General features: G+C 34.6%; 2 protein-coding genes across 2 annotated transcripts; both read left to right on the top strand.

Moving 5' to 3' along the window:
- Positions 1-53,014: 53,014 nt before the first annotated feature.
- LOC129641390 (NKG2-A/NKG2-B type II integral membrane protein-like) lies at positions 53,015-57,919 on the top strand. The gene is made up of 6 exons (XM_055566123.1): positions 53,015-53,201; positions 53,661-53,759; positions 54,243-54,296; positions 55,121-55,269; positions 56,992-57,092; positions 57,410-57,919. The coding sequence occupies exons 1-6, from the start codon at positions 53,015-53,017 to the stop codon at positions 57,525-57,527; spliced, it is 708 nt and encodes a 235-aa protein (XP_055422098.1). The 3' UTR covers positions 57,528-57,919.
- A 7,743-nt stretch (positions 57,920-65,662) lies between these two features.
- On the top strand, positions 65,663-70,195 carry LOC129641389 (NKG2-A/NKG2-B type II integral membrane protein-like). Its single transcript, XM_055566122.1, has 6 exons — positions 65,663-65,732; positions 66,240-66,338; positions 66,884-66,937; positions 67,475-67,626; positions 69,346-69,446; positions 69,767-70,195. Exons 1-6 carry the CDS (start codon positions 65,663-65,665, stop codon positions 69,882-69,884), a joined length of 594 nt encoding a protein of 197 aa, XP_055422097.1. The 3' UTR covers positions 69,885-70,195.
- The last annotated feature ends 1,894 nt before the right edge of the window (positions 70,196-72,089 follow it).

Raw genomic sequence — 72,089 nt, 5'->3', positions numbered from 1 at the left:
CCAGTTTTCTTTTCCTTTAAGGCCTCAGGCTTGATATTAAAATACTCTTATTAAGCGGTCATTAAATGTAATATTTTCCTTATACATTTTAAATTGAAAATTTGTAATTTATGAAATGGTTTTTGAAATACCAAAGGTATTTTTTATTTCCTGATTGGTATTTTGTGGGGGAGGTAAACTACAAATGAGTAGTTTCATGAAAACTTCCTTTGTAGTTTTTCACACATGCTTTGAATAACAAATGATTATAAGTCATTATTAGATTATTTTTCAACCGAGAATCTTCCCTGAAGGTTCTTACACCACATTATCCTCTGTATAACTTTATTTTCAGCATACAGCGATTTTATATTGTTTAGTACCTTTATATTGTTTAGTATCTTTGATTTTCCTACAAAGTTTCTTTTTAAATTTATTCTTCAAGTTGGTGAGTATTATTGTTTCTGTTTATTTCCTTCTCTCAAGAAGTAAAAATTGTATGTAATTTTTGACATTAATATCAACAATCAATTCATAATGTATTGCAGTTTAGGAAAAAAATCATTTCTGTAAAATTACATTATGTGCTCATTTTGTAAACAATGGTGTGGAGAATGAATGCAGCTATCTTTTGTATTTTTTTGATTCTTTGTCTTGGAATTTTCTTGTTGTTCTTTTCTCCAATTGTTTAGCCTCTTTTATTAAATAACCCATATTTTTCTCATTATTTTAAAATGTTGGATCAGTTGATGTTTTCATTATTTGGTTTCCATACACACTAACTAATTATTTTCCAGAAGGGAAAGATTTAAATCAACCATAAGTCTGTGTAAATGAATGTCTGTTTTCCTGCACATTGTCCAACTCTGTGTGGTTGAATTTGATTTATTGATTCTGTAGGTTAACATCTATATTATTAATATGTTAGTCTGTATTTCTTTTTTAGTGATGAAGATAAAGTCTTTTCATGTGGTTATTATTGATAAAAGGTCTTTACATTAGCAATAAAATGATGTTTTTATAATTCAACCTAACTTTCTTGTCTATGTGTGATTAGAAACATAACTATTTACTTATACTTTCTTTAAATGTTTTATTAATTTTATCATCTCATGGTTTGCATTTAACATTTTGATTTATCTGAAATTTGTTGAGGTATATATTGTGAAATTAGTGATCTATGTATTGCTTCAATTTGAACTAATATTCCATCTGATTCTATCACTTTTAGCATTTCCTGGATCATGTTTATTTAATTATCAACTCTCAAAAACAATAGTCATTTTTCTTTCTCTTTTGGGACAAAGAAAAAGGGAGTTTAATTGTGCTAAACATTTAAACAGCAACATTCTTACAATGCCAATATACTCTTAAATATCAATTTTTTGCTGGTGCTAAATGAATTGGTCAAGACTTTCAGAAAACAATTTGAGGAGGTGAGAAAAATTTTTAATTTGAAAATTAGTTTATCCTAGTTTTTCAAAGTTTACTGTTAGTAAATTATAGAAGGATAAATATAGGATATGGAAAAGGCTTTATGAATAAAATTGTTTGTTACTCAATACTTCTAAATAGTAAAAATTTTTTAAAAACTGTTAAATAAACAAATAACAAACAAACAAAAAAATAGCTTGTATCGTGCATTCTTTTATTTTCAATAAAATAGAGAGCAATGCATGCCAAAACTCTACCTACAAGTAACCACTGAAAATACAGCCTATTAGAAATCTATTATTTTGCTTTAATAATATATATTCCATTATACAATATAATAATATATAAAAATAATATATGTTACATTAAACAATAGTATACTAGGGTATAAATGTACCATAGCTTTAATACCTTCCTTAATTGTGAATTCTGTTGATAACTTTTTGTTCTTTGTTTTTCCAATTTAGCTCTTAGTAAATAAAAACAAAAGATAGGTTCTGCATAACTTTGAGTATTTAAAAAGTATTTTGTAAGATACATTGCTCAAGCTAGAATTGCTGGTTAAAATTCTACTTATTTTATGCTTTCATAAATATTGATAATTTTGTGCTCACAATCATGTGCCAATTCAACAAAATATTAATTATTTAGTGTTCTCACAGGTGAAATGTGCTCTATTATTTTCATTTGCATTTCTTTCTTTATTAACGAGACAATCAATTTTTAAAATTTTATGCATGACCTTTTAATTTCTTTTGTCCCTTTTTGGCAATTCATTGGTATTGTTTCTTAATTTTAGATGGCTTGTTTGTTTGCCTCTGTGTGTGTGTGCTTGCAAATAAACATGATCTAGTTAAGTAGAAAAATGATATTAGGCTGGCAGAGAGATACATGGTTATATGCAAATGTAGAATTTACCCAGTTCATGAAAGACATAGGTTTTTCCCCCTCTATTAATCAAGAATCTACTGCCCAATGAATTATTTCAATGATACAGTAAACTTTATGTCAATGTGATTTGAAATAGAAATTTTAATATTAAATTTAAGTAATTAAACCTTTGTTAATATAGCTGTGTTTTAACCATAGTTCACACATTGTCAACATTATTCATTACATAGAGAATGTTGAGAAGGGAAAACATATCTACTTTAAACCTACTCCTTTGAAAACCTGATTCAGAGAGGAAATGTATCTTATCAATCTTATTAAAGGAGAATAAAACTATTTTTCTGAATAAGGACTGCAAAGTGAGAAGGAGATTTAGTCTCTCGTTTACTCCTTTTTTTACCCTTTTAATGTTATACCTAAAAGCTTACTTGTACTTCAGAATGAATGCATTTTTCACTGTCTGATTTGATATAATCACCACTTAACCTTTTCCCTTACTTTTCTCTACAGTATAGATATTAAAGAGAGACACAGAAAGATACCCAGATTGAACTGAAGCAGTCTAAGTTTAAAAAAAGAAAAAATGCTTAAGAGTAAGCAAAACAAAGGTATTGTAAAAAAGCAAGAGGTAATTTACACAGAACCAAAATTTTGCAAGTCTCAACAGCAAAAAATATCCAAGACAAATCAGAGTAATGTCCAGTCAAGAGAAGAGCAAGTAGACTATATGGAACTGAAGTTTCCCAGATCTTCTCACTTTCAGCACAGAAAACAGAAAAAAGGAAAAGGTACATTATTATATGTATTATATTTTGCTATTTGCTAGATCTTGATTCTTGGGCTTAGAAAATTACTTCTTTCAAAACCATTGTATAATAAAATTGCCTCATTACACTGATTACCTATCTTCAGCACTCTCCTCAGTTATTTTAGATATTACCATAAAATTTTTTGTCTCTTAAATAATCCTTCACTATGTTCATTTCCTCTAAAATAATCCTACAGAATTGTATTACTTGTAAGAATTATTGTGTAAATTCTACTGCTTATTTTTTAAATAATTTTAAAAATAATTCTTGTAATTAGTCTTCAATTCAATTTAATGTAACTCAGCCCCACAACTGTTTTTGAATTTTTACTGTGGCCCTGATCCAAACCTATGATACCCATAAAGATGAAGCTGCAATCACCACTTAGCTTCAAAAAAAACTAACAGAATTTGTTAGAGGAAAGATAGATTACAGAAAAATATAATAATGATTAATTGGATATTGGCATTAAAGCTGAAAAATTAGCAGAATATGATAATAATGTTCCTAACTTAAGTGACTGAGTAGTTAATCATCATACTCACCATTAAAAAAAAAGTTTACTCACCATTAATAAAAATATGTTTAATCTAGTAAAGGCAGATCATATATGAAATTTGAATTGTCTCTTGATCAGTTCAGAGGAAAATGTCCATAAAGAAATTGGATTTTAAAGGCTAGATGTCCCAGAAAAGGATGGAAAAGGGTAGGAAAGACTTATGTTAGTAGGTAAGATTGCAAATAGAGACAATATGGGTGAAAAGTCTATCCTAGAGAAAAAGAACATATATGACTTAAGCAGAAGAAAATTCAAGAAGGATATATATGAAATGCATGTCCAGAGAGAAGGAGAAAATAAACTATGTCTAATAAATGACAAGTGGAAAATTATTTCTTTGGACTTAGAAAAGTCCAAAAATTTGGGGTTTGGCAAAGTCCAAAAAATTGGAATTTCTGCTTGAGTGCCAAGAAAAGCATATAAGCTACAACTAAGGGTTAAGAGGTTGAAAGAAACTTATTATGGGAATAAATTTAGTTCAGAATACAGTTTTACAATTTTCATTGAGAAAAAAACAACATAAGAGAAATGATGATAATAAATGAAAGACCTGTGTGAATAACAAGGACTCTGATGCTGGGAGGCATTGAGGGCAAGAGGAGAAGGGGACGACAGAGGATGAGATGGCTGGATGGCACCACTGAGTCAATGGACGTGAGTCTCAGTGAACTCCGGGAGTTGGTGATGGACAGGGAGGCCTGGCATGCTGCGATTCATGGGGTCGCAAAGAGTCGGACACGACTGAGTGACTGATCTGATCTGATCTGATACTAGATTTTGAGAGGTCTGAGCCCATATATGGATGAATGTGACAAAATTTATAGAAAGAGATGATGAAGAAGCTGGCAAAAAAGAGAAACTTTCTCTTAGAAAATAAATGTTCTAAAGGAAACTGGGTGGCATGGAGTAATTAGGGCATACAATAGGTTTTAACTTGGGCCATAAAGAAATTGCTTTTCCTCTGAATTGAAAAAAAGATATAAGGTATGAATATATGAATATCCATATAGTAAGGTAGAATATATGAATATTCATATATTCAGGAAGGTAGTCAAGGTAAGGAAATTCATGGTTTCAACTTCCTTGTAAAATAAGAAATTTCTTGGTGCTTGAGTTAGAGTCTTACTGAGGCTTGATTATTATTATTTTTTTTTTTTTTTGGTAGTCAAAGAGGGACTTTGGGCAGAAGTTGACCAAAATTAAGATTAGACATGCTAATATTTATCCACCACACTGTTTAATTTCTAAACTTGGAAATTTGACTTCTCACACTCTTTCATCTATGACACATTCAAGCAATCTTGAAAAGGACCACGTGTTCAAATAACTTGCTTCTCTCTTGTATTGATGTCTACCTGCTTTCATGAAGATTACTGACACAGACTCTCTAAAAGTCTCTCATCTTCCACTCTACACATTTTTCAATCTTTTTTTTATGTTTCAAGAAAAATGGTCATATCTTTTTAAAATAGGTGTCTGCTAAGATTTCATATTGTTCTTAAAGTTAAAAACAGTTATCTCTACGCTTCCATTCCCTCCTTTGCTCCCTGAATTCCAGTCAGACTATAATTTCAGTTCCATGATACATCAAACTTCCTGTCATCTAAAATCATTTATTGATGACTCTCCTCAAGTTTGATCCCTGGGTCGGGAAGATCCTCTGGAGCAGGAAATGGCAACCCACTCCAGTATTGTCGCTTAGGAAATCCCATGGACAGAGGAGCCTGTTGGATTACAGTCCACAGGGTCACAAAAGAGTCAGATAGGACTTAGTGCCTAAACAATAACCCCAAGTGGAAGACCTCCTCCATGTCTTTCATACTTCAAGAAATAATTAGCTCTTACTTTCCTCCAGCTTTCAGTGAAATGTCTTTTTTTTTTTTTTTTTTTTGATAAATGCATTTCCTGTTCTCATGTGTCTGGATTAAAACTTGATGAACATACTTGTATGTCTTTGTAAAATTTATGATAATTATTTCTTATCTCAACAAAGAGCAAAAATGTGTTTTGCTATTTCCCCCTTGACTAGTTGATTGGCTGATGAGTGAATATTAATATTCACATAGAGTTTTGAAAATAACTTTTTTCCATGACAGCATTGTTTTCTCTAGGTGTATTTCATTTTTAAGTCTCCTAGCTGAGAGTATATTTTCAAATTGCTCAGAGTCAATAATTTATAGATGACTAGGCGAGGAATACGCAAAGATGCTGGTGAGTCAGGTGACTTACCTGGGGCCTCAAATAGGATCAGAAAGAATTGAAGTCAAGAAAAAGCTAAAAAGGAGAAAATCTGGGTATCAAAGAACTCATACAAGAATTGGAAAGTGAATGACGGCCCTCTGAGAGTGAAACAAAATGGATTTAAATTTCATATTTGATGATTTGTGGGAAATGATGAAACTTCATCATTGTTCTGTTTCCTTTAGTGTTACAGCACCGATCTATAGCCTGGCAAGTGATAACTGGGAGCCTGGGGACCTTGTGCGTGGTCTTGTTGACAACAGTGTGTGTCTTGCTTGCAAACTGTAAGTAATTAAGAAAATAATCTGTCCTTGGTACTGTCAATATATCAACAACATAATACATTTCAATGATTTGTGATCAAGACTGAATTTTTATTGTCCTAATTATTTTATCCTAAACAGAACTAATTATTACCATGATTTTTGCCATAGTATATTCCAACAAAGAAGACCCCAACCAAAAAATATCACCTGTTCCCACTCTATCTTCTAAAAATGATGGTGAGTACTCTCTCTGTTTTGTCCACTTCTAATATTAATTATTAGGGTTAAAAGGTTTGTTTTCCTAACATCCACAAAACTTCAGTGAATCAGATAGAAAAAAATCCTCTTTTATGGTATGTTCAATCTTTTATCACGGAACTATTAATATTGGGCAAGATGAGAAAGATGACATAGGAGAATGCAAGACCCAAAGTATTATGTATAGTAGGTAAGTATTGTTTGTGATTTGATTATTTTTAGGAGAAAAATGGGATATAAATTATATTAAGGTGGAAGCAAGAGAAATGGGTGAAGAGGGCAAAAAGAAAAACAAATGAAAAACAAAAGAGTTATGTCTCAATAACATTTTTTTTGTTTCTAGCTTTCCCTGATGGAGATAATTCCTCTAGCATTTATGAAGTTAGAAGCATTTTGATTTTATTAAAATACATTAATTGTATTTATACATTGATATAATAGCTATGATATAGAAAGCTGTTATTGTTTTGAATTCTTGTTTTTTTTTTTTCCCCACTTATTGCAAGTTTACTCAAAGTCCCAACAGTAAATTCAGCACTTGAAAGAAAGACAAAGAATGCGAGAGAGAGGGAGATAATGTTTCTATTTTTTCAGGAAGTCGGGATGGTTCCCCTCTGACTTTCTTTCAGGGAAATCTTTCCTTTTTCAAGAACAGCGTTAGATTCTCAGCACAGATGCATTTGCTAAGAAAGGTATCTCTTTCTATACGCTAAAACCAAAAGGGTAGGGTCCCTTTGTCACTGAGGCCAAAGACATTCCTCATGAGTGTTCCTGATGAACATTTCCTATAAGCAGGGGGGATAAAGAAAGAAATAAAAGGAAAATAATAAAAATAATGCAGTAGTTTGAGCATGACATAAAAATATTTTGGTTTAACACTCCCATTCAAAAGCAGAGACATTACTTTGCCAACAAAGATTCGTCTAGTCAAGGCTATGGTTTTTCCTGTGGTCATGTATGGATGTGAGAGTTGGACTGTGAAGAAGGCTGAGCACCGAAGAACTGATGCTTTTGAACTGTGGTGTTGGTGAAGACTCTTGAGAGTCCGTTGGACTTCAAGGAGTTCCAACCAGTCCATTCTGAAGGAGATCAGCCCTGGAATTTCTTTGGAAGGAATGATGCTAAAGCTGAAGCTCCAGTACTTTGGCCACCTCATGCGAAGAGTTGACTCATTGGAAAAGACTGATGCTGGGAGGGACTGGGGGCAAGAGGAGAAGGGGATGACAGAGGATGAGATGGCTGGATGGCATCACTGACTTGATGGACGTGAGTCTCAGTGAATTCCGGGAGTTGGGGATGGACAGGGAGGCCTGGAGTGCTGAGATTCATGGGGTCGCAAAGAGTCAGACACGACTGAGCAACTGATCTGATCTGATCTGATCTGAAGAAATTAAAAAGGACTAAACAGTTATGAAAGAGGAAGTCTAAGTAAAGATTAAAAAAGATGAACTAATTTCAAGTCTAATTAAAAATAAATTCTTTGAGTAAAAAGAGAAAATCTCAACAGATGCAATAAACAGAGACTAGATACATCAGTTGTTAATTTTTTATTTAAATTAGTGATTGAATTGAGAAACTGCTTTTTGTCTCTCAGAAAAAAAAAAATCAATGTCAAATATTAGCCATCCACATTGCTTGTGTTTCTGTTTTCCTTTCATTCACCTAATTTGAAAATAAAAAGCAATCAAACAGGAAATTAAGGAAATGCAAATTATAACCCCAATGAGTTACCATTACACAACCACCAATATGGTTAGAATTTGAAAAGACTGACAGTAACAAGCTTTAGTAAGGATGTGGAGTTAACTATACTGGCATAGCCCTTAACAAGCCTACTTTTAGACACTTAAAAAAGAGAAATGAAGGCATATGTCCACATAAGACATGTACAAGAATATCTAGAGACACTTTATTTATAATAACTAAAAATTATAAACAATCCAAATATAAACCTCCATATGAATGGATTACAAATTGTGGGTTAGTAAATAATGGACTACTCAGTAATGAAAAGGAATGAAATCTCTATACACACAATAGATAAGATTAAAAAACATACTGAGTGGGATAAGATGCAAAAGAATTGATCTTGAAGGATTATGTTTATATGAGCTGCTTAAAAAGGTAAAAAAATAATTTGTGGCAATGTAAATCAGATCCAAGGTTGTTTGGGTAAAGTAGGGGTGTTGGAGCATTAGTTGGGAAGTAACATAAATTAACTTCTGTGTTAATAGAAATATTCTAAAATTTGATTGGAGAGGAAGTTACAGAAATATATTCATGTATCAAAACTTATCAACTTGGATATTTCAAAACTGCCTTTTATTATGTGTAAATGATAACTCTGTGGACTGTAGCCTGCCAGGTTCCTCTGTCCATAGGATTTCCCAGGCTCAGAAGCAACCTGGGCGTGTATCCCTTCCTCTGTTGTGTTCATCCCAGATCTAGTGTAAGGCTGTAGTGCAAAAGGCTGGGTTTGGGGGTCAGGGCATCACGGCCATAGGAAGTGCTGCTGACAGAGATGTGGACGGTCTCTGTGGCATTCTCCTCCTGAGACCAGTCTGTCCCAGATGGACCTCTAAGATGTGGTAGAGAGGGAGTGGAGCTGGGATGCTCTCCCTGGGAGAGGAACCACTGTGTACTCCTGTGGGTGCTGAGAATGGCTGCTGCTGCCCCACCCAAAACATACCATAGCCCCTCCAGGCAGTCTCTGCGTGGCTACATCAAGTCCTCTCCCAATAGCTGTATGCCTGAGACTCAGCATTAAGCCACTGAGACTCCTGGGGTGCTACCCCTGTAGCCGCTATATTCATAGCTGCCCCATCTGTCGCCTTGTGTGTACACTGACAGTGACCGCTGCCCACCCACCCCCATCACTCCCCAGGCCTCCCAGTCTCTCTCTGTGTAGCTAGACAGTCTTTTCCCAGGGCCTGGTTGTCCCAGATATCACACCAGGCTGTGGTGTGGAGTGAGCATGGTTGGGGTGATCACCCTTTTGGATTAAAAAGAGTGTTGATCCAGTAGCCACAAGTCCAAAGATCTCTCCACCCTGATTGTTGGCAAACCAGCCCATGCACACCCCTCATAAGTAGAGTCTATCTAGGCTTCTCCAGTACTTCTATCTGTCCCAGCTGTTGTCTCAGCAGATGAGGGGGTTTGTCTCCCATGCACAGGACCTAGGACTGGAATGCCCAGATTGTGGCTCACCCTGCTTGCTGTTTGAATGAAGGTCCTTCTCCTCGTATCAGATCCCTCCCAAGGGTGCAGGTCCTGAAATGATGCCTTTTTCCCCATCCTACCGGGTTACACGTTTCCTGCTATTTTGATTTTTATAGGAGTCCTTCTACCAGTTTCCAGTTAGTTTTTCATGAGCATTGTTACACATGTAGATATTTTTTTGATGTGCCTGTGGGAAAATGAGTTCCATGTCTTCCTACTCCACCATCTTGTTCCCCCTCCCTAAGTCTACATTTTTTATGATTATAAAAAATTATTAAAATACACAAATTACATGATTATTAAATTGTTGAAGTATAAGTTTTAAAAAAAAATTACTTACTGAATTTTATTCTGTGTACTTAAATTGCATCCCTGGTGGATAAGTTGCTAAAGAAACTGCCTGCAATGCTGGAGACTGAGGTTCAATCCCTTGGTAGGGTAGATATCCTGGAGAAGGAAATGGCAAGGAATATTTAAATTAATAGTAAAAATTTTGACAAAAGTGAAATAGCTCATTAGCTGCTTTTTGTGTTCATATGGTTATATGTTGATTAGTTTTTTATTTATGACATTTATTTATTCACTTATTTATTTGACTGTGCTGGGTCTTAGTTGCAGCACATGGGGTTTTCCATCATCTTTGTGGCATGTGGGATATTTCTAGTTGCCACATGCAAACTCTTAGTTGCAACATGTGGGATCCAGTTCCCTGACCAGGGATCAAGACTGGGTCTCCTGCATAGGGGCTCAGAGTCTTAGCCACTGGACTACGATATGCATGCATAATTTTGATCAGATCAGAAAAGTTATATTTAAAATGCATTTTCACTATAGATAAAATTTTATAAAAAATTTTAAGTAGAAAAATTAAAAACATGAGCTAATTATTGTTCAGTTCAGTTGCTCAGTCATGTCCGACTCTTTGATCCCATGAATCGCAGTACACCAGGGCTCCCTGTTCATCACCAACTCCTGGAGTTCACCCAAACCCATGTCCATCAAGTCGATGATGCCATCCAACCATCTTATCCTCTATCGTCCCCTTCTCCTGCCTTCAATCTTTCCCAGCATCAGGGTCTTTTCCAATGAGTCAGCTCTTCGCATCACGTGGCCAAAGTACTGGAGTTTAAGCTTCAACATCAGTCCTTCCAATGAACACCCAGGACTGATCTCCTTTAGGATGGACTGGTTGGATCTCCTTGCAGTCCAAGGGATTCTCAAGAGTCTCCAACACCATAGTTCAAAAGCATCAATTTTTCAGTGCTCAGCTTTCTTTATAGTTCAACTCTCACATCCATACATGACCACTGGAAAAACCATAGCCTTGACTAGATGAACCTTTGTTGGCAAAGTAATGTCTCTGCTTTTCAATGTGCTGTCTAGGTTGGTCATGACTTTCCTTCCAAGGAGTAAGTGTCTTTTAATTTCATGGTTGCAATCACCATCCGCAGTGATTTTGGAGCCCAGAAAAATAAAGTCTGACACTGTTTCCACTGTTTCCCCATCTATTTGCCACCAAGTGATGGAACCAGGTGCCATGATCTTCGTTTTCTGAATGTTGAACTTTAAGCCAACTTTTTCATTCTCCACTTTCACTTTCATCAAGAGGCTCTTTAGTTCTTCTTCACTTTCTGCCATAAGGGTGGTATCATCTGCATATCTGAGGTTATTGATATTTCTCCCGGCAATCTTGATTCCAGCTTGTGCTTCTTCCAGCCCAGCGTTTCTCATGATGTACTCTGCATATAAGTTAAATAAGCAGGGTGACAATATACAGCCTTGATGTACTCTTTTCCCTATTTGGAACCAGTCTGTTTTTCCATGTCTAGTTCTAACTGTTGATTCCTGACCTGCATACAGGTTTCCCAAGAGACAGGTCAGGTGGTCTGGTATGCCCATGTTTTTCAGAATTTTCCACAGTTTATTGTGATCCACACAGTCAAAGGCTTTGGCACAGTCAATAAAGCAGAAATAGATGTTTTTCTGGAACTCTTTTGCTTTTTTGATGATCCATCGAATTTGATCAATTCAAATTTGGCAATTTGATCTCTGGTTCCTCTCCCTTTTCTTTTTTTTTTTTAAATTTTATTTTATTTTTAAACTTTACATAATTGTATTAGTTTTGCCAAATATCAAAATGAATCCCTTTTCTAAAACCACCTTGAACATCTGGAAGTTCATGGTTCACATATTGCTGAAGTTTGCTATGGTTTTGTTTAAAATTTGCCCAGAAATGTTACAAAAAAATGTTTGTTTTGCTTTCTACCTAATATCCATCTGTATAACAAACAGGAAGATATGGGAATTGTGTTAGTAGTAGTGACTTATTGTACAGAGTACACATTAAATATATTTTTACTTTCTAGAATGTTCCTGTGACCTTTGTTCAACTCACTGGATTAGATTTGGAAGTAGTTATTATCATCTTTCGAGTAAAACCAAAACCTGGATGGAGAGCCATGCTGCCTGTGAAGAGCTAAATACCCACCTTCTAAAGATCGATATCAAGGGAGAGCTGGTAGGGGAAACACTTCATTTGTTTGTTTTTGTTGTTGTTGTTTTTATACTGTGACTGTATTTGGTTTGAAAACATTAGTGATTGATGCTATAATTTGGCAAAACTGAAGTTCTCAAAAGTCTATGATATTTTGTTTCTTTGACTCAGTTTTATTAGGGAGAAATTAGAGAAACTCCACTTTTTGAACATTCAATGCTAGGAAAAAAGCACATTAATAAATGAGATATCTTGAGAAAAAAATCTTATTAATACTAAGCGGATGTGTGCCAGTCCTTGGGAGAAATTTAATCAATAATCTTTGAGTCAGAAAGGAGTGAATTATAATATGTACACATTTATGATTTATGATTTTTTCCAAATAGGAAATTTTATCAATGCTTGAAGCAAAAGGATGGATAGGTCTCAAAATCAATGAAACCAGTGAATCCTGGTTATGGGAAGATGGCAGCACAGTAATTGAAAACCTGTATGTACAGTGTTTTGATAACTGAACTTTTCTGAGATTATATGTGGTTTTGTGTGTATGTGTGTTATGTGTGTAGGGAACAGAAAGAGCAACCAAGATAAAAGAAATCATTGTGTTTTTTGAGGATCAGTCTGTGGGATTTAATTGGGGAAAAAGTGCCAGTTCTTTCTAAATAATCTCAGCTTTAGAACCTTTACATTGTTAACGTTACTGGACTCTTAGGAGAAATTTGGGCATAGTTTTAGGCAAGTTTATAAATCTATACATTTCTATCATAGTTTTATCATTCGTGATTTGCTTTTGTTGTTGTCCAGTCGCTGTCATTTCCGGTTCTGTGACCCCATGGACTCTCTGCCCTATCCTTCATTAACTCCCTGGGTTTGCTCAAAGTCATGTCCATTGGGTCAGGGCTGCCATCCAACCATCTCATCCTCTATCACCCTCTTCTCCTCTTGCCCTTAATCTCTCCCCACGTCAGGGTCTTTTCCAATGAGTCAGCTCTTCACATCAGGTGGCCAAAGTATTGGAGCTTCAGCTTCAGCTTCAGCATCAGTTCTTCAGATGAATATTCAGGATTGATTTCCTTCGGCTTATAAATTGTCATTTGACTTATAATTCTATTTAAACAAGCAGGATTAGATACTGTTTAGTATTAACTGCTAAACTTAAAGACTGTCAATCTTCAGGGGGTTGTTCTTATTTTATTTGTTTAGTTTGTTCTTTTATTCTTTCTCATTTTGTTTGTTTTGTTAATTTTAAGCTTGAGATAAAATTGGCATTTGAAGATTTTATTGCTTTAATTTTTTTACAGATTTGAATTCCTGAAAATGGAGAAAGATGGTTGTGCATATATTGAAGGAAATTATGTTTATACTGCTAACTGTTCATCTAGGAAAAATTACGTGTGTGAGTTTACTGTATAGCAGCTCAATTTTGCTAATACAAGTTGTTGCTGCTGCTGCTGCTGCTAAGTCACTTCAGTCGTGTCCAACTCTGTGCGACCCCATAGACGGCAGCCCACCAGGCTCCGGCGTCCCCTGGATTCTCCAGGCAAGAACACTGGAGTGGGTTGCCATCTCCTTCTCCAATACAAGTTGTTAGTGAATCCTAATTAATTAAAGAGCATAAAATATGTTGCTGCTTTTATAAAATTTTATTAGTTATTAGTTAAACCTTTTTTTACTGCATGCAGAATACTTCAGTTACATTTCCAAATTTTAAATGTACTCAAAGTGAGGAAAATTTACCACCCATAAATTCCTTGGGAGTGAGTAGTCTCCTTATGAGAGCTCATATTAGTAATTATTTATGTAATAAAGTTAGCAAACATCCTTTATGAACTAAAAAAATTGTAAAAATTAGGGATATAAAACTAAAAAATCTTCTACTTATATCAGTTAGGGTTCTGGCATGAAATAGACATTTAAGATTGTTGTAGAGGTTTACAGTGGTAAACCACATTGGTGAGGTTTAATGGAAAAACAAGAAATAGCAAGATTTATAAACCTTTGTCTGTCCAGTCTTGGAGGCAAACCAGTATGCTTATGTTCATGCATACTCCTTAAGAACAAAGCCCAGGCTTCCCACAGCCCTTCCATCTGTTTTAGTAGTCTTACAATCAGTCACAGGTACTTGTCTCCCCCGCATAGGACTCCAGACTGTGACACCCAATCCATGGCTTGACCCATTCAATCCCAAGAGTGGGTCTCCATCAGTATAATCTCTCTTTCCTCTGAGTCCCCTCCAAGGGGCACCAGTCCTGACCCAATCACTCCTCTTCCCTTTCTACTTGATTATTTGTGCATCTTTCTTACAGTTTCGGTTAAACAGGAGTCCTTTTGCCAGTTTCCAGTTAGGTTTCAGTGAGAATTGTTCCACATGTGGATATATTTTTGACATGTTGTGAAGGAGTAGGTGAGCTTTATGTCCTTTTACTCCATCATATTGATCTGAACTTCCTTTATTCAATTTACATATAGCATTCCTATCTTTTGACCTGCAGTTTCTGTTGAAAAGCCAAATGATAGTCTTGTGGGAGTTCCTTTGTACATTGTACTTTGCTGTGCTGTGCTTAGTCACTCAGTGTTGTCTGACTCTTTGCGATCCCATGGACTGTAGCCTGCCAGGCTCCTCTGTCCATCGGGATTCTCCAGACCAGAATACTGGAGTAGGTAAACTTTCCCTTCTCCAGGGGATCTTCCCAACCCAGGGACTGAACTCAGGTCTCCTGCATTGCGGGCAGATTCTTTACCAGCTGAGCTACCAGGGAAGCCTCTCCCTTGTACAATACCAGTGGCTTTTCCCTTGATGATTTTATTAATAATGTTCTCTTTTTATTTTTAATTATTGCCACTATCTTTATAATGTGTTTCTTTGAGGACCCCTTTGGGTTCATATGTTTTTGTACCGTCTGTCCTCCCAGACAGGGATATTTGTTTCTCGGGTTAAGGAAGTTTTCTGCTCCTATTTCTTCATATGAGTTTTCTGCTACATCTCTTACTGGTGATCTGTATGAAGCAATTGTTTGTGCACTTGATGTTGCATAATGTGTGTCTTAAACTGTCCTCGATTTTTAAAAGTCTTCTCTTTTTTTTCCTTTTCTGTTCAACTTAAGTGCTTTTCTCTACTCTCTCTTCCAGACTACTGAACTGTTCATCTGCGGCATCTAATCTGTTGTTGATACCTTCATGTGTATTTTAAAATTTTAGCTATTGAATTCTATAGCTCTGTGTGTTTCTTCTGTTATTTTCTAACTCTTTGTTAAAAATACTGTGCTAATCCTTTCTTCTCCTGAGTTCATTGAGTATCTCTATAATCATTTTCTTGAACTCTGTCAGGTAGATTGGTCATATCCACTTTACTTCTTTTTCTGTGATTTTACCTTGCTCTTTCATTTAGAATATTTTGTCTCTATCATTTCCTCTAATTCTCTGTGTTCATTTCTCTGTATTAGGTAGCTTGGTCATGTTTCTTGTTCTTGGAGAAGCGGTCTTATGTAAGAGATGTCCTATGGGGCCAGCAGCAGACTCTTCTGGTCACCAGAGCCATACGCTCTAGGGGTGACTCTGAGGACAGCATAGGATGACTACTATGGGGACACTGATAGGTGGGGCTGTCCTCATATTGTTGGTTACATTTGCAGCAAACATTTTTACATGTTGTCACTTTTTTCCCCCACTTTTTAAGTAGTATCTTTTTGACAGACACAAAGACTTTATTCCACAGTTTTACTGAGATATAATCAACATGCAACATTGTGTAAGTCAAGCATGTTGATTTGACACATTTCTATTGCAAAATGACTGTCATCATTGCATTACCTAGCACGTCTGTCCTATCAGAGACATACATTTCTTTTTTGTGATGAAAACTTTCAAGATCTAATTTATTAGAAACTTCCAAGTATATACTACAATATTATTATCTTATTCATCATCAGATCAGATCAGATCAGTCGTTCAGTCGTGTCCGACTCTTTGTGACCCCATGAATCGCAGCACGTCAGGCCTCCCTGTCCATCACCAACTCCCGGAGTTCACTGAGACTCACATCCATGGAGTCAGTGATGCCATCCAGCCATCTCATCCTCTGTCGTCCCCTTCTCCTCTTGCCCCCAATCCCTCCCAGCATCAGAGTCTTTTCCAATGAGTCAACTCTTCGCATGAGGTGGCCAAAGTACTGGAGTTTCAGCTTTAGTATCATTCCTTCCAAAGAAATCCCAGGGCTGATCTCCTTCAGAATGGACTGGTTGGATCTCCTTGCAGTCCAAGGGACTCTCAAGAGTCTTCTCCAACACCACAGTTCAAAGGCATCAATTATTCATCATACTATACATTAGATCCCTAGAACCTGTTAATCTTATAACTGAAAATTTATGTCCTTTGATTAGTATTTCCACAGTCCACTCCCAGTTCCTGGTGACAATCACTTCTCTCTCTGTTCTCTGAATTTGGTTTTTTCAGATTCCATATGTATGTGATATCATGTAATATTTATTTGTCTCTGTCTGACTTATTTCATTATCAAGTATCTAAATTAAGGTCGCTTTTATAATATGTAGCTTTGTGTTTACCACGCCGAATTCTGTCTTACCATTCTTCAGTTTTAGAAATAAAATATCTATTCTAGGCTTTTTGCCCTACTATAAATTTTTAGAAATAATTGATTAAGGTCTAGAATAAACAATGATAGGGTGTTTGTTTTAGTTACACTAGTGTTTAGATTACTTTGGGCAGAATTTGCATATTTATAATGTAAGTAAATATTTCAATGAATTGGCAAGAGATATCACTAGCAATTTACATCTTCTTTAAAAATTTTCAGTAAACGTCATAATTTTCTACATAGAAATAGTGAATATCTTCTGGTATTTACTCCAGATACTCCTAGGTATTTAAATTTTTTCCTAATGTAAATGGAATCATCTATTATATTAAACAAATTCATAGTGTAAATAAAACATGCAGAAAACTGCACAGACTATTAATGTAGAGCTTGTTTAATTTTCACAAAATAAATATACTTGTTGTATATTTACATGTTGAGATCCTAACATATAAATATATGTTAAGATCCTAATCCCCCAGGACCTGAAAATATGAACTTATTTGAAATAGGTCTTGGTGGATATGATCAAGTTAAAGCTACTTCTCTCTTTAGAGAGAAGCCTAATCGAATATGCTCATTTGTAGGACTTGCTGACACCTTTATTTTGAACTTCTATCTTCATAGAGCTGTGGAAAAAAAAAAAATTCTGTTCTTTTAAGACACTCAAGTTGTGCTACTTTGTTACAGAAGCCCTAGGAAACAAATACAACACCCAAGTAACCAGGACCAGATAATTAACAAGGCTTTGACCAGAAACATATTGATATATCTTTTGTTACTGAAACTTTAGTGACTGGTGATGTTTCAATATTCACTTACGTAACAAATCACCAACCACAGGCATTAATGTCTGCAAAAATCCCCTGGTCAATAATGTGTTAAACAATATTACAAGCACTTGAGAAATGCCTCTTGGACATTGTCTCTAGGAATGACTTCTCACCATGGTAACTATTATTCATTCCCATTATTATACCTTCTAGGAATAAATCCTCTCTAAAATAAATTCTGTCCTAATTTATAACAGCAGAGATTAGAGTTACTGTATAAATAAATAGAATTTTATAGAATAAACTATTTTGTATCTTATTTTTTGCTCAAAATTATGTTCATGTTATTAACCCACAATGACATGAACAGATAGTTTAAATAAAAGAAATACCAAAAAGAGATGCTTGGTGTCACAAATAATAGGAAATTGTAAATTTAAATAACTCAAGACAACTCTTTCCATTGGTAAAGGCTTTATTGGCAAAATCAAACAGATTCATAACACACTTTGTTGGTAAAGATGTAGGGAAGCAGGCACTTTTGAATGATGCTATTTGGGGATAGTAAGTGCACAAGCTCTATTAAACACTAAATTTCTATGAAAATTTAATTTACATATTTTTGACACAGAAATAGCACTGCAGGAGATTTATATTATAGATATGCTCTATGGCAAATGATACAGTATATCATGCTATTTATTGGAGAATTTTTCTATAATTACCAAATTCTGGGGCAAAACTGAATATCCATTGAAATAAGCAGTTAAATTTTTTAAAAGTAATTTATTTTAAATGAAACAAAGATAAATATTTTTAATGATAAAAGGTACAATTCACAAAGAAGATAGACATCATAAACCATTAGCTACCTTAACAGCAAAGAAACAAAAATGCATAAAGCAAAAATCAGAAGGAATAAAAGGGAAAAGAAAAAATATATATAATCACAATGAGACAGGTTAACATTTCTCTGAGAATATTTTATCAAGTAAGCAGTTAAATTTTATCATAATACTTGCAATTGTTTACAAAAAGTGAGATAGCTCTTTATATGCTGACATGGAAAAATCTGCAAGAAGGTTATTTAAATAAAAAAATAAAGAAGCAGGACTATTATTTATAATTCAGTTCAGTTTAGTCGCTCAGTCATGTCTGACTCTGCGACCCCATGAACTTCAGCCCACCAGGCCTCCCTGTGCATCACCAACTCCTGGAGTCCACCCAAACCCACGTCCATCGAGTATGTGATGCCATCCAACCATCTCATCCTCCATCGTCCCCATCTCTTCCTGCCCTCAATCTTTCCCAGCATCAGGGTCTTTTCCAATGAGTCAGCTCTTTGCATCAGGTGGCCAAAGTACTGGAGTTTCAGCTTCAACATCAGTCCTTCCAATGAACACCCAGGACTGATCTCCTTTAAGATGGACTGGTTGGATCTCCTTGCAGCCCAAGGGACTCTCAAGAGTGTTCTGCAACACCACAGTTCAAAAGCATCAATTCTTTGGGGCTCAGCTTTCTTTATAGTCCAACTCTCACATGACCACTGGGAAAACCATAGCCTTAACAAGACAGACCTTTGTTGACAAAGTAATGTCTCTGCTTTTTAATATGCTGTCTAGGTTGGTCATAACTTCCCTTCCAAGGAGCAAACGTCTTTTAATTTCATGGCTGCAATCACCATTTACAGTGATTTTGGAGCCCAGAAAAATAAAGTCAGCCATCGTTTCCCCATCTATTTGCCATGAAGTGATTGGACCAAATGCCATGATCTTAGTTTTCTGAATGTTGACTTTTAAGCAAACCTCTTTCACTTCCATCAAGAGGCTCTTTAGTTTTTCTTCACTGTCTGCCATAAAGGTGGTGTCATCTGCATATCTGAGGTTATTGATATTTCTCCCAGCAATCTTGATTCCAGCTTGTGCTTCTTCCAGCCCAGTGTTTCTCATGATGTACTCTGCATATAAGTTAAATAAGCCAGGTGACAATATACAGCCTTGAAGTATTCCTTTTCCTATTTGAAACCAGTCTGTTGTTCCATGATTACATAACATTTGATTTAGCATATAGCATGTATACAATTTTATGTTCCTAGAATATCTCTGGAATAACATCTAGGCAAATATAATATTTACTCTGAGAAGGAAATGAGGAAAAATAAAAGACTTTGTTCATTATTTCACACCTTTCATATTTTGAACTTTATGAAAGTATCAATTTCAAACCTTTTCAAATACATTTAATAATGACTTACATAGATTACTTTAAAATATCTACTCCATTAAATGAATTTGTTTGATATTTTCTTATTTATTGGTCCTTGAAATTTTTAAAATCTAAATTTATTTTTTGGACTTTTGATTTTATTACATATAAAACTTATTGTTTTATCCTTCAGGAATATTTGAGAGATCATAATCCTTCATAAATCATGCATAGTTGAGTAATTTGAATGAACATCCTAAGTTTTTTTTTATACTATCTATTAAAGAATTAAAATATTGACTTTGAACACAATAATTCTTTTAGTTATCAGGGCAAATAAACTTCTTTTCACAAATGTAATGAAGCTGTCTAATACAAACATCAAAAATGATGCTCACTGACTTGAGGTATCCACATTTCCCATCAGGTGAATTCTGTTGGAAATTCCTACAACAGAAAATATATTTATTTTAGACAGTCATTCTTTAGGAAAAATTTGATTATCACAAATTTAAAACATATGTGTGTAATTATTTCAGTGTTCAGATGCAAATCTTGTGACAGATATATAGCTATAAAATTGTAAAGTGTAACTTTATATATAAAACTAATAGAAGTATTGCCAATTATAAGTATACATAAAAATACTTCCAGTTTCCTATGACTCAGAATAATGTGCTGAAAGCAATTATCTACTATACTAGCCTCACTTTGAGTGCAGAAAGTGCTTATATGCATTAAAAATGAATGTATATTTTTAATTTTTTTAGTTTGGTCATTTTTAAAGTCTTTATTGGATTTGTTACAATATTGTTTCTTTTTTTTTTAATGTTTTGGTTTTTTGGCCATGAGGCCTGTGGGATCTTAATTCCCCAACCAGGAATTGAAGTGGAAGGCAAACTCTTGACCACTAGACTGCCAGGGAAGTCCCAAGAGTGTATGTTTGGAAAGCAAGATAGCTGAGCTGGAGATCCTGAGCTCATTTCCTTCCACAGACAAACTAAAACTACAACTGTATGTAGAACAACAATCTCTGAGAATGACTTAAAGACCAACAGAGCAGATTTTCTATAACTAAGGTTGTAAAGACACTGCATAGGGGCTTCCCTGGTGGCTCAGTGGTAATGAATCTGCCTGCCAATGCAGGAGACACGGATTCGATCTCTTACACAGGAAAATCACACATGCCATGGAGTAACTAAGCCTGTTCACCACAACTGTTGAGCCTGTGCTCCAGAGCCCATGCTTTGCAACAAGAGAAGCCACCGGAATGAGAAGCCCATGCATCACAGCTAGAGAGTAGCTCCCACTCGCCACAACTAGAGAAAAGCCTCATGCAACAATGAAGACCCAGCACAGCCAAAAATAAATTAAAATTTAAAACAGACAATGCCTAGGTATAGTGATTCAGAGCCTGCATTCCCAGTGCCATGAGATGTGAGTGCAACTGCAGAGTTCACCCCTGAAAAGCAAGGGCTCTGGCCCTTCTCTGGGGTCCCCAGACCAGGGGACCTGCACTAGAAAGATGAGGCCCCATAATGTCTGGTTTTGAAAACTAGCAGGGCTTTTACATCCCAGGGAGCCAGAGTTCAGTATGAGGCTGAGACTGTAGTTTTGAAGGACTCACACACAAACTAACATGCTCTGATCCCAGAACAGCAGCAGAAGCTTGAAAAATACCAGAGTCATACAAGAAAAAAATTAATTGAGTAATTTTAGGGCCTGTGCTAAAGGGGCAGGGATATGGTAGAACTTTCTATGGGGATGGAAACACTGGTGGGTGACACTTTTTTTTTTAGCTCTTCATCCACCTAGCTAACCCAGCACTGGTTGGCACCATTCCTGTTGCTCCTTCCCAGGTGGTTCAATGATAAAGAATCTGCCTGCCAAGTAAGAGAAGCAAGAGACATGGGCTTAATATCTGAGTCGGGAAGATTCCCTGGGGTGGGAAATGGCTACTGGCTCCAATATTCTTGCCTGGAGAGTGCAAGACAGAGAAGTCTGGCAGACTACAGTCCAGGGGGTTGCAAAGAGTCGGATATGACTGAGTGACTTATCACAAGCACAGAGAGTTAAGCACAACGAGGAGACAAATAGACATAGTCACTATGTTGTACACCTGAAACTTGTTGTATGTCAACTATACTTTAATAAAAATTTTACATAAATAACTGAAATGAAAGTAAACCTTTTTCCTACTGACCTTAAGGACTTTGGGGCTTCCCTAGTAGCTGAGATTCTTTCCCTGGTAAAGAATCTGCCTGCAATGCAGGAGACTTGTGTTCCATCCCTGGGTCAAGAAGATCCCATTAAGAAGGGAATGGCTACCTCCTTCAGTATTCTTGCTTGGAGAATCCCAAGGACAGAGGAGCCTGGTGGGCTACAGTCCATGGGAGTCACAAAGAGTCAGACATGACTGAGCAACTAACACTTTTATAAAGACTTTCATACCAAAGAAAGTATTAAAATTCTGTGAAATTGAGCAATGAGATTAGGGAACATAGATTTTACATTTTAGAGGGAGGAGGCAGCAATATGTAGGAGAAAATGTTGCTTAATTTTAATTTTATCTAAATGTTCCTGAATCTAACCAATAGTGAGTAATACTTTTAAATCACAAAAGTATCTGTGTGAAGTCACCAAACTTTCAAATTCTGCTAATGTCCTCAGTAGCACTTATATTTAAGGTATCCCATGATCCTACCTGCTTCATTGTTTTCCTTATGTCTCTTTCACCACCCTTCTTAGTAGTCTCTCCTCATCATCCTCTTCTTCCCATTATCTTAAACATTTGTGTCTGCAAAAGTTCAGGCTTAGATTTCCTGAAGGTCACTCCCAGCCTCATAGTATTGACAATGTCTCTGCAATGATTCATGCTGCACTTGCATTCCCAGCACAGACCTCTCATTTGAACTTGATAAGCATGTACAAAAACCATCATGTGATATCTTGTGGATAGATAAATGTTTAATATGCTTATCTGACATATCTAAAATTGAATTCCAAATATGTACCATCAGAGTTAATGGCAAATATTCTTACAATTACTGACATAAAAATCTTGGAGACATCCCTGACATCGCTGACTCACATATCTTTAAATACGTTTGGAATCTGTCAGCAGACCAACTCAACCAATGTTTATCAGCTCAATTCAGTTCAGTTCAGTCCCTCAGTTGTGCCTGACTCTTTGCAACCCCATAGACTGCAGCACACTAGGCCTCCCTGTCCATCACCAACTCCCAAAGTTTACGCTAACTCATGTCCATCCAACTATCTCATCCTCTGTCATCCCCTTCTCCTTAATGTTCATCATTGTTCATCAAGCCACTATCATCTCTCACCTAGATGACAGTATTAAGTACTTCATGTCCCAATTCTTACTCCCTATACCCCTAAACATACCCTAGACAGCCTGGAAGGCAAAGTCAAGTGGGCCTTAGGAAGCATCACTACAAAACTAGTAGAGGTGACGGAATTCTAGTTGAGCTATTTCAAATCCTAAAAGATGGTGCTGTGAAAGTGCTCAACTCAATATGCCAGCAAATTTTGAAAACTCAGCAGTGACCACAGGACTGGAAAAGGACAGTTTTCATTTCAATTCCAAAGAAAGACAATGCCAAAGAATGTTCAAACTACCACACAATTGCACACTAGGAAAGTAATGCTCAAAATTCTCCATGCTAGTCTTCAACAGTATGTGAACCATGAAATTCCAGATATTCAAGCTGGATTTACAAAAGGCAGAGGAACCAGAGATCAAATTGCCAACATCCGTTGGATCATCGAAAAAGCAAGAGAGTTCCAGAAAAACATCTATTTCTGCTTTATCGATTATGCCAAAGCCTTTGACTGTGTGGATCACAATAAACTGTGGAAAATTCTTCAAAAGATGGGAATACCAGGTCACTTGACCTCTCTTCTGAAAAATCTCTATGTAGGTTAGGAAGAAACGGTTAGAACTGGACATGGAACAACAGACTGGTTCCAAATAGGGAAAGGAGTACATCAAGGCTGTATATCATCACCCTGCTTATTTAACTTATATAGAGTACATCATGCAAAATGCCAGACTGGATGAAGCACAAGCTGGAATCAAGATTGCCAAGAGAAATATCAATAACATCAGATATGCATATGATACCACCCTTATGGCAGAAAGTGAAGAAGGACTAAAGATCCTGTTGATGAAAGTGAAAGAGGAGAGTGAAAAATTTGGCTTAAAACTCAACATTCAGAAAACTAAGAACATGGCATCTGGTCCCATCACTTCATGGCAAATAGATGGGGAAACAGAGTTAACCATGACAGACTTTATTTTCTTGGGCTTCAAAATCACTGCAGATGGTGACTGCAGCCATGAAATTAAAAGATGCTTGCTCCTTAGAATAAAAGCTATGACCAACCTAGACAGCAGATTAAAAATAAGGCATATCACTTTGCCAACAAATGTCCATCTAGTCAGAGCTATGGTTTTCCAGTAGTCATGTATATGAGAGTTGGACTATAAAGAGAGCTGAGCACTGAAGAATTGATGCTTTTGAACTGTGGTGTTGGAGAAGACTCTTGAGAGTCCCTTGAACTGCAAGGAGATCCAACCAGTCCATCCTAAAGAAAATCAGAGATCCAATCAGAGATCCCACCAGTCTATCGTAAAGGAAATCAGTCATGAATATTCACTGAAAGGACTGATGCTGAAGCTGAAGCTCCAACTCTTTGGCTACCTGATGTGAAGAACTGACTCACTGGAAAAGTCCCTGATGCTGGGAAAGGCTGAAGGCAGGAGGAGAAATGGACAACAAGGAATGAGATGTTGAATGGATCACCGACTGGATGGACATGAGTTTCAGCAGGCTCCAGGAGTTGGTGAAGGACAGGAAACCCCAGTGGGCTGCGGTCCATGGGGTCTCAAAGAGTCTGATACGACTGAGCAACTGAACTGAACTGAACTGAATTAATACCTCTAAACACACACACCCACAGTCTAATCTCAAAGAGTGAGTCTCTAAAACTAGAAATCTGCCCTCATCACTTCTCTGCTCAAAACCCTCCAGTAGTTATCCTCCTGAAAACAAATCAAAGTTCTTGCAATAATGTCTGATCTCTTACATGCTGCTGTTTTTGTTCAGTTAAGTTGTGTCCAACTCTTTGCAACGCCATGGACCATAGCCTGCCAGCTCCTTTGTCATGGGATTTTCCAGGCAAGAATACTGGAGTGAATTGCCATTCCCTTCTCCAGAGGAGCTTCCCCATCCAGGGATTGAACCCTTGTCTCCTGCGTTGGCAGGCAGATTCTTTACTGCTGAGCCACCAGGGAAGCCCATGTTCTCTCTCATCCTTATTATTTCTCTGCTCTCTGACCTACTTTTCTTCTTCTTTCCCCACTTTGCTCCAGTCTTATAGGTCTCTTGCTTTTTCCTCATGCAGGTGATATACATTCCAACCTCTGAGTTTTTACACCGACTTTTTTTTTTCTGGATAATATCTTTCAATTCCTTTTTTAAATTAATTAATTTATTTTAATTGGAGGCTAATTACTCCACACTATTTTAGTGGTTTATGCCATTCATTTTGACATGAATCAACCATGGGTACACATGTGTCCCCCATCCTGAACCGCCCTCCCACCTCCTTCCCCATCCCATCCCTCAGGGTTGTCCCAGTTCACCGGTTTTGAGTGCCCTGTTTCATGCATCAAACTTGGACTGGTGATCTATTTCACATATAGTAATATACATGCTTCAGTGCTATTCTCTCAAATCATCCTAGCCTCGCCTTCTCCCACAAAGCCCAAAAGTCAGATCTTTATATCTGTCTCTTTTGCTGTCATACATATAGGGTTGTCATTACCATCTTTCTAAATTCCATATATATGCGTTAATATACTATATTAGTGTTTTTCTTTCTGACTTACTTCACGCTGTATAATAGGCTCCAGTTTCATCCACCTCATTAGAACTGATTCAAATGCATTCTTTTTAATAGCTGAGTAATATTCCATTGTATGTATGTACCACAGCTTTCTTATCCATTCATCTGCCAATGGACTTCTAGGTTGCTTCCATGTCCTAGCTATTGTAAACAGTGCTGCAATGAACACTGGGGTACAAGTGTCTTTTCAATTCTGGTTTCCTCAGTGTGTATGCCAAGCAGTGGGATTGCTGGGCTGTACACTGACTTTTTTACTGTGCAGAAGCTATCCCACCAGGCAACCCATATAGCTTGCTCATTCAAGATACTGTATGGACATAATTTCTCAAGAAGGCTGTCCCTGGCAACTCTATTTAACACAATGAAGTATCTTTCTTTTGCATCCATATATAAAAAAGTACTTTGTGATATAGTGGAATGTATGGACTCATATCACATCATAGCATTTATCATTCTCTGATATGTTATGCAATTTACTTGGCATATTTTGTTTTTTGTCAATCATTTTCATTATCCCTATCTCTCATGCATTAAAATGTAATCTTCTACAAGAGTAAGATATTTTTGTATGTTTATTTATTGCTATAGCTTCAATAGCTAGAATAGCTACATGGGACAGTGGGTAATTAATCAATAAACAGCTTGTTAAAGAGGCTGTGTTTCTCATATTGTTCCCCATGCTACTTAACTTTAACAGGTGATTTTTCTTCATTTTCTAAACTACCTTCCTAGATATGGATTGACAAATCTATGCTGACTAACTAATGATGAGAGAGGATTAACTGGAATTAATGTGAACTTATGTGAAATAATGGCTTGAAAGACAGTACCACATAAGCAATTTGAGATTACTAAATGATTTATTAGGAAATGGATTTGTTTCGATTCTTCAATGACATTCCAGTAAGTAGCTACAAATTTCACATACAGAGAGTGCTGGGTTTAGGTACAACTGTTCTTTCCCATTACATTTTTACTCTTTCTTGCAGCCCCACCTGCAAATACAACTAGCATCATCAAATACACAAGGGAAAAATACAAAGTAAAATGTTACTTTACTCTGTTTGGAAGACCCCTCCATTAATGAACATGAGAAGAAATAATGTTCTTTGTGTTTGATGATTTGGGGCCTGAGATTTGCATCTGGTTCCTTGAGAAGTGATATTCAATGCAATTAAAGATGGTCCCTAAATTCCCAAGGACCATTTCGGTTCGTGACCTGTAATCTCTGAGTCAGTTACTGAGAATGAAATGAAAACTTAACATGTTCTGAGAAAGAGATGAACCATCCAGCCACATCCAGGGATGATTAGCTCCTTTTTAATATAATCCAACCCAATAGTTGTATTTTATTTTTGATCGAATGATCTGTGGGAAAATTAGAATCACTAGTGTTATTCATAATATTGATAACAGTTTATTACTGGGGACTTTCATAAAACATTGGACACATTTGTCTTCAAATGCCCCTATGATAAATCAAAAAAGCACTAATTTCTCCATCGTGCAGAGAAGAAATGAAAGTGGGAAAGCCTCATGAATGACTCATCCAATTCTTTGTGTCTGGATGAAAGGTATCGAGAAAGAGACATGATAGACTAAAAGAAATTCCATGTATAACAGAATAGACGGGTTAATATGGGTGCTCTAAACCTAAAACTTCTCTTCAATGAAAGACATCTTAAAAATGTGAAAAGACAAGCTTCAAATCTGGAGATATCTGCAATATTTAGCTTAAAGAACAAATAAAATATTCTTATAAATCAATAAGAAAACATAATAAATATAATATATATTCAATAAATATGGAAATATTTCAAGCTCACTAGAAATCAGGGTAATGTAAATCAAAACTACAAAGATATTGACAGCTATTCAACTGTCAAAAATTAAGAATAACAACTCCAAAGAGTTGGACATGACTGAGTGACCAAACTGAAGAATAACTACTCCAAGTTTGTGGGACGCCAGATATCAAAGATATTCTTTAAACCATTGCTAAAAATATTGAAAAATAATTTGGAATTATCATATAAAATTAAACTTTTACATACCCAATTATCCTATGATTCCACTCCTCAGGATATTGTGACAAAGAAAAGACAGGACACAGGGGGGGAAAAAAAAAAAAAACTTATGAAGTGATATATCTATGAATGTTTAATGAAGGACAATTCATAACAACAAAAATGGGAAAAAAATTAAATTCCCATCATTTAGACTATGGATAAACTATATCTGTACTATGGAATATTATATAGCTGTGAAAATGGAGAAACTGTATCTACAAGTTTTAAAACAGGTCATCCCATTTACTTCCATGTTAATGTAAGGAAACAAATTTTCTTAAGCATTTTTCATATATCAAATGGGAATCATACTGTCTATTCTGAAGATTTTGTGTACTGAAATAATGGATGCATGCAGTTTCTGAAACATCCTTACCATAAAAATACTATTAATTATTTGCAATCATTCTTTATGGTGCATTTTATTCACTTGAGATATTTTCTTATGTATGCAAATGTGGAGCTATAAAGTCATATTTTTTCCTAAGAGCAACATCTTTCTCTCTTTTTCTCTTTCTGTATTTCCCTCTCTCTCTCTCTCACTCACACACACACACACACACACCCCAATTTTTTCTACTATAGTTAAATTGCATAGAGGAAAATTTTAATTATTAACTTTTAATGTCTAGGAAAAATATATAGGTATTCTAGAGGCATGTCAAAAATATACCCTATCATGTCTAGGTTTCTGAAAAAGCACTAAAATTAAATGTTCATTAATTCTTTCATTTATATATCTTTGTTACATAACTAGGGGTCTATATCATTTATAAAAGACTGTTTTCACGTATCACTGGATTTAAGTCACTGCTTTACCTATACTCTTAGGCTCTATAAAGCAAGGAAATACCAAAAATCCTAAACCATTAGCATGAAAGTAATGCTGTTATACAAGAAAGTCTGTCATAAGATTTGTACAACATAAAGTTTTCACTCTAACAAACATCAAAAGGTTTCAGAAATTTCAGAGGAGATGGAATAGTTCATGGAAGTACACAGATGAAAGATACAAAACGTTTGGCTGAAATGTCAAAGTCCAGAAACTCCAGTGGCAGAAGTAAAACTATAGACAACAAAATGGGAAGAGATGAGAGAAATACAGATTAAAATAAAGCTAATTTCCTGAGGGTAAAATAAAACATATCATTCAGGGATTGATTGTTCACAATTGAGGTTTAAATTAATCAAGGTACCTATAATCTGTGTCTGAATTTTTGTATTTCTCTGTCTTCATTGTCCATCATTTAATTCATTAATTTTTTATAGTGAAGAGTTATTCACTGACACTGTTATTTTAAGAACATAAGCATTTCACAATCAAGAAAACATAAAGCTCTTAACCTATACTTTATAAGACTAATAGAAATAGCATTTTGGGGACTAAATATTACAAATTAAATTCAATGCCTGACCTGAATTATTAGAAGGAAATCTACAAAATCTTCTAGGTAGGCTTTATAGTTCTACATTTTATAAGTCATGGCAAATGTGACCTAGATTTTCTCTTCCAGAAGAGAGAAGCTTCCTCTGTCATTCAGGATTAAGAGTAAGACAAAAACTCATTTTCAAAGAATCATTCCAGCTAAATTCTTTCTCTTTATTTTTCATTTTATATTTCCTATGGTCGTGAGAGTGAAAAACTCATCCTCCCTTAGAAATGTGATCCTTCCCAAATACCGATGTGTGTTAGTCACTCAGTCATATCCAACTCTTTGCAACCCCGTGGACTGTAGCCTGCCAGGCTCCTCTGTTCATGGAATTCTCCAGGCAAGAATACTGGAGTAGGTTGCCATTCCCTTCCCCAGAGGAACTTCCCAACCCAGGGATCGAACCCATGAAATACTGGTGGTGGAAGAATAGAACTCAATACAGTAAGATGTTGGCTCTTTTAGACTGTTTATATCATTGAAAGCAGTTTCTCTTTTGTCCCAAAAATATTCTTTGGAAGGACTGATGCAGAAGCTGAAGCTCGAATGCCTTGGCCACCTAATGGGAAGAGCCAACTCACTGGAAAAGATCTTGTTGCTGGGAAAGATTGAGGGCAAAAGGAGAAGGGGGCAATAAAGGATGAGATGGTTGGATGGCATCACTGACTCAATGGACATGAGTTTGAGCACCCTCTGGGAGATAGTGAAGGACAGGGAAGCCTGGCGTGCTGCAGTCCATGAGGTCACAGAGTTTGACATGGCTGAGCGACTGAACAACAACAAATTGCTTTGAGGCTAAATACTGAAACAGCCTTATGTATATTAAAATATGAAGATGCCACACATAAAATGAAAAAACTGAAAATCATTCCATTGCACCCACACCCACAGCAAAACTATCTCTCTTGGTTTAGAACTAGCTTTTACATGTCTTTATTACACCTGTGTCCCCTTTTCTGCAGGTAAGTCTACACCTATACATATCAGGGCTCAAACCAAATTGGTCAAATATCATTGGAGGAAAAGTCTATGCAATCATCCTAACTTAAGATATACAAACTTCTCCTAAAACACTTACTCAAGTTTAGTAAAGTAAACATGCCTTCTCCTCTTGGTCATCAATCTTAATGAGTCTAGGGCCCAGGTCTTGGCATGATTTCTTATACTCACTACAAGTTTTTTCTTCTTTTGAAAAATAACAATTCTTTCGACAGCAGGATCAATTTACTTGACATGTGCACATCTTGAAAACAAAACTACCATCATCCACAGCCTCAAGATCTTTAGTGACCTGTATATTTTCTTTACTTCACTGCTTACTTCAGACTGAATGATCAGTAAATAGATTATTTTCTGTGTCCCAAAAGTCTATATTTAAAAAATAGCTCTACTACCAAATTCTGTAGGTAAGAATACTGTTGAGCCAGAGACTGTCTCTGACAGACTCAAGGCCTTTGATAAGATTACACTGAGAAACCTTGACTTCTCAAATGCAGATAGATTGTAACAAAATGAAATGTTTCTCCCTAAAGGGCAAAATCCATCAAAGTGAATACATGGGAATGATGTTAATTCTAAAAACTAAAAAAAAAAAAAAATTCTAAAAACTCTTTGCTTTAGGAAATATTTATAGATAGCATGGGTGTGTGCTCAGTCATGTCCGACTCTTTGCAACCCCATGGACTATAGCCCACCAGGCTCTTCTGCCCATGGGATTCTCTAGGCAAGAATACTGGAGTGGGTTGCCATTTCCTAATCCAGGGGATCTTCCTGACCCAGGGATCAAACCCAAGTGTCTTGAGTCTCCTGAATTGGTAGGAGGATTGTTTACCACTGAGCCACCTGGAAATCTTATGACTAGCATACAACATCCAAATAATCAAGTAACTATGATGATATCATAGGATTTTTGTGAAAGTATCCAATTAACTATAGTAAAACATGAATTCAAGAAGAAAGATGAGTAAAATTTAATTTCTGCCAAAGTTTCAATATAAAGTTTTAAAACTACATTTTGAAATGGTACAGAAGGGGATATATTTCCATGAAAAAATACCTGTCAGGTATCAGTCTAAGTATTTAATACCTGCTTGTATTAGGTGGTAAAACGAAGTGATCCTCAACTTCTGGTGCAGAAATTTTCCTTTCTGTTGTATTTTGTATTTTGCACTCACAATAGCCCTGTAATACTTCAACCCATATTGTAAAAATAAGATCATGAATGGCTTTAAGAGAAGATGACGTTATTATAATTTATTGTATGAATGATGTTGGCTAAGTTGAAACAATCAGTGAATATGTAAAGTTAAAATATTTTGAAATGTTGAAGGACAAAAAAGATCTTTAAATGATAGCTGCATATATTTGACTCTGTTATTTTTAAAGTGAGCAAAATAATAATAAACATTTATACAACAGAAAACATAAAGTGGAAATAAAGAAGCAATTAACTGTTTTCTTTTCCATATATTCTTCTCAAGCAACAATTTCAAACTTGTGATTCTACTCAGTTTACATTAACCCAGAAAGACACCCAAAATGGTTTGAAGTGAACCAGATAATTAATAATTATCAGGAAAAACACATTGAAATGCAAGAATAATGTACAAAATGATATATAATATATCAAACTCCTAATTTTTATTTTAATAACATAAAAAGGGATCAAATTTACTCTTTTCTAATGAAGTAGTATTGCTGTAAGATAAGGAATGTAACACTCAAATAAAATGCTCTAACTCTTGGTTCATATGGCAAATTCAAACTTACATGAAAAATAATTTCAAATTCAAATTCCTTACTAAAATTTTTGTATGACTTCAGCTATTTTGTGTGACATAAGAACTTTATGATAACAAGATTATGATATCACCATCAATATCATAGTCATTACCCTCTGGAATCTAACATTTCTATAGAACTTTATAGTCTATGAAGCTCAACAGCAGTTTAGCAGTTACAGTATCTCATTTTTAAAATTCTGGTTCATTGCTCTCATGATCAATAAGTGTACCTGATACTCATATGTATATCCTAAGCCTCTGGTTACCAGCAGGAATAAAAAGCACATTAATCCCAGGATTGCTGCAACAATATGCTGTGTAAATTCTGCACAAAATCAGAAGGCAAATATGTGGTAAGCAAAACCCCCAGAATCAGAGCAAAACTGAACTTATTGTGGAGTTTCAGATTAATATCACTATTTAGTTGATCACAAAAGTCATTGAATATTGCATTTAAATACACCTCTTAATATATTAAGAACCAGACATATAATAAATACACAGACGCAACTGTTATCATTTCATTTTTTCTTTTTTTTTTTTTTTTTCAGTTCACAGATTTGATTTTATTTATTTATTTATTTTTTTTTTTATTTTTAAACTTTACATAACTGTATTAGATTTGCCAAATATCAAAATGAATCCGCCACAGGTTTACATGTGTTCCCCATCCTGAACCCTCCTCCCTCCTCCCTCCCCATTCCATCCCTCTGGGTCGTCCCAGTGCACCAGCCCCAAGCATCCAGTATCGTGCATCGAACCTGGACTGGCAACTCATTTCATACATGATATTTTACATGTTTCAATGCCATTCTCCCAAATCTTCCCACCCTCTCCCTCTCCCACAGAGTCCATAAGACTGTTCTATACATCAGTGTCTCTTTTGCTGTCTCGTACACAGGGTTATTGTTACCATCTTTCTAAATTCCATATATATGCGTTAGTATACTGTATTGGTGTTTTTCTTTCTGGCTTACTTCACTCTGTATAATAGGCTCCAGTTTCAGTATCCTCTATGACCCACCTCCCAGAATATTGGAAATAAAAGCAAAAATAAACAAATGGGACCTAATTAACCTTAAAAGCTTCTGCACATCAAAGGAAACTATTAGCAAGGTGAAAAGACAGCCTTCAGAATGGGAGAAGATAATAGCAAATGAAGCAACTGACAAACAACTAATCTCGAGAATATACAAGCAACTCCTACAGCTCAACTCCAGAAAAATAAATGACCCAATCAAAAAATGGGCCAAAGAACTAAATAGACATTTCTCCAAAGAAGACATACAGATGGCTAACAAACACATGAAAAGATGCTCAACATCACTCATTATCAGAGAAATGCAAATCAAAACCACTATGAGGTACCATTTCACACCAGTCAGAATGGCTGCAATCCAAAAGTCTACAAGTAATAAATGCTGGAGAGGGTGTGGAGAAAAGGGAACCCTCTTACACTGTTGGTGGGAATGCAAACTAGTACAGCCACTATGGAGAACAGTGTGGAGATTCCTTAAAAAACTGGAAATAGACATGCCTTATGATCCAGCAATCCCACTGCTGGGCATACACACTGAGAAAACCAGAAGGGAAAGAGACACGAGTACCCCAATGTTCATCGCAGCACTGTTTATAATAGCCAGGACATGGAAGCAACCTAGATGTCCATCAGCAGATGAATGGATAAGAAAGCAGTGGTACATATACACAATGGAGTATTATTCAGCCATTAAAAAGAATACATTTTTTCTTACTTGACATTGTTTCCAGTAAACAACCAAATACATAGGAAAAGAGTTTCCTTGGTGGCTCAATGGTAAAAAAACAGCCTGCAGTGCAGGAGATGTGGGTTCAATCCCTGGGTCGGGAAGATCCCCTGGAGAAGGAAATGGCAACCTACTCCAATATTCTTTCCTGGGAAATTCCATGGACAGAGGGGCCTGGCAGAATACATTCTACGGGGTGGCAAAAGAGTCAGATACAACTTAGGACCTAAACAACCACAGCATATAGAAAAAAGTATTTACCTTTTTATCAGCTGAATGCCTTTTATCCTTCTTTGAATAAGAGAATTTCTGGTTTATGAGTCACCCCCTCTTCTCACTCATTTCTGAAGACTATAGGCAAAGAACACACTAAGAATCCTTCACATTGTTTCATAAGATATAATTCAATGGAAAAATGGCAACATATTCATCATTAAGTAATGGGGTGCTATGTGAATAATAACCAAGATGATCTTAAAAAGTGAAATAAAATATCCATTTCTCTGGGAATATCAGAAAATATGATTTTTTTAATTTCTCTTTCTGGAGCTTTTAGAACATATTTTCTGTGTGGTTAAGTAATAATCCATGACAGCTTATGGACATGTTATATTAAACTTTCAAACTTAAAAATCAATTTAATTGGTTGCAAAGTTTTAGAAATGATATATTTCACACTCATCAAAAACCCAGATCAATATCTTCTTTTGAGAAAAATTATATCTTATCACTTAGTATCTGTATTAGACTCAAATGGCACACATATTGGTACACCAAATAGTGTAACTCCTTTGAAGAAGAATACACACACACAGTCTAATTTGGCAAATTCCCTTAACTGACCAATTGTATTATACCAGATCCTATCATTCACTTTTCTTGTTCCTTCAACATTATGGTCACTGGAGTTCATAACTTGAATCTTAGATTTTGAGGAAAACACAGTAACCATGAGATTCAAAAAAAGAGCATTTGAAAAGTGATATTAAAGGTGCCAAAGATGACTTGTGGCACTAATAACAAGCCTATATGGTGTGATTATTTTTCAATCTATAAGTGAGAAAACTTGAGCCTAAATAATATAAATATTTCTAAGATCAATCAACTAATAAGTGATAATCTTTAATCAAAATCCATATATATATGTACATACATACATATAACTCCAAAATATAATTTCTCATCTATACTTCCACAAAAATATAGCCTCTGTCTACTCCAGAAAAATAAATAAATATAAGGAGGAAAACATTCTGAAGAAATGCAAGGTTTATTTTTTTTCTATTTTAACACAACAGGGCTTAGAATGGAGACAAATATGTTCCCTTCAGCAAGATATGGATGGATTTTTAAAGAACGTGGTACTAAATCTGCTCTGAAACTTAAGAGGAACAATAAAGGTTCAAGCTATTTTAGGAAGGTGTGAATAATCTAAGACTCATAATCTTTTGATATTTAGCAGACTATAAAATGTATACCTGTGGCGGATTCATTTTGATATTTGGCAAAACTAATACAATTATGTACAGTTTAAAAATAAAATAAAATTAAAAAAATAAAATAAAACAAGGCAATTCAAGATTCTCTGAAATAACTTTATAATTGAATACAGGAGATAGTTATAATCTTTGTTATGATACAAATTAATTTTATGACTTTAAGAAAATAACTATTCTAACTTTCTCATACACATAAGGAGAGGTTAGAAGAGATGATCTCAAGTTTCATTTTTGAGTCTAAAATTCAATCTTAAATGTAATTCTAAAGCAAATCCAATATGGATAGAATTGGTAATTAGTATAGCTGATCTTTAGTGAGTAAAATATACCATATTGTACTAAGGTTTTTGTTTTTTTGCTTTCTGATTCAACTTATTCTTGCAACCAATTAATATACCTTAATTAATACGTGATATATATTAACTACATTCTATAACTAATTAAATCATACATGTTGTGTTAAATAGTGTATAAATTTATTATATAAGTCAGAGGCTAAAAGGAGGGATTATCCAGTTAATGGAGTTGGGACATTTGCTTAACAATCTCGTAGAAATTGTAGTCTTTTCTCAAATCTAAATCAATTTAAAGTATTTCAGTTTTCATATTGATTGATTTCCCAACATTTATTCTACTCCAGATATTAGCCTAAGTTAATCATGAGCATCGACTTCATCTTGCCAGTGATTTGGTTTACATTTTAGAATGAGATCAAGAAAGTAAAAAGAAGCATAATAAGGAGTTAGCATACAAAATTTATGTTTTGTGTAATTATGAGAAAATTTTGCATTTATTTTTATGACTTATCTCCACAGCTTTTGTTTACTGGATATTTACTTGCAATATTTAATATATTTTTCTTAAATATTTATTTTGACTCCTAAAACAAAACAAAATGTGCCTTTACAAGTTGACTCATTTATGAAGTAAGGGCCTGTTTGTCTCCAACTCCTCCCCTATCACTTAGCAGACTGTGAGATGAACAGCCAATACTGGCAGAGAAGACTGTTGTGGGAATGACATCCTTATATTGTCCACATGTTATACTATGAACATATAATAATTTCCAATATATGAAAATATTTTAAATAATGAATATAGAATAGATGTCAGTGAAATTCATACATTCAATACACAGTAAGATTTACAAATTTAGTTGAAAAGCAATTATCATTCAATTAAAAAATTAATAAATTAGTTGGATTGTGTATGGCTAATACAAAATAAATTACTGAAGAAATGGAAAATGCTAACGATTAAAAGGAAAAACCCATATTTTTCTCTGAAAAATATTTCTGTGACTTCTTTAAACATAGCCAGAATAGTGTTCCTAAGAGTTTAGGTTTTATTCTTGGGTTCTCAAAATGTCTTACTATTTCAACATTTACTTTGTAATTTGAGGAAACTTGATTTGAACAATCATCAAATAATGATAAGTTAAATAAAAACACTACTATTTATTGTTCAGTAAATATTGTCTCTTCTACACTGCCAAAATATATAATAAATCTTGTTATAGTTAAAATAACTTCTTGGCAAACTTTTTTAATATAAATTTATTTATTTTAATTGAAGGTTAATTACTTTACAATATTGTATTGGTTTTGGCATACATCAACATGAATCCGCCACAGGTATACACATGTTCCCTATCCTGAACCCGTCTCCCTCCTCCCTCCCCGTACCATCCCTCTGGGTCGTCCCAGTGCACCAGCCCCAAGCATCCAGTATCATGCATTGAACCTGGACTGGCGATTCGTTTCATGCATGATATTATACATGTTTCAATGCCATTCTCCCAAATCATCCCACCCTCTCACTCTCCCACAGAGTCCAAAAGACTGTTCTATACATCTGTGTCTCTTTTGCTGTCTCGCTTACAGGGTTATCGTTACCATCTTTCTAAATTCCATATATATGCGTTAGTATGCTGCTAAGTCGCTTCAGTCGTGTCCGACTCTGTGCAATCCCATAGACGGTAGCCCACCAGACTCCCCCGTCCCTGGGATACTCCAGGAAAGAACACTGGAGTGGGTTGCCATTTCCTTCTCCAATGCATGAAAGTGAAAAAAATAAAGTGAAGTCTGTCAGTCGTGTCTGACTCCTAGCGATCCCATGGACTGCAGCCCACCAGGCCCCTCCGTCCATGGGATTTTCCAGGCAAGAGTACTGGAGAGGGTTGCCATTGCCTTCTCCAATGCGTTAGTATACTGTATTGGTGTTTTTCTTTCTGGCTTACTTCACTCTGTATAATAGGTTCCAGTTTCATCCACGTCATTAGAACTGATTCAAATGTATTCTTTTTAATGGCTGAGTAATACTCCATTGTGTATATGTACCACAGCTTTCTTATCCATTCATCTGCTGATGGACATCTAGGTTGCTTCCATGTCCTGGCTATTATAAACAGTGCTGCGATGAACACTAGGGAACATGTGTCTCTTTCAATTCTGGTTTCCTCAGTGTGTATGCCCAGCAGTGGGATTGCTGGGTCATAAGGCAGTTCTATTTCCAGTTTTTTAAGGAATCTCTACACTTTTCTCCATAGTGGCTGTACTACTTTGCATTCCCATCAACAGTGTAAGAGGGTTCCCTTTTCTCCACACCCTCTCCAGCATTTATTGCTTGTAGGCTTTTGGATTGCAGCCATTCTGACTGGTGTGAGATGGTACTTCATTCTGGTTTTGATTTGCATTTCTCTGATAATGAGTGATGAGCATCTTTTCATGTGTTTGTTAGCCATCTGTATGTCTTCTTTGGAGAAATGTCTAGTTCTTTGGCCCATTTTTTGGTTGGTTCATTTATTTTTCTGGAATTGAGCTTCAGCAATCGCTTGTATATTTTTGAGATTAGTTGTTTGTCAGTTGCTTCATTTGCTATTTTCTCCCATTCTGAAGGCTGTCTTTTCACCTTGCTTATAGTTTCCTTTGTTGTGCAGAAGCTTTTAAGTTTAATTAGTTCCCATTTGTTTATTTTTGCTTTTATTTCCAGTATTCTGGGAGGTGGGTCATAGAGGATCCTGTCGTGATTTATGTCGGAGAGTTGCCTATGTTCTCCTCTAGGATTTTTATTGTTTCTGGCCTTACATTTAGATCTTTAATCCATTTTGAGTTTATTTTTGTGTATGGTGTTAGAAAGTGTTCTAGTTTCATTCTTTTACAAGTGGTTGACCAGAGTTCCCAGCACCACTTGTTAAAGAGATTGTGTTTTCTCCATTGCATATTCTTGCCTCCTTTGTCAAAGATACGTTGTCCATAGGTGCGTGGATTTATCTCTGGGCTTTCTCTTTTGTTCCATTGATCTATATTTCTGTCTTTGTGCCAGTACCATACTGTCTTGATGACTTTAGCTTTGTAGTAGAGCCTGAAGTCAGGCAGGTTAATTCCTCCAGTTCCCTTCTTCTTTCTCAAGATTGCTTTGGCTATTCAAGGTTTTTTGTATTTCCATACAAATTGTGAAATTATTTGTTCTAGCTCTGTGAAAAATACCATTGTTAGCTTGATAAGGATTGCATTGAATCTATGGATTGCTTTGGGTAGTATACTCATTTTCACTATATTGATTCTTCCAATCCATGAACATGGTATATTTCTCCATCTGTTAGTGTCCTCTTTGATTCCTTTCACCAGTGTTTTATAGTTTTCTATGTATAGGTCTTTAGTTTCTTTAGGTAGATATATTCCTAAGTATTTTATTCTTTTCATTGCAATAGTGAATGGAATTGTTTCCTTAATTTCTCTTTCTGTTTTCTCATTATTAGTGTATAGGAATGCAAGTGATTTCTGTGTGTTGATTTTATATCCTGCAACTTTACTATATTCATTGATTAGCTCTAGTAATTTTCTGGTGGAGTCTTTAGGGTTTTCTATGTAGAAGATCATGTGATCTGCTTCTTCTTTTCCAACTTTTTTAATTTAGTTTTCTCCCCTCAGTTGCTCAGTCGTTTCTGACTCTTTGCAACTCCATGGACTGCATAACGCCAGGCCTCCGTGTCCATCACCAACTCCTGGAGTTTACTCAAACTCATGTGCATCAAGTTGGTGATGCCATCCAACCATTTCATCCTCTGCTGCTCTCTTCTCCTTCTGCCTTCAATTCTTCTCAGCATCAGGGTCTTTTTTAATGAGTTGGCTGGTAGCATCAAGTGACAAAATTTTGGAGCTTAAGTACAGTAAATAAATATATACAATATTGGGTTGACTGATATGAATAATAGCCAGTTTCTATTTCTTTCTTGTGTTCTCCTAGAATTGTCTGAAGAAACAGACATTGGTTTTCAATTAAAAAAAAAAAAGTGACAGAAACTAAAATTGAAAATCTTAAAATGGTGAATGGGTTTGAATGTAGCCTTTTAAAACCATCAGAGTCAAAATCATCTGTTCCACTAGCTGTAGCCACAGTTGTCAAAGCATTGTTTTTAAATCATGACATGTTTAAATATGAGTAGGTCTGGGCCCTATTTAACCCAGAAGCAAGTGCTAGTCAGGCAGGAACAAAAGAAGGGTTATATTTTGTTTTTTTTGTCTCTTTTTTTTCCCTTATTAACCACATAGATCTGTGCACCTCAAGGGCCACCAATGCTCTGATGCTTTACAACTTTTCCTAGAAATGCATAGTAGCAACAATTGAAATTACCTCTATGTCAATTACACCATTTGTAGTGTTTTCAATAGCACTGTTCTGTGGCTTGGTATGACTTCACCCGTCATTGCCAAAACAAAGCTGTCTTTTTCTCATTCTAAATAATGACTGCACATTTTTGAGATTCTTTAGAGTTTTCTCATAGATTTGCCTTTAAATTATTATATATCTTCCCTAAGATTAAACTGCTTGATTTTAGGGAGTAGGTTTCCGATATAAATAATGACAGTGAGGAAATCAATCCAGAAATTCTCCAGTCAGTTGGGCAATGGTACCTTCTTCTAAAGTCAAAACAGTACTTTTTAAGGCATGTCTGAGAACTATTGGTATTAATAGGCTCACAGGTATGAATTCAATCTTCCCTGGTGACTCAGTTGTAAAGAATCTGCCTGCAATGCAAGAGACACAGGTCCAGTTCCTGGGTTGGGAAGATTCCCTGGAGAAAGAAATGACAACCCACTTCACTATTCTTGCCTGGGAAATCCCTGGCCAGGAGCCTGACGAGCTACAGTCCATGGGTTGCAAAAGAGTTGGACACTACTGAAAGACTAACCAACAGCAACAACAATCAATCACTCAGCATGGCTGCTGTACATCTATATCTATGTATACTATGTCAAATTTCCCACTTTCAAATTATGTAATTTAACAAAATGTATTAAGTAATATTTTCATATATTATGAACCAAAAATATAATTTAATTATAAATATTAGCATACCATATATTTAAGTAATTTGGTGGCTCTGATCATTTAAAAAGTTGCATAGTTTTATATTTACCATTTTTAATATTGACAGATTAACTGATAAACACATATTCATAAATGTTTGGGGCAAGCCCCTGTGAAAAGCAGATTAGCAGTTTTAGTTCTTAGGGCTTCTAAAATAGGCTTGTACATTTATCATAATTAAATTAAATATAATAAGTGCTATAAAAATCTGTCAGACTATATGATTTAAATATTTCATGAACAGTATCTACAGCAAGTGAAATATAAAATATCTTCAGATCATGGATACATGATTATTTTATTTTAAGAATTGAAATATTTTCTCCTGTTTTGAGTAAAGAATAGGATTTTATTAATTAGTTGATCAGACTCTTCCCTGTTCTTGAAGCACCCATACTGTTTTGCACCCAAAATACTAACATACTTTTAGCACTGCCTAGAATGCTTTTATTCTCAACAACTTGACTTTCAACCTGAACTTTTACTTATCTTTTAAGGTCCCACTGAAGTATTGCTTATGTTTCACTATTTTCATATCTACAAAGCCAACTCAATATTAGAGAAAAAATAAATAAATAAATAGAACTTCAAACAGCTTTGAATGAAAGAATGATGAGGTAATGGAAACCAAGATTCAAACCTCAGATGAAATAAATAAAATAAAATAGAAAGGGGAATACTTCATGATGACATAAGTAAACATAAGCATAAGAACAAAGCAGAATGATAGCAGGATTTAACTAAGTTAATATGAACTTAATTATAAAGCAGATGGAATACAGAAAATTATGAAACAATAGTCCAAAAAGAGAAATCTGAAAAAAAAACCTTTTTTTTTTTGAGGAAAGCTGAATCTCTCATATGTATTTTTAAAAATTCTTTTCCAACTAGGGTATAGTTGATTTTCAATTTATGTTAGTTTCTATGTACAGCAAAGAGATTCAGATATATATTTATACTATATGTATGAAAATATATATTTGTTTTTCAGATTCTTTTCCATTATAGGTTATTACAAGGTATTAAATATAGTTCCCTGTGCCGTTTATCTATTATATATATAGAAGTGTGTATATGTTAATCTGAAACTCCTAATTGATTCCTCCTTCCATTTTTCCCATTGGTAACTATAAGTTTGTTTTCTGTATCTGTGAGTCTGTTTCTGTTTTGTAAATAAGGTCATCTGTATCATGTTTTTTAAGATTCTAAACGTAAGTGATATCATATGATACTTGTCCTTGTCTGACTTACTTCACATAGTATGATAATCTGTAGGTCCAACTATGTTTATACAAATGACATTGTTTCATTCTTTTTTTATGGCTGAGTAAATATTCCATTATATATATATAGTAAGTGTGTGTGTGTGTGTGTGTGTGTGTTTATATGTACAACATATCTTTCTATTCATTCATCTGTCAATGGACATATAACTTCCATGCCTTGGCTATTTTAAATAGTGGTGCTATGAACATTGGGATTTAATGTGTTGTTTCAAATTAAATTTTTATCTTGATATATGCCCAAGTGTAGCATTTCTGCATCATATGGAAAGTCTATTAAATTTTTAAGGAATCTCTATATTGTTCTCCATAGTGTCAACACAAATTTACAATTACACCAATAGTATAGGAGGGTTCCCATTTTTCCACACCCTCTAAGCATTTGTTATTATAGAATTTTTGAGATAGTTATTTTGATGGTGTGAAGTGATAATTCACTGTAGTTTTGATTTGCATTACTCTAATAATTTCTGCTGTTGAGATATTTCCAAGTTCTTGTTGGCCATCTAGAAAATCTTCTTTGAACATACTTCTATTTAGGACTTCTGCACATTTTTTGTTTGGATTGTTTTCTGTTGTTATAAAGTTGTATAAGCTGTTTGCATATTTTGAAAATCAGGCCCTGACAGTGAGATCCTTTGCAAATACATTCTCCCATTTTGTAGGTTGTTTTTCTGTTTTTAATTTCTTTGCTTTGCAAAAGCTTATAAGTTTGATGAGGTGCATTTGTTTATTTTTGCTTTTATTTCATTTGATTTGGGATACTGACTTAAGTAAATATTGCTAAAATTATGTCAAAAAATTTGTCTATGTTCTCTTTAAGAGTTTTATGGTGTCATGTCTTATATTTAAATTGTTAAGATATTTTGAATTTATTTTTGAATATGGTCCAAACAGGTAAAGGAGTACATCAAGGCTGTATATTGTCACCCTGCTTATTTAACTTATACGCAGAGTACATCATGAGAAACGCTGGGCTGGAAGAAGCACAAGCTGGAATCAAGATTTCTGGGAGAAATATCAATAACCTCAGATATGCAGATGACACCACCCTTACGGTAGAAAGTGAAGAGGAACTAAAAAGCCTCTTGATGAAAGTGAAAGAGGAGAGTGAAACAGTTGGCTTAAGGCTCAACATTCAGAAAACGAAGATCATGGCATCTGGTCCCATCACTTCATGGGAAATAGATGGGGAAACAGTGGAAACAGTGTCAGACTTTATTTTTGGGGGGCTCCAAAATCACTGCAGATAGTGATTTCAGTCATGAAATTAAAAGATGCTTACTCCTTGGAAGGAAAGTTATGACCAACCTAGATAGCATATTAAAAAGCAAAGACATTATTTTGCCAACAAAGGTCTGTGTAGTCAAGGCTATGGTTTTTCCAGTGGTCATGTATGGATGTAAGAGTTGGACTGTTAATAAGGGCTGAGCACCGAAGAATTGATGCTTTTGAACTGTGGTGTTGAAGACTCTTAAGAGTCCCTTGGACTGCAAGGAGGTCCAACCAGTCCATTCTAAAGAAGAGCAGTCCTGGGTGTTCATTGGAAGGACTGATGCTAAAGCTGAAACTCCAGTACTTTGGCCACCTCATGTGAAGAGTTGACTCATTGGAAAAGACTGATGCTGGGAGGGATTGGGGGCAGGAGAAGAAGAGGACGACAGAGGATGAGATGGCTGGATGGCATCACTGACTCGACGGACATGAGTTTGAGTGAACTCTGGGAGTTGGTGATGGACAGACAGGCCTGGCGTGCTGTGATTCATGGGGTTGCGAAGAATCGGACACAACTGAGCTACTGAACTGAACTGAACTGATGGCGCAAGGGATCTAATTGCCAACAGGAATCTAATTGCCAACAGAGATCAAATTGCCAACATCTGTTGGATCATAGAAGAAAGAAAGAGAATTCCAGAAAACATCTACTTCTGCTTCACCGACTGTGCTAAAGCCTTTGTTTTTGTGGATCACAACAAACTGTGGAAAATTCTTCAAGAGAAGGGAATACCAGATCAAATTACCTGTCTCCTGTGAAACCTGTATGCAGATCAAGAAGAAACAGTTAGAACTGGACATAGAACAGACTGTTTCCAAATTGGGAAAGGGGTACATCAAGGCTATATACTGTCACTCTGCTTATTTAACTTATATGCAGAGTACATCATGTGAGATATCAGATTGGAGAAAGCACAGGCTGGAATCAAGATTGCCAGGAGAAATATCAAAACCACAGATATATGGATGACACCACCATTATGGAAGAAGGTGAAGAGGAACTAAAGAACATCTTGATGAAAGTGAAAGAGGAGAGTTGTCCAGGTTCGATGCACGATACTGGATGCTTGGGGCTAGTGCACTGGGACGACCCAGAGGGATGGTATGGGGAGGGAGGAGGCAGGGGGCTTCAGGGTGGGGAACACATGTATACCTGTGGCGGATTCATTTTGATATTTGGCAAAACTAATACAATTATGTAAAGTTTAAAAATAAAATAAAATTTAAAAAAAAACTAAAAAAAAAAAGCTGGCTTAAAACTCAACATTCAAAAAATGAAGATCATGGCATCCTGTCACATCACTTCATGGCAAATAGATGAGGGAACAATGGAAATAGTAACAGATTTTTTTTTCTTGGGCTCAAAAATCACTGCATATGGTGAACTGCAGCCATGAAATTAAAAGATACTTGCTCCTTGGAAGAAAAGCTATGACCAACCTCAGTTCAGTCACTCAGTCATGTCTGACTCTTTGCGACTCCATGGACTGCAGCACACCCAGGCCTCCCAGTCCATCACCAACTCCTGGAGTTTACTCAGACTCATGTCCATTGAGTCGGTGATGCCATCCAACCATCTCATCCTCTGTCATGCCCTTCTCCCACCTTCAATCACTCACAGCATCAGGGTCTTTTCAAATGATTCAGTTCTTCGCAACAGGCAGCCAAAGTGTTGAAGTTTCAGCTTCAGCATCAGTCCTTCCAATAAATATTCAGGATTAATTTCCTTTAGGATGGACTGGTTGGATCTCCTTGCAGTCCAAGGGACTCTCAAGAGTCTTCTCCAACACCACAGTTCAAAAGCATCAATTCATCCACACTCAGTTTTCTTTATACTCCAACTCTCACATCCATACATGACTACTGGAAAAGCCATAGCTTTGACTAGATGGACTTTTGTTGGCAAAGTAATGTCTCTGTTTTTTAATATGCTGTCTAGGTTGGTCATAACTTTTCTTCCAAGGAGTAAGTGTCTTAAAAGACACATGAAATTAAAATTTCATGGCTGCAGTCACCATCTGCAGTGATTTTGGAGCCCAAAAAAATAAAGTCAGTCACTCTTTCTACTGTTTCCCCATCTACTTACTATGAAGTAATGGGACCAGGTGCCATGATCTTAATTTTCTGATAGTTGAGTTTTAAGCCAAATTTTTCACTCTCCTCTTTCACTTTCATCAACAGACTCTTTAGTTCTTCATTTTCTGCCATAAGGGTGTTGTCATATGTGTATCTGATGTTATTGATATTTCTCCCGGCAATCTTGATTCCAGCTTGTGCTTCATCCAGCCCAGTGTTTCTCATGATGTACTCTGCATATAAGTTAAATAAGCAGGGTGACAATATACAGCCTTGATGTACTCCTTTCCCTATTTGGAACCAGTCTGTTGTTCCATGTCCAGTTCTAACTGTTACTCCCTGACCTGCATACAGATTTCTCAAAAGGTAGGTCAGGTGGTCTGGTATTCCAATCTCTTTCAGAATTTTCCACATTTTGTTGTGATCCACACAGTCAAAGGCTTTGGCATAGTCAATAAAGCAGAAATAAATGCTTTTCTGGAATTCTCTTGCTTTTTCGATGATCCATCGGATGTTGGCAATTTGATCTCTGGTTCCTCTGCTGTTTCTAAGTCCAGCTGAACATCTGGAAATTCATGGTTCACGTACTGTTGAAGCTTGGCTTGGAGAATTTTTAGCATTACTTTACTAACATGAGAGATGAATGCAATTGTGCAGTAGTTTGAGCATTCTTTGGCATTGCCTTTCTTTGGGATTGGAATGAAAACTGACCTTTTCCAGTCCTGTGGCCACTGTTTTCCAAATTTGCTGGCATATTGAGTGCAGCACACTCACAGCATCATCTTTTAGGATTTGAAAGAGCTCAACTGGAGTTTCATCAGCTCCATTAGCTTTGCTCATAGTGATGCTTCCTAAGGACCACTTGACTTCGTGTTCCAGGATGTCTGGCTCCAGGCAAGTGATCACACTATTGTGATTATCTGAGTCATGAAGATCTTTTTTGTATGGTTCTTCTGTGTTATTCCCATGTCCTCTTAATATCTTTTGCTTCTGTTAAGTCCACACCATTTCTGTCCTTTATTGTGCCCATCTTTGCATGAAATGTTCCTTTGGTATCTCTAATTTTCTTGAAGACATCTCAAGAGATCTACTATTTTCTTCTATTTCTTTGCTCTGTTCATTAAGGAAGGCTTTCTTATGACCAACCTAGACATTATATTAAAAAGCAGAGACATTACTTTACCAACACAGCTGTGTCTGGTCAAAGCTATGGTTTTTCCAGTAATCACATACGTATGTGAGAGTTGGACTATAAAGAAAGTTGAGAGCCGAAGAACTGATGCTTTTTAACTGTGGTGTTGGATAAGACTCTTGAGAGTACCTTGGACTGCGAGGACAGCAAACCAGTCAATCCTAAAGGAAATCAATCATGAATATTCATTGAAGGACTGATGCTGAAACTGAAGCTCTGATACTTTGGCTGCCTAATGCAAAGAACTGACTCATATGAAAAGACCCTGATGCTGGGAAAGATTGAAGGCGGAAGGAGAAGGGCACGACAAAGTATGAGATGGTTGGATGGCATCACCAGCTCAGTGAACATGAATTTGGACAAACTCCAAGCGATGCTGAAGGACAGGAAAGCCTGGCATGCTGTAGTACATGGGGTTTGAAAGAGTTGAGTACGACTGAATGACTGAACAACACAATAAATGGTTCAAGGTGGGTGTTTTAACTTCATTGATTTACGTTCAGCTGTCCGGATTCCCAATGCCACTTGCCGAAGAGACTTGTTCTCTGTTGTTTATTCTTGCCTCCTTTGTGAAAGATTAATTAACTGTAGGTTTGAGGGTTTGTTTCCGTGCTCTCTGCTCAGTTCCATTCATCCATGTATCTTCTGTGCCAGTATCACACTGGTTACTGTAGCTTTGTAGTATTTTTTTGTGGTCTGAGAAGGATCTGCCTCTAGATTTGTTCTTTTTTCTCTGGATTACTGGGTCTTTCCTGGTTCCATACAAATTTTAGAATTATTTGCTATAGTTTTGTGTAAAATGTCATGGGTAATTTGATATGAATTACATTAAATCTGTAGATTGCTTTGGTGTAGTATGGCCATTTTAACAGTATTAATTCTTCCAATACAAGAGCACCTTTCCATTTCTTTAAATCATATTTCTTTTTATCAATATTTTACAGTTCTCAGCCTTTAGATCTTTCACATCCATGGTTATATTTATTATTGGGTATTTTTTGATGCATTTAAAGCAGGATCATTTTTACTTTACCTTTCTGATAGTTAATTGTTAGTGTAAAGAAATGCAACAGATTTCTATGTATTAATTTTACATCCTCCTACTTTGCTGAATTTATTAGTTCTAGTGGGTTTTGTGTGCAGTCATTAGGGTTTTCTATATATAGTGTCATGTCATCTGCATATAATGACATTTTTGCCTCTTCCTTTCCAATCTGAATGCATGTGTGCCCAGTTCCTTCACTCGTGTCCAACTTTGCAATCCTATGAACAGTAGCCTTCCAGGCTCCTTTTTCCATGGAATTCTCCAGGCAAAATACTGGAGTGAGTTGCCATGCTGTTTCCAAGGGATCTTCCCAACCCAAGAAGCAAAACTGCTTCTCTTATGTCTCATGCACCACCTGCTAAGCTCCCAATTTAGATATCATTTATTTGCTTTTCTTGTCTGACTGCTATTGGCAGTACTTTGAATACTATATTGAATAGAATTGGTGAGAATGGGCACCCTTGTCTTGTCCTAGATTTTATCTGGATGGCTTTCAGCTTTTCATTGTTGAGCATTATATTGACTATGGATTTGTTATAAAAAGTTTATGCTGAGACATGTTCCCTCTTTCCCACTTTGGTGAAAGTTTTTATCATGAATAGATGTTGAATTCTATCAAAGACTTTTCTTCATCTTTGAGATGATCAGTGTTTGTTGTCTTTTCTTTTTTTATTGTGGTGTATCATGTTAATTGATTTGTATATGATGAACCATTCTTGGGACCCTGGAATGAATTTAATTCGATCATAGCATATGATCTCTTTACTTATTGATGCATTCATTTTTCTAATACTTTGTGAGGAATTTTCTATTTACATTAATTAATCAAGGATATTGGCCTTTAATAATTTTCTCTTTTTCCTTTTTTTTTTTTTTTTCAGTATCTTTGTCTGATTTGACATCAGGATGCTGGTGACTTCTTAGAATGTCTTTAGGAGTGTTCCCTCCTTTTCAGCCTTTTAGAATAATGCAAGAAGAACTAATATAAATTTTTTCTTTGTATATTTGGTAAAATTCCCCAGTGAAGCCGTCCAGACCTGAATTATTGCTTGTAGGGAGTTTTTTAAGGTGACAGATTCTATTTCACTTCCAGTGATCATGCTCTTCAAATTATCTTTTTTTCATAACTCACTTTGTAAGGTTGTACATTTCTAGAAACTTGTTCATTTCCTCTAGGTTGTCCAATTTGTTGACATAAGGATTCATAGTATTTTCTTATTTTTTTAAATTTTCTCTGGTATTGGTTGTTATTTCTCATTTTTATTTTGTAATTTCTTTTTTTAAATTTGAGCTCTCTTTTCTTCTTGGTGAACTTGGCTTGATTTTCTTTACATTCTCAAAAAAAAATTTTATCTTTACTTTATTTCCTCCATTGCTTTTAATTTCTTATTTATTTCCTCTCTTATCTTTGTTATTTCCTTCCTTCTGATGACTTTTGGGTTTGTTTGTCCCTCTTTTTCTAGTTTTTTTAAGTGGTAGGTTAGGTTGTATATTTGAGATTTTCTTCTTTAAGAAAGTTCTGTATCCCTATGACCTTCCATTTTAGAACTGCTTTTGCTCAGTCCCATAGGTTTTATAAGGTTGTCTTTTCATCATCATTTATCTCTAGGTATTTTTCTGATATTTCTCTTTCATTTCATTGCTGACCCATTGGGTTTTAGTATTATGTTTTTAGCTTCCATGTAATCATTCTTTTATCATTTTTATTTTATTTCTTATTTTATTTCTATTTACAGAGTTGTGGTCAGAAAAGATGTGTGAAATAATTTCTACCCCTTACATTTCTTAAGGCATATTTTGTGTTCTAGTATGTGGTCTATCCTTGAGAATGTTCTATGTGCACTTAAAAGGATATTCTGGGTTTTTTTGTATGTAATGTCCTGTAGATATCAATTAAGTTCATCAGTTCTATTGTGTCACTTAGATTCTCTGCTGCCTTACTGATTTTATGTCCAGAAGATCTGTCCAGTGATGTCAATGCAGTGTTAAAAAGTTCCTACTATTATTGTATTCCCTTCAATCATTATTTTTATGTCTGTGGTGTTTGTTTTATGTATTTAGGTCCTCCTAAATATATTGGGTGTATATATGCTAACAAGTATAATATCCTTTTCTTATATTGATCTCCTTATCATTACATAGTATCCTTTGTCTTTCATTATGAAATTTGTTTTAAAGACTATTTTATCTGATATGAGTATTGTTATACCTGCTTTCTTATCATTTTCATTTGCATGTGCCATTTATCTTGTGGCTTATGTCTTCTTTTCCTCCCCTTCCCATTGTTTTGTTAGATATGTTTAAAAATTACCTTTTCTTAAACTGCAAAGTTTGACTTGGGTTTATATTGTGATATAAATATTCCTAGCGAAATATAGACAACTAGGCATGATTGAGGATTGGAGGATGAATTCATGACCGATTTAATGTGTGTGTTAGTCTCTCATTTGTGTCCGACTCTTTGTGACCCTACTGTAGCCCACAAGGCTCCTTTGTCCATGGAATTCTCCAGGCAAGAATACTGGAGTGAGTTTCCATTTCCTACTCTGACAGCATATTGGACATCTCTTGACACTGCCAATAGTTTTCTTCCAGTCTTAGTCACATCACAAACCTCTATGACCCTGCCTCAATTTCATCCTAGGTTTCTGGTTTGAGCACTTAGGAAAATGCTGGATTGCAAGTAGTCTGAAGGTGATTCAGTTTGGGGGTAAGAACTGACATTTTTCATATTGTAAAGACTAACAAAGTGAATCCTAAGGAGAAAACAGAAGTGGGAAGAAACTAGGAAAGTAAAACAAACTGATGGTGATCAACAGTGGACATGCCTGTGATGACTCATTTAGTCTCTAAAGGTAGGAATGGGTGGATAAAAATTAAAATTACTAATGCTTCCTTCATTATAACAAAGAGAAGGGAAGATGAGAATGTAAAGTTTGAAGGAGGGTAGCTGGGAAGTGATGAGTTATCTGATATGATGAGTAGTTATTTAATATCTCAACCCATGTCATGATGATACATTTAATATTGTTTATATTTATCCTTTCAAAGAGAATTTATTTTTATCAGAGGAAATTTATATATTAAAATATTTATTTAACAAGATTAAAGTTTGTAAGAACTAAGGCAGAGAAAGGGAGATGGTATTTTGAAAATGATGGACTCTGTGCCAGGTACACTATAGTTGACAATGCAGTAATTTCTCAGAATAATTAGGGACAAATATCTTTAAGTATTTATTGAAAATGGGATTATGATTCATAGAACTTCTTTAATGACAATGGAAATGAAGTAATAATGGATGTGAGGAAAAGGCATATGTACTGCCAAGATTTAGCAATCTAGTTTTAAAAGAAAACCTTGAAGTATTCTAAGTTTGCAATGTATATGATTGAGATGGAAGCAAGATAGCTGCATGGGTGGTTAAACCTCAGTGTCCTCAGATCTTGTAGAATATGGAAATAATTTCTCAGAGGCATTTGAAAATTGAAAATATAAATAGCACACTTAGAGGTCCATCTGTCCTTTCAATTGGAGTCCAAAGTTTCCTATTTTCTGGAGGTGTGTGATAAGCTAAACTCTCTTCAAATAGCCCAAATGTGAGAATTTCCTGTTCAAACCTGAAGTGACACATTGATGACAAATCAACTTTTTCCACTCTCACTTCACTCTGAGCCTTCAAAGGGCAGTATGCGAAGGTCACAGACATTGTTTATTCTTGTCCTAGATTTATGTTTTTAAATTTCTCCTTTTATTACACAGCTATAGCAGGCCTCTTTTATGAGGGTAACCTGACCTCCCCACTAAAGGATGCACGACTTTCTGGCCAACAGAAGGTATGTGTCCCTTCTCGCCTGTCTCTCTACTAGACCATCTCACTTAGTGGGAACTAGCAAATGTTAGATGTGAAGCAACTGAAGTATAGTTAATATACAACAAAATCAAAGTATAATATTAGTTTTAAAAAAATAACTCAGGGTAAAAAACAACCATAAAATATCAAATACGATGGAAGATTTCTCCAAGTATTCAAATTAGTGTCTGTAGAATGCTAGTCAAGTGCATATTTGGATTTGTATATAATCTTAAGTGAAAGCTGCAGGCATCTTGACAGAGAACAACTAGTTTGGGATTTTATAATCAGTAGAAGGTAGGTTTCTTGTATAATAATATGTTAATATATATTTCTCTCAACTTCTATAAATAGATTCTTGGGAAAGAATTCATTGCATAAAAAGGCCAAACATAATTCTTTATATATGCACTTAGATTGAATAAAATCAGTTTTATTTTTAATAAAAATCGAGATGAAGTAGCTTCCTAAATACTAATATAATCTTAACTGTAAGTAATGAAAGGATTTTTAAAAATATTGAACAAACATTTCAAAAAAGATGTACTATACTAATTAAAGACACTCTTGTTTAACAAATTGCTTTCCAGGCTCTAACTAATATGAATCAGAAATAGTAACACAGAAATTGTAACTTAAAGAGTAGTTAAAAACTAATATTTATAGAACATATAGGTACCAGATTGAGTACTCAATGTAACAGGCATTATATATTACATATTATTTCCATGTTAGATTAATAATATAGGTTACTAGACACTAAATAACTTTTAAAGAACACACTTCTTTAAGTTTCAAATCCATAATTAATTTCCAGATCTTTCTGACTAATGCACCCATTGACTGAATTATTAAGCTATGTTTTCTGGATTTTATAAGCAATTATCATCACTTATACAAATAAAATGACCTTTACTAACTTTGACATCTATAAGATCTTTCTGGAAGTTTGAACCAACAGTGTTCTTCCATAAATGTCCTATATTTGCTTATCATTTTGTGAATTCAGACCTTAGTCACTAAATCAATTATCAATTAGGTTTGTAAAATAAATATTTTTTAGTCTTTTTCTATTGTTTTATTTTTAATATTGTTTAGGTTATGTTTAGTTTGTCACGTAATATTTTTCAATATATGAAGTAGTACCTCAATTTTTAAAGTTTTCTAAGAATTCCACAACCATTCAAAATAAAGAGCATTTGGTACCCTTTTTAATAAATAAATGTAAGTCACCATATACTGTAATTTAGTACAGGAAATGCCAACTTTATCCTCATCTTTAAAGTACTTGGTCTATAACCAGTGTTGGATTTCAAAATAATCAAAATTATAGTTGAATCTCTGTTGTAATACACAATATTTTCATTTTAATACAAGCACTGTAATGCTGTTAAAATATTTCTGTGGAATCTAACTTAATAAGGATATTATTAGTCATGAACTTCTTTATTATTCCCTGATTTATTGCTTTTCATTGTTTAACCACTAATATATTGTCAAATATAAAATATCTTTTTTTTAAAAAGTGTTCTATCATGAAATCCTTGTTTGAAGTTCCAAGGAATTTAGAACCAGGCTTTAAGTTTGTTCAGCTGCAAAGTGAACACTAAGCTCTTTGCCCCGCCCCATGTTATTGCAGTAGGATTCTTGTCTTATATACACCACTCATTCCTCAGTTCACTTAGAGCACAGCCCTTGACATTACTCAGCTTCAGAGATGAATAACCAAGGAGTAATCTATGCAGAACTGAAGGGAGTCAAGAACTCAAAGAGACAGCGAATAAAACTTAAGGGCTCTAAAGGTTCCATTTCAATAGCTCCGCAGGAATTAACATATGCTGAATTAAATCTTCAAAATGCTTCTCAGAATCTTCGAGGGAATGAGGAGAACTACCATTCCAAAGGTAAAACATTACCAGTCACTAGGTGGAACTGTTCCAGGATATGCAGTTGGGGTGCAAAAGTGTGGAGAAGGAGTAGGGGATAAGCTCACATATTTTTCATTTTGAGGAAGAGAGCTTAAAATTGGGTATGGTATCTAATGTGAAATCAGAGAACTACTTTCATTCTGGCATTGCTGAAATTTGTAGTCTTTAATCAACAACTAATGCAGCATTATATTTGCTGAAAATGCAATGGTATATTTTGAGAGAAAGACTACAGTTGTAGAAATTGAGTTTGGGGTCCAAGTTTATATACATAACTCTCTGTTTACATGGGTTCTAGTGTAGGCTGCCGTCTATGGGGTTGGACAGAGTCGGACATGACTGAAGCGACTTAGCAGCAGCAGCAGTGTTATGTCTACTCTCTAAACAATTGCTCCCATCATTCCTTTCTCAGTAGTTCCTTTTCTCTCCCTGCAGGTTCACCATCACCTCCAGAGAAGCTCATTGCTGGGATCCTCGGAATCATCTGCCTTGTCCTGATGTCCACTGTCATAACAATGATCATTATTACTCCCTGTAAGTACATTTTTTAAAAACTGTAAGGGAACTTTTCACTTTGATGATGGTCAGTCTTCTAAACATATTATAGAATGTGCCTATCATTAAAAAATATGCATTTAGACTAAATGTGGAATGGTAATTCTGAATCTGTCAAAAATATACAACACAGAATATTTGCAGAGGGTACATATTTGTATATTCTGATTTCATAACTCAAAAACATGTATTAGGAGATTGAAAGAACTTATTGATAAACATAAATTAATTCTTAATTGATTAAAACAAATACTGTAAGAGGTGGTGGCATCTGTTCCTTTTGGTTTTTGAAATATTTTTTTTCCACCAAATCTTCATTGCCTAATTAATTTTTCTAGGTAAAATCAGTTTTATTTTAGATTACTCTAATCCTAAACAATAAACCAAATATTAAACTCAGAAACTAAAATCATTATGATTTATTTAGAGCAATATTAACTTTTGTAACGATTAATTTTGTAGCTACTCTAATACAGGAACAGAATAACTCCTCTCGGATAACAAGGCTCCAGAAAGGTACTTAATGATTTTAAAGCTCTGGCATACATACAGTCGGTATTTTGTCTCTATCTTAGGCTAATGAAAATAAGAATAGATTATGGGGTAGAACATAAATTGGAAAATAGAGCAACAAATATTTATAAGTAATGATTATAGGAGAATGCTTCTGCCTATACAACAATATGATCAATATGAACAATACAACAATTGTTGAAAATTGGTTCTAATTTCCTTCTGCTATAATATGATAAGAGACAAGTAAGTTTACTATTCTAAAGCAGAGGTTTCATTTCTTGATTTTCAGCATGTGTAAAGTGGGTATTTCTGTGTCCTTGCTTTATATGGAGACATAAATTGGGTTATGAGAGACTAACCCTTTCTGTGAATGTATGTGTTGGTTTGTTTAATATGTACCAACCTTGAGGATGCATAGATACATTGTCTAAACATGTATATACATATATATGTTTATATCTATGCATATATGTTGGAGAAGGCAACAGCAACTCAGTCCAGTACTCTTGCCTGGAAAATCCCATGGATGGAGTAGCCTGGTAAGCGGCAGTCCATGGGGTCACTAGGAGTTAGACATGACTGAACGACTTCACTTTCACATTTCACTTTCATGCATTGAATAAGGAAATGGCAACCGACTCCAGTATTCTTACTTTGAGAATCCCAGGGACAGGGGAGCCTGTTGGGCTGCCATCAATAGGGTCGCACAGAGTCGGACACGACTGAAATGACTTAGCAGCAGCAGCAGCATGCATATATGTCAATTGACTTTTATTTTCTAAAATTCAATATTTTTTGGCTAGTAATTCACAATCTTTCTTCAGAATGCCATTGTGGTCGTTCAAAAGACTGGTTTACATATTCCAACAACTGCTATTATATTATTTTTGAAGAAAAAACGTGGAATGGGAGTTTGACAGCCTGTGCTTCTAGGAACTCTACTCTGCTTTATATAGATAATGAAGAGGAACTGGTAAGATATCAAATGTTTCCAACACTTTGTTAAAGGCTTGATTCAGTCAGTGTTATATTTGTTAGAATTCACTTGTGTTTTTGTATGTATTTGTAGTTTGTTTAAGGCCTGTTATTTTACTAAATAATGGAATACAACTCTATGATACTTTATTAATATTTTATCCTATGAATTCATGCTTGATTATTTCCATTCTTGCTTTTCACTGAAAACCACACTGCTACAAGTGCTATTATATTCTAAGATAAACTGTGCTATTTAATTTTAATATATATCAAGGAAAGTATACATATCATACATTTTCATATAGATCACAAAATAAATAGAACCATGTAATTACACATCAGATCGTGGATTAGAAGTTTCAACTTTCCAGCACCCCATCCTCTGTAACTTGTCATCACTTGTGTGTCCTCCTTATTTACCCACTGTTGTGGCATTTGATGTTATAGAATCTCTTTGCATGTTTTTGCTCTTCATGTACATAGAATCAAACAGTATCCATTCTTCTTTCAATCTCCGCACACTCCCATGTACTGGTTTTGCAATTCATCCATATTCTTGCATTTACATGGTGTTTGTTAATGTCTATTACTCATTATGTAAATATAACATTTAAAATCCATTCTATCCAGTGTCTCTGAGTGGAGATGGAGTTTTATGCCTTCAGGGAAAAGAGGCTTCCTGGGTTCAGTACTTTTAGATATGAGACTCTCTTTGCTGGCCCCACCTCCATCTCAGCCTCCCAACTCTAGTTCTCTTTGTGGAAGCAGGAGAAGAACTTCTTCTAACTGCTCCTTGTTAGCAGGTGTCCTGATGGACACTTTGTAGGGCTCACATGGCATTGTCAACAGGATTCCCCTCAACACACTGAAAGAATGGAATGGCTTATCTGTGCTCCCTCCTACAGCTAGGCTGCTAAGTCTTTTAGCAGGTCTAGGTCATTTTCTTCTTTGGGGGAAGATGCCCCTAATTGTTGTTCCCTAACCTCTCACCTTGTTCTCTCATCCTGGAGAAGTGATGAGAGATTACTGAAGAGTCAAGCTGCTGTTAAGTCTCCAACCACATCACCCTTCTCTTTCCACCTTTCAGAGTTCTCCGTTCTTGTGTCTTTCATTAGTTCCCATGTTTACAGTTGTACTTAGCAGAGAGGAGCAGAGAGAAATGGGTCTCTGACCCTTTGTCTTGTCCACTGGATTCCAGCAATACAGAAAAAAGATTGATTTGGGGTTCATCTAGGCAAAGAATGGTGTGGGTCCCAGAAAAGCAAAACTTTGTCTTTCATGTCACTTATTTTCTCAATTTCAATCCCTTAATTTCCTTCTAAAGCTGAAACTCAGAAAAATAGTAGCTAAATGCAGTGATATAATCACAGTATCTGGAAAAATGAATGTCACAGAATCTGAAAACATTTAAAACCTTGCTATGTTTAATTTGACAACATGGGTAGCAATTAAACTGCATGAATCAGACTTTTCCTTATTAACATGAGAAAAGCAATGAAACTGACAAGCATAAATGTTTGAGTTTATTTTTAATCAAAAATACAGACATTGGTTAATGCTTCAACAAATATTAAAACTTTCAACTTTGTATTTTTAGTGTTAGATTAAATTCTAACACTCATTCAGAAAACTCAGGATCCTATAAAGAGCACATCATTTGCATTTTAAGAATTAATAAATTCTTTCATAGTGATTAAATGAAAATACTTTTGTGTAGAAATTTCTGAAGTCCCTATCAATTATGTCATGGATTCCAGTCTTTCGTGAAGGCCGTGGTCATCCGTGGATGTGGCAAAATGGCTCAACTTGCAAACTACAGTAAGTTTTTAAAAGCAATACTATATACAGAAGGAACATATTACAAATATATTTTAATAATATTATTAAAACATTTGTTTTGGTTGAATTACACAATGATGAAGGAAGATGCTGAAAGTGAATAAAATGTTGATCGAAATATTAGAAAATGAGATACTCAGTATTCCATTTTCCTAATAACAAACTCTGCCTGAAATTATGTTAAAAACACCACTATCCACTTTCAAAATATATTTTTATTACTGTTATACAGAAATGTTATAACTTCATGAGCTGTCCTCATATATAACAGAATTATGCAATGCTTTCCATTACAGAATATCAGACTTCCCACCTGAGAAAGGAAACTGTGCAGTGCTATCCTCGGGGAACATAAAGTCAGATGACTGTGAATTCCCAAATATGTATACTTGCAAGCACAAGCTTGAGAATTAAAAAGTAAGTTTGGCTGCTGTTGGGTAACTTCATCTCTTAAATGGAAATAATAGTATGATTGCATAAACTTCAAAATGCATTATATTCTTTTTTCTAATAATGAGAGTTTTTTAAGAAACTATTGAAATTTAATATGCACACCAGAAAGTACAGATATCATTCTTTTGGTGTCTGACTTTTTTGCTCAATATTTATGGCAATCAAACTTTCTAAAGGATCGCATGGTGTATAGGACCATTTACATGAAATATCAAAAATAAGAAAAGAGAGACCCGAAGCAGATTAGTGATGACCAAGAGCTGTGAGGAGGTGGGGATAGAAAATGACTGCTAGCTGAACATTGATGAATACTGTCTAGATTTTGACAGTGGCAATGGTCGCAAATTGGAAATGTACATAAAATAACTGATTATACACTTTAAATGGATGAATTTTATGCTATGTTAATCACATCTCAATAAAGCTGTTTTAAAAAACTGCTTGGGACTGCATTTAATCTTTAAAGTAAATTGTAAAGAGAGTCATCTTTGCAATATTGATTCTTCCAATCAGTACCATGCTTTATCCTTCCAATAATTTAGGTTTTCTCTTAATTTCTTTCTATTTTATTTATTTAATTATTTTTGGCCACTCCAGGTGGCAGGTGGGATCTTAGTTTCCCAGCCAGGAATCCAACCTGCACCCCCCACGCTGGGAAGCACAGAGTCCCATCCACTGACTGTCAAGGAAATCCGCTTAGCATGTTTTGCATTTTTAAATATTGAAATCTTAGAGAAATATGGATATTTCATAGCCATGCTTTTGTAAATGTCATCATTGCTTTTTACATTTTTAGTAATTTTTGCTGCTGCAGCAGAAATAAACAAACCAACAAAAAGAGGTTTACAGGCTGATCTTATGTCCATTGACCTCTCTGATTTTATGTATTAATTCTATTGTTTCAAATTTACATTCCTCTGGATTTTTAAAATAAAAACAGATATTGAAACTATAAATAATCACATTTTATTTCTTCTCTTCAGGTGCAATTGCTTTGTTTTTTTCTTGACTTATTTTTACACTGCAAACTTTTATCTTCAATGTCAAATAGAAGGTACTGTAAAGGTCCTTTATGTATCATTCCTATATTATGGGAATATATTCCAATACTTTATCTTCAAGTATTAGGTTTAAGGATTTTTTGATCATACTTTTTTACTACGAAAGCAATTCCATATTATTTATTTTTTCTCATAAATTTTGTAACCAATCAGTAGTGTTTCAGTTTTATATTTTTTCAATAGAATGAATTTTTTTTTAAATAATGCTTATGTATGGCAAAAACTACCACAATATTGTAATTAGCCTCCAATTAAAATAAATTAATTAATTTTAAAAATAAAGTTTATAAAGTTTTTCCTCCAAATATTCCTATTTACTTCAAATATTAACCAGTCAAACATATTCCTGAAATGAAACCACAATGATCATTCTGTATTTTCTTTCTCTTAAAATCAGTGCATGTATCATACTTAGATTAAAATATTTTCTTCATCAATTTTCACAAAGGGACAGGACTGAGTTCCTTAATATTATGTAAGCTGACAAGTCTTGTTCTCAAGGCTCTATTGGGAAGCATTCCTTTTTTTTTTTTTTAATCTTACCTGGAGACTTTGTGAAAGACCTGGTATAATTTTAAGTGTTATTATTCACTACTGTTATCATTAGAGTTTCTAGAACTTTTTTTGTAGGAACTTTATACAATGAATGCCATATCTTTAACACATGTTAAGTTTATTCAGGATCCAAGTTGTACTGCATTTGGTAAATTGCAGTTTTTAGGCATTTCATATAGATAGTAGAATATATTCATAGTATGGTTTTCTTATCTATTTAACATCTGTAAAAACAATAATGGTGTTGTCATATTTATTATAGATGTAAAAGATTTATGTCTTCTCATCTTTTCTTTAAACATATTTTATCAATTATACTGCCTTTCAAGTGAAAATGACATTGACCATTTTATTCCTTTCTAATGTACTTGCTTTCTTTGTCATGATTTTGCATCATTTATTTTCCTTTTACTTCTTTATATGGACTATGCTAAGTCACCTCAGTCGTGTCCAACTCTGTGTGACCCCATAGATGGCAGCCCACCAGGCTCCCCCGTCCCTGGGGCTCTCCAGGCAAGAACACTGGATTGGGTTGCCATTTCCTTCTCCAGCAGGAAAGTGAAAAGTGAAAGGGAAGTCGTTCATTCGTGTCCAACTCTTAGCGACCCCATGGACTACAGCCTACCAGGCTCCTCCATCCATGAGATTTTCCAAGAAGAGTACTGGAGTGGGATGCCATTGCCTTCTCCTATTTGGACTATACTTGAATTTAATTTCACCCAGATTGCTTTTTAAGTTTTAGTTTCTAGTGGCACCTCCTCAAATTTATTCTTGCTTATTTTTTTGTTTGCAATGTATGCATTTAAGGCAATCGATATTTCACAAGGCAGATTTTACTATTGCACTTTCCTTTAAAATCATATAAAAATTGAGAACTTTGTGGATTTTTCTTTGGTTCATATGTTATTTATAAATGTGTAACTGAACTTAAAACTAGATAAAGGTTTTCACATTTTTGGTTATTACCTTCTAGCTTAGATTGTAAAGAATTTCTATGAATCCGGAAGCAATCTATATCTCTATTATATGCGGCTGGTGTGAATGAGGAGGAAATCTTAAATTTTTATTTTTTTATAATAAATTAAAAATTACTTTTGAATACTCACATTTCAAGTGTCCATCTGCCAAACTTGACTTATGGCTGTTATAGTGAGACTACAGTTCTAAATACTTCATATTCATGTAATCAGGATTATGAACATATAGTGAATTTTTGGAAAATTTTAGTGCAATTAAAAGTGTGAGTATTCTATACGAGTATATAAGTGTGTGTGTGCACAAATATTTTGGTTAATTGTCTAGTTCAGGTCTATCTGTAGCATTACTGGTATATCTGCTTGCCAGTTGAGCAGTGAGAAGTAATTGCTTAAATTTCCATTTATGATTATTTAACCTACATACTTTTCTCAAATCTCTGTTGAACTTGTACTATTAAGTACATGCAGTTTTTTTGTAATTGCTAATGGCTTGGATCCTCGGTATATTGTTATGAAACATGCTTCATCTTTTCTAACAAGGTTCTTCCTTGTATTGTGACAGCACATTCACTTTATTAGTTCTTCCATCTTGTGTTGCATCATATCATTTTTCATCCTTTTAAATTTCCTCTTTATTTCTAAAAAAATTGTAACTAGGACAGCAGTTGTGAAAATAACTCTTCTATATATATAGCTGTATTAAACGAAATGTTTTAAATTATGAACCTTCTTAGAAGTGGAAGGCTATTTCATATATATTTAACCTAATTTTAAAATTATTGTAAACTTTATATATTTTATTTGTATGTAAGTATATATAATTAATTTTTAAGTACAATATATTGTTTCTTTGAATTGTACTTTATTTTTTCTTATTTTTCAAAATAAATATTTTTTACACTTATCTGTAAGAATGTATTCATTTAATATGCCTTAGCTTAATTCGTGCCCTACGTTTTGCAGCTTGTATTCTTTACTCAATAAAGTCCAAGTTAGTAGTTTCACCCACTTCTCAAACAATGAAAGCATATATTTATTCTCTACTTTTATTTACTGCTCATGCTGTATTCGCTCCCTTGAATTCTAATACAAATATATGTTTACAATTTGAAATTTTATCATTAGTATTTTACCTCTCAATATCTATTTGGATGTAGTCACACAAGTTCTTTTCTTCAAATCGTCTTATAAAATTTTACCTAGATTAAGAGTTCCTTCTTTAGAAGACCCTAAATATTTCCTTTATATAGAGTCAGTTGGTAATTTCTCTCCATTTAAAAAACTTCCTTGAAAATGAATTGATCTTATTATTAGGTTAAAAGGACATTTTCACTTGTTATTGACTTCCAATTTATTTCCCTCTCTTAGGTCACTAAGTATGGCCATTAATAGACATAGTTACAAATCGATACATTCATATCATAAAAAGTAAATTCAAACTACTTTTAGTGTTTTGAGTAATTTTATCTTTGCTGTATGTTGTCTGAACATAGATTTTTTTTTTGAACATAGATTTTATTAAAGTTAAATGCCAGAGAAAGTGAAAATGAAAATGTACTCCTCAGTTGTATCTGACTCTGCAACACCATTAACTGTAGCTTGCCACACTCCTCTGTCAACGGAATTCTCTGGGCAAGATTACTGGAGTGGGTAGTCATTCCCTTCTCTAGTGGATCTTCCCAACCCAAGGATCGAACCCACGTCTCCTGCATGGAGGGCAGTTTCTTCAGATTAAACTCATATTTTGGCATATAACAAAGAACCTGACATGTATAACATTATTTAATTGAAAACAGCAAAGTGTATGACAGCAGTAGATATAACTGCTTCAAATTTTAAAAATAAACATTAGTATATTTTACATTGTGTGACATCTCTAATAAATGTTTCAATAGCTATAATTCTAGGATGTGAGTAATAGAGAACTAGAGATACCAAGGGAACACTTCATTCAAAGATGGGCACGATAAACGACAGAAATGGTATGGACCTAACAGAAGCAGAAAATATCAAGAAGAGGTGACAGAATACACAAAACAAATATGCAGAAAATATCTTCATGACCCAGATAACCATGATGGTTGATCACTCACCTAGAGCCAGACATCCTGGAATGCAAAGTCAAGTGGGCCTTAGGAAGCATCATTACAAACAAAGCTAGTGGAGGTGATGGAATTCCAGTTGAGCTATTTCAAATCCTAAAAGATGATGCTGTGAAAGTGCTGCACTCAAAATGCCAACAAATTTAGAAAACTCAGCAGTGGCCACAGGACTGGAAAAGGTCAGGTTTCATTCCAATTCCAAAAAAAGGCAATGCCAAAGAATGTTCAAACAATTGCACAGTTGCACTAATCTCACATGCTAGCAAAGTAATGGTCAGAATTCTCCAAACCAGGCTTCAACAGTATGTGAACCATGAACTTCCAGATATTCAAGCTGGATTTAGAAAAGGCAGAGGAACCAGAGACCAAATTGCCAACATCTGCTGGATCATCGAAAAGCAAGAGAGTTCCATAAAACCATCTACTTCTACTTTATTGACTATGCCAAAGCCTTTTATTCTGTTGATCACAACAAACTGTGGAAACAAACAGAGCATGAGATGGTTGGATGGCATCGTTGACTCACTGGGCATGAGTCTGAGCAAAGGTTGATAGTTAAGGACAGGGAAGCCTTGAATGCTACAGTTCATGGGGGTGGGGGGATGTGAATTATCCAACACTACTTAGCAACTGAAAAACAACAACCCTTAAATAACTACTGTTAACAGATTATGATTGTTTTCATTACAACCAAAAAGACATAATGCTAATATAAGGAAAAGAAATATGTAATGCCATGTAGTAAATCTTCTGAATTCATGATGTATTGTATGTACTAATTCGGTTTAGTCGTGTCTGACTCTTTGTGACACTATGGACTGTAGCCACCAGATTCCTCTCTCCATAGGGATTCTCAGGCAAGAATAGTGAAGTGGATTGCCATGACATGCTCCAGGGGATCTTCCCAGGGATTGAAGCCACATGTCTTTTGTTTCTTGCACTGGCAGGAGGGTTCTTTACCACTAGCTATAAGTGGGAAGCCCTAGTGACAAATATTGTTAATAGAATTATGACTTATTCCACAACAGGAATGAAAACATGAGAGTATAAGGAAATGAAAAATACAATGCCAAGATTTAGAAACTTTATATAAAAGTAGAACTTAAAACATTGAAGGCACCCTTAGCAAAGCCTAAGTTTGTAGTATGTGTGATTGAGATAAAAACAAGTTAACAAGTTAAAGGTATAGTCATCTTTTCCCCAGTATCTTTTAGAAAATGAAAAAAACTTCTCAGAGGCACGTACCAAAGGGCAGACTAAATGACACACTACACACCCAAATTCTCCTATATTCTGGAGTTGTGTCATGAGATAAATTGTCTTGAAAATACTCAAGTGTAAGAATTTCCTGTTTAAATTTTTTGACATGTTGATGAGAAATCTACTTTTTCTACTATTGCTTCACTGTGGGCCTTCACAGGGCAGTCTGTGAAGACCACAAATACTGTTTACTACAGTAACTTGGTCACCCACAAGAGGAGTCAGGACTCTGGCATACAGAAGGTACGTGTCTCTCTCCTTTGTAATTTCTCATCTCATTTGGTAGGAGGTTACCCATGCCTAGATATGGTTCAATTTAGGGACAATTGATATGTAGCCAAATCAAGGATATATTAGTAGGTTTATTTGAATAATTCTGAGAATTATGTAAGCATAAAATATGAAATATTATGGAGGATTTTGTAAAATATTCAAATTCTTGCCTGTTTATTATTCAAGTGCATATACACATGTGTAAATGAGTTTCTAAATCAATGCAATTTAAAGTGAAATCTCATAATCACTATGACAAGGAGCAGTTACTGCTGTACTTTGTCATCAATAGAGATATCTTTACATATGTCATTAAACATTTCACTCAGCTTTTAAGAATAGGTTCTTTTTTTTTAACTTGTTGAATTAATGCTTTTATTTTATTTTTTTTCAGTTTTATGAAAGTTATTTTTTTTTTTGATGAACTACTCAAATTTATTTTTGTGTGTCCTGAATTCTTTTTTTTATATGATATTATACATGTTTTAATGCCATTCTCCCAAGTCATCCTTCTTAAAGGGGATTCATGGAATTGTGAAAGGCCAGTGTAATTCTTCATAAATCTAGATAGAATAAAGGCAGTTGAGTTTTAATAAAAATAAGACTGATGCAGCTTCAATAAAATCGTAATTTAAATCCAATTATAAACAACCAAATGCTTTTTAAAACTTTGAACAAAACATTGAATAAGAAAGATAAATGACACAGATACAGAGATCCTGTCTAAGAAATTGTTACATTTTCCTGACTGATATGAATGGTATTATGGCAATTATATTAAAATAATAAAATAAAATATAAAATTTAATATTACTTTTATATGATCTATATAATACATATTTTATTAAAATTTTGGATTTGCAAACTAGTTTCTACATACTAAATAATTTTTAAAGGTCACACCTTGTACACTTCAAAGCCAGAAATAATTCTAGTTCTCACTAACTACTGACTCCAGTGACAGAATTATTAATGTGCATTATCTGACATTTAATTGCTGATACAGCTAAAGCTATCCTCATTGATTTGACACCTATAGGATTTTTCTGGAAGTTTGTGTCAGTATCGCTCTTCCATAATTGATTGACACTTTTATTTATCATTTTATGATTTCATATCTCAGCCATTATCAATTGCTAATTACTTTTGTAAAGTAATTATTTTAAAATCTTGTTAATATTATTTTATTTTTATTGTTTACTAAGCTTTGGATAGTTTAATATGTCATGTAACATTTTTAACATGCAAAACATTTCTCTAAACTTCTAATGATTTCAAAGAACTTGCAGTCATTCAAAATAAAATAAAACTATTTTAGAGCACTTCATTTTCTTTTAATAAATGATACCACTAATTAAAGTAGTTTAGTGCAGGAAATATTTCATATGCCAATACTATTATTCTCTCTTCTTTAGAAGGCTCAATCCTTAACCATTAATGGGTTCTAAAGTTATCACAAAAATTGGCATATTGGTGCATCTGTTTTTTCCAGTATGGCATTTTAATTTCAACATAGTTACTGTAACAGTTTTAAAAATGTTTCTTTGCAAATTAACTGTAAATTGATAAGGACATTATTCTTTATGAACTTTATTTTTCACCAATTTATTAATTTCATTGTTCCAATGATGAATAGCATTATTTCAAACATAGAATATCATTTTTAAAACTTAGTCTATCTTGAAACACTTACTAACACCCTGTGGAAAGGAGAACCAAACATGCACCTTGCTTAACTGCAAAATGAGTGCTGTCACTCGTCTCACACACCACCCACTCCAGGCTTCTTGTGATTTTATACACCATTTATTAACTACCTAGGTACAGTTTTCATATAGCGCCATCCTTGACATTACACAGCTGCAGAGATGAACAATCAAACGCAAAACTACCCAGAACCAAATCTGGCTAAGGACTCCAGGAAACAGCAAGTTAGAGGTAAGAGCACGCCAAGTTTCATTTTAGTCACTGAGCAGGAGAAAACCTACATGGAATTAAAATTTCAAAATGCTTCTCACTATCCTCAATGGAATGACAGGAGCTACCAGTGCAAGTGTGAGAATTTAATAGCTCATATACTTTTTATTTATGAAGATCAGAGCTTGATTTTGAAATACAGTACTCTAGTATGAACTTCCTGGTGGCTTCGTGATAAAGAATCCACCTGCCAATGCAGGAGACATGGGTTGGATCCCTGGCAAATCCCATGGACAGAGGAGCCTGTCTATTCCAGCATTGTTGTAATTTATAGTCTTTGATATACAACTTGTGAAGTGTTATATTTGCTGAAAATGTATATATTCTGAGAGGAGGATTACAATGTTTCATATGGATTTGAGGTCCAAGTTGATGTCTATGAATTCTCACAGATGTGGGATCTTTTGTTCTTCTAAAACAACTGTCTCCATCGCTCCTTTCTCAGTGTTTCCTTTTCTCTCCCTGCAGGCTTATGGTCACCTCGAGAGGAGATTGTTGCTGTGATCCTGGGAATCATCTGTTTTGTCTTGATGTATACTCTAGTGAGAGTGATAACTTTTATTCCACGTAAGTATATTTTTGAAATTGTGATTGAACTTTTCACTTTAATGATCATCAGTGCCTCTCAAAAATCATATGATGGAATAAAACTCTTATTTTAATATGTGCGTTCAGCCTAAATGTGGAATAGCTATTCTCAGATTGTCCAAAGTATAAATAACACAATGATTCTAGAGAACATTATATATATATATATGTATATATTTATATATAGGTTTACATGTATATATATATATATATATATATGTTTTTCTGATTTCATAACTCAAACACAGACTTTAGGAAGCTGAAAGACTATATTGAGAAACACAAATCAGTTCTTGAGATTGGTTAAACCAAATACTGTAAGAGGTGGTGGCATCTGTTCCTTTTGGTTTTTTAATTTCTTCTTTTCCATCAAATCTTCATTGCTTAATTGATTTTTCTTGGTAGAGTCAGTTTTAGTTTAGATTATTTAATCTTAAGCAATTAACCAAATTTTAGACTCATAAACTAAAACCGTTATGATTTATTTAGAGCAATATTAACTTTTGTAATGATTAATTTTGTAGCTGCTCTAATACAGAAACAGAATAACTCCTCTTGGATAACAAGGCTCCAGAAAGGTACACAATAATTTTAAAGCTCTGGCATATATACAGTTGGTATTTTGTCTCTATCTTAGGCTAATGAAAATAAGAATAGATTATAGCATAGAACATAAATTGTGAAATGGAGCAACAAATATTTATAAGTAATGATTATAGGAGAATGCTTCTGTCTGTGCCACAATATGATCACCATATGCTTTGTTGACAATTGGTTCTAATTTCCTTCTGCTATAATATAATAAAAGGCAAATAAGTTTGCTATTCTAAAACAGAGGTTTCATTTCTTGATACTCAGGACGTGTAAAGAGTGGGTATTTCTATGTGTTTGCTTTATATGGAGACATAAATTGGCTTATGAGAGACTGACTCTTTCTGTGAATGTATGTGTTGGTTTGTTTAATATGTACCAGCCTTGAGGGTGCATATATATATATATATATGTTTTATAAGCATGTATATACATAGATATGTTTATATCTATGCATATATGTAGTTTCTTTTATTTTATAAAATTCAATTTTTTTTGGCTAGTAATTCACAATCTTTCCTCAGAAGACCATTGTGGTCGTTTTCCAAAAGACTGGTTTACATATTCCAACAACTGCTATTATATCATCTTTGAAGCAAAAACATGGAATGGGAGTTTGACAGCCTGTGCTTCTAAGAACTCTACTCTGCTTTATTTAGATAATGAAGAGGAACTGGTAAGATATCAAATGTTTCCAACACTTTGTTAAAGGCTTGATTCAGTCAATACTATATTTGTTAGAATTCACTTGTGTTTTTGTTTGTATTTGCAGTTTGTTTAAGGCCTATTGTTTCATAAACAATGGAATACAAATTTATGATATTTTATTTATGTTTTTATCCTATTAATGCATGCTTAATTATTTCCATTTGCTTTTTCACTGAAAACCATGCTTCTTCAAGTGCTATTATATTCTAAAACAAACTGTGCTATTTAATTTTACCATATATCAAGGAAAGTATACATATCATAAATTTTCATAAAGATCACAAAGTAAATAGAACCATGTAATTACACATCAGATCATGGATTAGAAGTTTTCACTTTCCAGCAGCCTATTCTCTGTAATTTCTCATCATTCTGTGTCCTCCTTATTTAACCACTGTCATGACTTTGATGTTATAGAATCTCTTTGCATGTTTTGCTTTTCATGTACATAGAACCACACTATATGCATTCTTCGTTCAGTCTCTGCACCCTCCATGTACTAGTTTTGTAATTCATTCATATTCTTGCATTTATGTGAAATTTGTTAATTTCCATAGTTCATTATGTAAATATAACATTTAAAATCCATTCTATCCAATGTCTCTGAGTGGAGATGGAGTCTTATGCCCTTAAGGAAAAGAGGCTTCCTAGGTTCAGAACTTTTAGTCATGGGATCCTCTTTGCTGGCCCCACCTCCATCCCTGCCTCCCCACTCTAGTTCTCTTTGTGGAAGCAGGAGAAGAACTTCCTCTAACTGCTTCTTGTTAGCAGGTGTCCTGACGGACACTTTGTAAGGCTCACGTGATATTGTCGACAGGATTCCCCTCAACACACTGGAAGAATGGAATGGCTTATCTGTGCCCCCTCCTACAGCTAGGTTGGTGAGTCATTTAGGAGGTCTAGGTCATTTTCTTCTTTTAGTAAAGATATAAGATGCCCCTAATTGTTGTTCCCTTGTTCTCTCATCCTGGAAAGTGATGAGAGATTACATGAAAGTTAAGCTGCTGTTAAGTCTCCAACCATATCACCATTCTCTTTCCACCTTTCAGAGTCCTCCATTATTGTTCTTTCATTAGTTCCCACGTTTACAGTTGTACTTAATGGGGAGGAGCAGAGAGAAATGAATCTTTGACACTCTATCTTATCTGCTGGATTCCAGCAATACAGAAAAAGATTGATTTGGGGTTCATCTAGGCAAAGAATGGTGTGGGTCCCAGAAAACCAAACTTTGTCTTTCGTGTCACTTTTTTTTTCTCAATTTCAATCCCTTATTTTTCTTCTAAGACTGAAACTCTGAGAAATATAGTAGTGAAATCCAGTGATATAATCACAGTATCTGGAAAAATGAATGTCACAGAATCTGAAAACATTTAAAACCTTGCTATGTTTAATTTGACATCATGGGTAGCAATTAAACTGCATGAATCAGACTTTTCCTTATTAACATGAGAAAAGCAATGAAACTGATAACATAAATGTTTGAGTTTATTTTTAATCACAAGTCCTGACATTTGTTAATGCTTTGACAAATATTAAAACTTTCACCTTTATATTTATAGTGTTAGATTAGATTCTAACACTCTCATCTTGTTCAGAAAACTCAGGATCCTATGAAAGAGCACACTATTTGCATTTTAATAATTAATAAAATCTTCCATAGTGATTAAACGAAAATACTTTTGTGTAGAAATTTCTGAAGTCCCTATCAATTGTGTCATGGATTCCAGTCTTTCGTGAAGGCCGTGGTCATCCGTGGATGTGGCAAAATGGCTCAACTTGCAAACTACAGTAAGTTTTTAAAAGCAATACTATATAGAGGAGGAACATATTAAAAATAAATATTTTAAGATTATTAAAGCATTTGTTTTGGTTGAATTACACAATGATGAAGGAAGATCTTTAAAGTGAATAAAATGTTGATAGAAATATTAGAAAATGGGATACTCAGTATTTCATTTTCCTAATAACAAACTCTGCCTGAAATTATGTTAAAAACACCATTACCCACTTTTAAAATATCTTTTTTATTACTGTTATACAGAAATGTTATAACTTCATGAGCTGTCCTCATATATCATAACAGAATTATGCAATGCTTTCCATTACAGAATATCAGACTTCCCACCTGAGAAAGGAAACTGTGCAGTGCTATCCTCGGGGAACATAAAGTCAGATGACTGTGAATTCCCAAATTTGTATACTTGCAAGCACAAGCTTGAGAATTAAAAAGTAAGTTTGGCTGCTGTTGGGTAACTTCATCTCTTATTAAATGGAAATAATAGTATGATTGCATAAACTTCAAAATGCATTATATTCTTTTTTATAATAATGGAAGTTTTCTTAACAAAACTCTTGAAATTTAATATGCACATCAGAAAGTACAGATATCATTCCTTCAATGTCTGGCTTTTTTTGCTCAACAATATATTTACAGCAATCAAACATTTTAAAGGATCACATGGTACATTATTTACATGAAATATCAAAAATAAGAAAAAAAAGAAGAGACCAGAAGCAGATTAGTGATGACCAAAATCTGTGGGGAGGTGGGGATAGGAAATTAATGCTAACTGAACAATGATGAATACTTTTTAGATTTTGATAGTGGTGATCATTGCAAATTAAAAATATATCTAAAATCACTGATTGTACACTTTAAATGGATGGATTTTAGGCTGTGTAAGTTACATATCAATAAAGCTGCTTTAAAAAACTGCTTGGGACTGCATTTAATCTTTAAAATAAATTTCAGAGAGTCATCTTTGCAATATTGACTCTTCCAATCAGTACTATGCTTTATCCTTCCAATAATATAGGTTTTCTCTTAATTTCTTTCTATTTATTTATTTATTTTTGGCCGTGCCAGGTGGCATGTGGAATATTAGTTTCCCGACCAGGAATCCAACCTGCACCCCTCACACTGGGGAGCATAGTCCCAACCACTGAACTGCCAAGGAAATCCACTTAGCATGTTTTACATTTTTCAATAATGAAATCTTAGAGAAATACGGGTATTTAATAGCCATGCTTTTGTAAATGTCATCTTTATTTTTTAAATTTTTAGTAATTTTTGCTCTGCAGCAGAAATAAACAAAATAAAACTCAGAGGTTTACAGGTGTATCTTATGTCCAATGACTTCCCTGATATTATATATTAATTTTATTGTTTCAAATATATATCCCTCTAGATTTTTAAAATAAAAAGAGCTATTAGAACTATAAATAGTCACATTTTATTTCTTTTCTCCAGGTGCAGTTGCATTTTTTTTAATGACTTATTTTTACACTGCAGGCTTTTACTTTCAATGTTGAATAGAAGGTACAGTAAAGGTCCTATATGAATCATTCCTATACTATGGGAATATATTCAAATACTTCATCTTCAAGTATGAGGTTTAAGGATTTTTTTCATCACACATTTTTACTATGAAAGCACTTCCATATTATTCATATTTTTCTCATAGAGTTTGTAAACAATCAATAGTGTTACATTTTTATTTTTTCTTCCATAGAATGAGAAATATTTTTTAAAATAAGGTTTCTGTATGGCAAAAACTACCACAATATTGTAAAGTAATTAACCTCCAATTAAAATAAACAAATTAATTCAAATATAATGTTTATGTTTTTCTTTCTAATATTCCTATTTCCTTCAAATATTAACCAGTGAAGAATCCCTGAAATGAAACCACAATGATCATTCTGTATTTTCTTTCTCTTAAAAATCACTGCACATATCATATTTAGATTAAAATATTTTCTTCATCCATTTTCACAAAGAGACAGGACAGAGTTCCTTAACATTATGTAAGCTGACAAATTGTGTTATCAAGGCTCTATTGGGAAGCATTCCTTTCTTTCATCTTACCTGGAAACTTTGTGAAAGACCTAGTATATTTTAAAATGTTATTATTATAGTGAATTTTTGGAAAATTTAAGTGCAATTAAAAATATGAGTATTCTATATGAGTATATAAGTGTGTGTGTTCACCTATATGTTGGTTAATTGTTTAGTTTAGAAATGTTTATAACCTTACTGGTATATCTGCTTGCCAGATAAGCAATGAGAGGTAATTGTTTAAATCTCCAATTATGATTGTTTAACCTACATACTTTTCTCAAATCTTTGTTGAACATTTAGTGTTAAGTACATGCAGGGTTTTTTTTTTTTTTTTTTTTTTTTTTTGCAATAGTTAATGGTTTGGTGCTCAGTATATAGTTATGAAACATGCTTCATCTTTTCTAACATGGTTCTTGCTTTGTATTGTGACAGTATGTTAACTTTCTCAGCTTTATCATCTTGTGTTGCATGATGTCATTTTTCATCTTTTTAAATTTCCTCTTTATTTCTTCATCTAAAAAAGTCTCACTAAGACAGCAGTTATTAAAATAACCCTTTTATATATATAGCTGTATTAAACAAAATGTTTT

Source organism: Bubalus kerabau, chromosome 1 (genome assembly GCF_029407905.1).
Source record: "Bubalus kerabau isolate K-KA32 ecotype Philippines breed swamp buffalo chromosome 1, PCC_UOA_SB_1v2, whole genome shotgun sequence".
NCBI classification, from domain to species: domain Eukaryota; kingdom Metazoa; phylum Chordata; class Mammalia; order Artiodactyla; family Bovidae; genus Bubalus; species Bubalus kerabau.
Note: the sequence above shows the minus strand (reverse complement) of the source record. Positions and strands in the feature narration are given on the sequence as shown.

Bases quoted from the DNA above. Each gene is read 5' to 3' on its own strand.
- LOC129641389 (XM_055566122.1), top strand. From the start codon at position 65,663: ATGAACAATCAAACGCAAAACTACCCAGAACCAAATCTGGCTAAGGAC. The intron at 65,733-66,239 runs GTAAGAGCACGC...CTCTCCCTGCAG, and splicing joins CAGGAAACAGCAAGTTAGAG to GCTTATGGTCACCTCGAGAG. The intron at 66,938-67,474 runs GTACACAATAAT...ATCTTTCCTCAG, and splicing joins GATAACAAGGCTCCAGAAAG to AAGACCATTGTGGTCGTTTT.
- LOC129641390 (XM_055566123.1), top strand. From the start codon at position 53,015: ATGAATAACCAAGGAGTAATCTATGCAGAACTGAAGGGAGTCAAGAAC. The intron at 53,202-53,660 runs GTAAAACATTAC...CTCTCCCTGCAG, and splicing joins GGAGAACTACCATTCCAAAG to GTTCACCATCACCTCCAGAG. The intron at 57,093-57,409 runs GTAAGTTTTTAA...TTTCCATTACAG, and splicing joins GGCTCAACTTGCAAACTACA to AATATCAGACTTCCCACCTG.